This window comes from Rhinoraja longicauda, chromosome 28 (genome assembly GCF_053455715.1).
Source record: "Rhinoraja longicauda isolate Sanriku21f chromosome 28, sRhiLon1.1, whole genome shotgun sequence".
Classification (NCBI taxonomy): Eukaryota; Metazoa; Chordata; class Chondrichthyes; order Rajiformes; family Arhynchobatidae; genus Rhinoraja; species Rhinoraja longicauda.
In genome coordinates, this window is record NC_135980.1 from 7,625,533 (window position 1) to 7,686,480 (window position 60,948).

The following is a 60,948-nucleotide window of genomic DNA, read 5'->3' on the forward strand; positions in this document are numbered from 1 at the left end:
GCCATTGTGGGCGCCACTCAGACAAGTTGATGAGTTGCTGGTTGAACAGGAACTCCCGAGTTGACCCCGAACACAACTGACATTGACAGATCAGGGGTCTATGCCCCAGATTCCAATGGAGCTTTGCAGGTAAATTCCTGCAGGTAGGTTTAAACACCAGTCCTCTGCTGACTGCAAATTCCAGATCAATATTCCCTTAATGTGAAGAAACAAGGAACTGGAGATGCTGGTTTACAAAAAAAGAAACATAAAGCGCTGGAGGAACTCCGTGGGTCATAAGGTCATAACATCATAAGGGATAGTAGAATTAGGCCATTCAGCCCATCAAGTCCACTCCGCCATTCAATCATGACTGATCTATTTTCTCCCCCCTAACCCCATTCTCCTGCCTTCTTCCCATAACCTCTGACACCTGTACTAATCAAAAATCTATTTATTTCTGCCTTAAAAATATCCACTGACTTGGCCTTTTCAGTCTTCTGTGGCAAAGAATTCCACGGATTCACCACCCTCTGACCAAAGAATGCCCTGACATTGAAGATTGGGCTAGCACTTTCCAGGAATATTAATATTATGGGTGTGCCAAAGGTAAGGTTGACTGTAACACCAGCCAATGAGGAACAGAGTCGTTTTCATTGATAGGGACTTCTAGCTTCTTATGTTGATGGTCCTACATTAAGAGATGTTGCGCAAGGTGATGTTGCCTTCAGATTGGTATTAAACATTACCATTAGTTAGACTATGCCACATGCAGCTTGCTCTGTTCACAGAAGTCCAACTGAATGTAAAATGGATGTACTTGTCTTGGATGACTGCCCAATTTCCCACATGGATATACACAGAAAGCTATAATTCAGTGTCATGTCTCACATATGCGTGATATTCACATTAAAAAAAATAACCAAAAGATACTCCAGCAAAGTGTCATTTCTCTCTGGAGAATATCAAATGGGAAATAATATTCTTCTTTTCCAAATATTATTGGGTTTTTTCCCTTTTAAAATAAATGCAGGAGATGAGAGACCTGGCTTGATTTTTTTCATTCACGTTTTGAAGTTATTAATCTTATTCTTCATTTATAGTGGTACGTGATTTCCTTTTTGAAACATAATCTGGCATATTTTGCTTAATTCTTTGGGAAAGTACCTTGTTTCATGGACCATTAGCTCTGCGGCCGTGGTGCAGATTTGTGCTTTGCAACTCTGTGGTTTGAAATCAGAAGGCTGTGGAGGCAAAGTCAGTAGATATACAGTATTTAAGGTAGCGATAGATTCTTGATTAGTACGGGTGTCAGAGGTTAAGGGGAGAAGGCAGGAGTACTGTGTGCAGTTTTGGTCTCCAAATTTGAGGAAGGATATTCTTGCGTGCAGCGTAGGTTTACTAGGTTAATTCCCGGAATGGCGGGACTGTCATATGTTGAAAGACTGGAGCGACTAGGGTTGTATACACTGGAATTTAGAAGGATGAGAGGAGATCTTATCGAAACGTATAAGATTATTAAGGGGTTGGACACGTTAGAGGCAGGAAACATGTTCCCAATGTTGGGGGAGTTCGGAACAAGGGGCCACCGTTTAAGAATAAGGGGTAGGCCATTTAGAACTGAGATGAGGAAAAACTTTTTCAGTCAGAGAGTTGTAAATCTGTGGAATTCTCTGCCTCAGAAGGCAGTGGGGGCCAATTCTCTGAATGCATTCAAGAGAGAGCTAGATAGAGCTCTTAAGGATAGCGGATTGGGGGTATGGGGAGAAGGCAGGAACGGGGTACTGATTGAGAATGATCAGCCATGATCACATTGAATGGCGGTGCTGGCTCGAAGGGCCGAATGGCTTCCTCCTGCACCTATTGTCTATTGTCTAATGGGGTTTGGAGGGAGAGATAGATCAGCCATGATTGAATGGCAGAGTAGACGATGGGCCGAATGGCCTAATTCTACTCCTATCGCTTATGATCTTATGATTTCATGATTCTACCTTGGATTATCTTACCAACAAATGACATGTGGGTAGAACTTCTTTTTCCAACCATCTACGCTGTACAGGAGAGTTATTCAGCTGCATCAGAGGTCAAGCTTCTGCACTATGTTCAGCATGAAATTAAAAAGAAGTTTATGAAATTCAATAAGTGGTTGATAAAAGATGAAAATCTATCCCTGCTGCCACAGTGGTGTTCAAAGCGAGAAAGCGAAACTAGACTCAGCTGCAACAAATTGAGGAAAAGACAGTCTCTCCACTTACGTCAACTTGTGTCATAGAGTCGTTGAGAAATACAGCATGGAAAAAGCCCTTTAGCCCACCAAGTCCATGCCGACCATCAAAAACAATCGCACACAAAACCCCGTTAGTCTGCGTCACTTTTGAGACATTCAGAAACAGAGATTGTGCATTATTGTTTAATGCCTGTACAAGCAAATTCCCATTCTTAATACTCTATTGCCACCCCCTCAACTATTTGGTACAATTTGTTGGCATATTTGTCATTTTAAAATTTTGTGTCAGGGCACTCTGTTATTGTGTGGTTTTCCAGTGTAGTTCAGAGAAGTTCAGTGCAGGCCATTTAGAACGGAGATGAGGAAAAACTTTTTCAGTCAGAGAGTTGTAAATCTGTGGAATTCTCTGCCTCAGAAGGCAGTGGAGGCCAATTCTCTGAATGCATTCAAGAGAGAGCTAGATAGAGCTCTTAAGGATAGCGGAGTCAGGGGGTATGGGGAGAAGGCAGAAACGGGGTACTGATTGAGAATGATCAGCCATGGTCACATTGAATGGTGGTGCTGGCTCGAAGGGCCGAATGGCCTACTCCTGCACCTATTGTCTATTGTCTATTGTCTAAAGGATGCCTCTTTAATTGTGTTATTCGTCAGAGGAGATATTCAACTAAGGTGCTATTCATGTGAATGCGAACCAGCTGGTATTGCTATTGATATTGGTTTATTATTGTCACATATACTGAAATGTAGTGAAAAAACTTTGTTTGCGTGCTATCCTGTCAAATCATATCGTACTACACATGAGTACAATCAAGCTATACATATGAAGAACGGATAGTGCAAAGTGAAAAATACCAGAAAGCAGAATATAGTCTCACAGCATTGTATCGTTACAGTTTCAGAGAAAATTTCCAGTGTCCACAATGAGGTAGGTTGGAAGATCGGGACTATATCCTAGCTTCTGGGTGAACCGTTCAGTAGTCTGATAATAGAGCAGGAGAAATTGTTCTTGAATCTAGTGACACATCCTTTCAAGTTTTTTATCTTTTGCCCGACGGGAAAAGGGAGGTGAGGGAATGACTGGGTTGAAACAGGCACTTGATTATGTTGGCTGCTTTCCTGAAGCCACGTGAAGTGTTTATGGAGTCAATGGTGGGGGGTCTGCTCTGCGTGATTGACTGGGCAACATTCACAACTAACTTAAGCAGCAAACTTTCTGCATGCCTTGCCAACATTCCTCCTTCAGTCACCACCACTAAATTTCATGGGTCTTTGTGCATTCTTGTTTCATCCACAATGGTTCTTGTGTGTCCACCGCCAATAATAGTCAGTTCAATGGGAATCAAAGATAATAGAGCAGAGCAAGATAGACCACTCGACCCTAAAAAGTATGTCATGGCGCCATTTTAGTAGACAGAAACTTGCAGAAACATTTTAAATGAAAAATGGGCGGCACGGTAGCGCAGCGGTAGAGTTGCTGCTTTACAGCGAATGCAGCGCCGGAGACTCAGGTTCGATCCTGACTACGGGTGCTGCACTGTAAGGAGTTTGTACGTTCTCCCCGTGACCTGCGTGGGTTTTCTCCGAGATCTTCGGTTTCCTCCCACACTCCAAAGACGTACAGGTATGTGGGTTAATTAGCTGGGTAAATGTAAAAAATTGTCCCTAGTGGGTGTAGGATAGTGTTAATGTGCGGGGATCACTGGGCGGCACGGACTTGGAGGGCCGAAAAGGCTTGTTTCCGCCTGTATATATATGATATGATATGATAACAAAAATCTGTGAATTGATAGATGAGATATATTCTGCATTTTTATGGTATCATCACACATACTATTCCTTCAGAACACTGATTACACTGCGAGAGGCATAGTGAATGGCTGGTTTTGCCTACTAAAATGGCGGACGTTACGCTCCTTTGCGTACTACACTTCAGTATATGCGATTTCAACGGAGTGGTCATCTTGCTCCTCTAGTATCTTTGGTGGGACTCATGTCATATCATATCATCATATATCATATATATACAGCCGGAAACAGGCCTTTTCGGCCCACCAAGTCCGTGCCGCCCAGCGATCCCCATACATTAACACTATCCTACTCCCACTAGGGACAATTTTTACATTTACCCAGCCAATTAACCTACATACCTGTACGTCTTTGGAGTGTGGGAGGAAACCGAAGATCTCGGAGAAAACCCACGCAGGTCACGGGGAGAACGTACAAACTCCTTACAGTGCAGCACCCGTAGTCAGGATCGAACCTGAGTCTCCGGCGCTGCATTCGCTGTAAAGCAGCAACTCTACCGCTGCGCTACCACTCACTGACATGTCTCAGAGGCTCAAGGCTCACATTTGTAACCCTTTTACCCCAGTGAGTTTATTATCTCATGTCAATGTGGTTCAGGGCAGGTAACATCTGGGGTATTCATCACCTCATGATTCTTACACACTATAGCTTTTAGAAGCTTAGAGGGATAAAGAGGTTGGAGAGCCAATATCCTGTCGCATCTTTCTCTAACTCATCAGGTGGCATTGAAAGGCTGGGAAAAGAGTAATAAATAATCCAGCTAAAAAAAGGATCCGCATCCAAAACGTGCCACAACACAAAAAGACGATCACATCAACCTGCCTTTTATTTTGACTGTCAGAACAATCTGTCTGCTTCACTGAAATTTTCAACTCGCACTCTCCTGATCTTTAAGGATCAGATTACACTACTACTCACGCCTGACCGTTTTTTTTCCCAGCAGACAGTCAGACCATGTTCATTCATTGTGCGAGATACATTACTTCATTTTTAGTTGAAGTGATTCACTGCAGCAAAGTAACACCCACAAGTCGTCTCACCATAGAAACCAAGTCAGTGGTTAGTCAGAAATGACGTCAAGCCATTCTGTGGCCACCCCTCAGCATTTTACACGTAAAAAACACACCAAAAAAAATAAATTGTGGCTGTTCATTTTATTTCTTGGACTCAGTCACATCTACTTGCAGAGAGAGCGAGAAAAAGAAAAGGTTATTTGGATTTACGACTGGTGTGATTTATATTGATCCTCCAGTAAGTCTGTGGCAATTCGTAGATTAGCCTTGTCATAATTCGCTCTTTAAATTACGGATGGTCAACATTTGCAGTCAGTATACTCAAGAGGTTAATCGTTTTGCTGTTATTTAAACATAAGTACCAAAGCAACAGCAAGTGGGAGACAGATGGGCTGTCAATTTCACAACAAACATCCACTGAGAATGTGAAATTCTTGTAAGGGATTAATTATGAGTATCAGAAACCACTGTTCATTATTTCAAGTCTATTTACTGCCTAATATAGTGGTTGGTTCATAGGTTCATTGGTGATAGGAATAGAATTAGGTCATTCGGCCAATCGTATACTCCGCCATTCAATCATGGCTGATCTATCTCTCCCTCCAAACCTGATTCTCGTGCTTTTTCCCCATAACCTTTGACACCCATACAAATCAAGAATCTACCTATCTCTGCCTCAAAAATATCAATTGACGGCCCCCACAGCCTTGTGTGGCACTGAATTCCACAGATTCACCACCCTCTGACTAAAGACATTCATCCTCATCTCCTTCCTAAAAGAACGTCCTTTAATTCTGAGGCTATGACCTCTGGTCCTAGACTCTCTCACTCGTGGAAACATCCTCTCCTCTCCACATCCACTCAATCCAGGCCTTTCACTATTCAGTGAGGTTCAATGAGGTCTCCCCACCCTCCCCCCATCCTTCTAAACTCCAGCGAGTACAGACCCAGTGCTGTCAAACGCTCATCATATGTTAACCCACTCATTCCTGGGATTATGCTCGTAAACCTCCTCTTTACCCTCTCCAGAGCCAACACGTCTTTCCTCAGATATGGAGCCCAAAATTGCTCACAATACTCCAAATGCGGTGTTGTTGTTAATAAATTCGGAGGGTCACCACCTTGTCATGGTGGAGAAGCAAGGATGTGCCGAAGATCCTGAGAGCTAAACCATCTGGAGCTGTGCTCCTGGCAGGGTCACCCATGGCAAGCAGGTCAAGGTGGATATTCCTGACAATACGTGGCCCAAGAATGTAGAACGCGGAACAATACTGCACAAGAACAGGCCCTTCGGCCCACTATGTCTGTGCCAAACATGATGCAAGGCAATGGACCACTGTGGACTCTACATGTCCTTGATTATCATTGCTTTTTGCATATCTTCCATTCATTTGTCCTAAGTACCATCTATATCTCTCGTTCCTCTTTCCACTGACTCTCAGTCTGAAGAAGGGTCTCAACCCGAAATTTCACCTATTCTTTTTCCCCAGAGATGCTGCCAGACCCGCTGAGTTACTACAGTTTTTTGTGTCCATCTCTTATCTACCTGCTCATAATCCATATCCCTCCGTTCCCTGCATATCCATACTGAATGTCCAACCAAATGTCTCTTAAATGCCACGGCTTTAATGATTGTACATTTTCACCAATATTAAAAATCACTCAAACGTAATGAAAATTCAAACATGCTGTTTCAAAGTTACGAAGTTTGAGAATTATTCAGAAAATCAACAAAAATCTTAAAGCACTGCAAGACACCTAAAGCCATAAAACAAAAACTATTGGAGGAACTCAGCAAATCAAGCAGCATCTGTGGAGGCAAAGAGAAAGTCAACATTTCAGGTCAGTATCTGGCATCAAGACTATGTTTAGATTTAGGTTTATTATTGTCATGTGTACCGAGTTACAGTAAAAAGGTTTGGCATGCCATCCAAACAGATAAAATATACCATACATACTGTAAACACAGTCACGTCAAACTCAAGTACAAAAGATAGAGCAAAAGGGAAGATACAGAGTGCAAAATACAGTTCTCTGCGTTGTAGCACATTGTAGGACATCAGTTCCATAGACAACGTCCAATGTATGGAATAGGGTGGAGGTGAATCAGACAGTACCCCCGCTTATGGAAGGACCATTCAGAAGCTGAAGGGGGAGGAAGAAGCTGTTTCTGTGTCTGGTGGTGCGCACTTTCAAGCTTCTATACCTTCAGCCAGATGGGAGCAGGGAGAAGAAGGAATGACCAGGGTGGGACAAGTCTTTGATTATGTTGGCTGCTTTTCCGAGGCAGCGTGAAGTGCACCGTAGATGGGGTCAATGGCGTGAAGAGTCCTGATGTCCGTTTTGACTCAAACAGTGACCAAGTTTCTGCCTCCACAGATGCTGCTTGACCTACTGAGTTCTTCCAGCAGGTTATCTTTTCTGTAGATTCCTGCATCGGCAGTCCCCTGTGTCTCTAAAATACTTAAATACCTATTAATTAAGGCACATTAAAAAAAAAAGTTAATTACCAGAGACCTACTGTTCTACTTCATAGCAGCTCCCATTGCTGCAAATTGGATGAAGTCACTAGACTTGTATTGAGTTTAAGCAAGCACTTAAATAGGCAGGTTTCTCAGTATAAAGCTGGGAAGCTGCAGAGTGGTGGCACTCCAGTACTAATTAGTCAAATCAGGGCAGGACATAAACAGTTAATGGCAGAGCTCTGGGGGAGTGTTGTAGAGCAAAGGGATCTCAGAGTACAGGAACATAGTTCTTTGAACGTGTTGTCACAGGTAGTGTAAGAAAATAACTGCAGATGCTGGTACAAATCGAAGGTATTTATTCACAAAATGCTGGAGTAACTCAACAGGTCAGGCAGCATCTCAGGTAGAATGTGTGTGTCAAGAAGGCTTTCAGCACATTGGCGTCCATCAGTCAGAGTGTTGAGTATAGAAATTGGGAGATTATGTTACAGCTGTACAAGACATTGGTGAGGCCACATTTGGAGTATTGTGCTCAGTTTTGGTCACCCTGTTACAGGAAAGATGTTGTTAAGCTAGAAAGGGTGCAGAGAAGATTTACAAGGATGGTGTCAGGATTCAAGAGTCTGAGCTACAGGGAGAGGTTGAGTAGGTTAGGACTTTATTTCTTGGAGCGCAGGAGGATGAACAGTAATGTTATCGAGGTGTCTAAGATCATGAGAGGAATAGATAGGGTAAATATACAGAATCTGTTAACCGGAGTTGGGGAATTAAGAACCAGAGGGCAATGGTTTAAGGTGAGGGGGGAAAAACTTAATAGGAACATGAGCGGCAATTTTTTACACAAATGGTGGTGGGTTTATGGAACAAGTTGCCAGAGGAGGAAGTTGAGGCAGGTACTATCACACCGTTTAAAAGATATTTGTACAGTTACATGGATAGGATAGGGATATGGACCAAACGCAGGCAGGTGGGACTCGTGTCGATTAGGCAAGTTGGTTGGTGTGGGCAAGTTGGGTCGAAGTGCTATTCATACATTGTATGACTAAATGAGTCAACTGGAGTCCATGTGGAGTCCAGGGAATGGTGGTGGTGAAGACATGTTAGGAATTTGCAGGGAATCCAAAACTATTGGTTACGAACTGCCTGCATTTATCCTTTCAAGCAAGTTCATAATTTTGAGAACTTCTATTATGCTGCCTCAGAATTATTTTTTTCTTTGCTTCTTCAGTTTTTCTTGAACGATGAGTAGAATGCAAATGGCTTCAAGGGAATATAGACAGGCTAACTGAATGGGCAAGCTTGTGCTGGATGGGATATAACACACAAGAATAAAAGATAGAAGTGATAGAAAGATGCAGTATTTTTAAATAGTGAGAGATTGAAAGATACTGGTGTTCAGAGAGACTTAATTTGCTTATGTTTACACACACAAAAAAAAAGAAGTAAATATGTAGGAACAGCAAATAGTTAGAGTGGCAGTATGATAAGAAGTTTTGTGTACAAGAGCGGGGGCATCTTTTTTGAATTAGAGGAGATACTTGTTACTTAAGGAATTATAAACCTGTGAAAGATGAAGTGTGGAGTAGGTTTACCACATTGATTTCTAGATGGTGGGTCTGTTTAGTTTAAATCTAGAGCTTCAGGCCTTTCAGCCTTTCAGGCCTTTCAGCTGTCCGAGGCCATTGATCTGTTCTCACTAGTTCTATGTTATCCCACATATGACTGGATAGACTAGACTGGAAAGACTGGATAGACTCGGCTTGTACTCGCTGGAATTTAGAAGAGTGAGGGCGGATCTTATAGAAACTTACAAAATTCTTAAGGGGTTGGACAGGCTAAATGCAGGAAGATTGTTCCCGATGTTGGGGAAGTCCAGAACAAGGGGTCACAGTTTAAGGATAAGGGGGAAGTTTTTTAGGACCGAGATGAGAACGTTTTTTTTCACACAGAGAGTGGTGAATCTGTGGAATTCTCTGCCACAGAAGGTAGTTGAGGCCAGTTCATTGGCTATATTTAAGAGGGAGTTAGATGTGGCCCTTGTGGCTAAAGGGGTCAGGGGGTGTGGAGAGAAGGCAGGTACAGGATACTGAGTTGGATGATCAGCCATGATCATATTGAATGGTGGTGCAGGCTCGAAGGGCCGAATGGCCTACTCCTGCACCTACTTTCTATGTTTCTATGTTTTATTGCACCAGGGGCAATTTATAGATGCCAATTGACATACAAACCCACACTTTTTTGGGATGTGGTAGGAAACTGGAGCATCCAGCCGTAACCCCGAGAGGTTAGAGGGAGAACGTTTGAACACCACACAGACAGTACCCAAGGTCAAAATTGAACGCGAGTCTCTGGTGCTGTGAGGCCGCCCCACTGCACCACAGAGACCAAACAGGCCAGACATATAATCTCTTGCATAAAGAAGAGAGATCTCATCAAAATGTATGAAATTCTTGCATGGGTTTACAGGGTATCTGCAAGTGTATGGTCTCCCCTGGCTTCATTGTCCAGAGTCAAGGGTCACCACCTGAAAATAGGGAATCAACCATTCAGGATTTAGCGGAGAATGTTTGTCACCCAGAAGGTAGTAAATCTTTGGAGTTCTTTACCCAGCTCATCAACTGCAGATATTCTAGATGGAGACTAAAAGATTTCCAGTGTTTTTCCACCAGTAGTCTTCCTAACTATAATTCCTTAATTAACAAGACCTGTGCACATTATCACAGATAAAGTCTCTCCTCTGTAATGATTTGACATTCCAGCACCTCTGAAATGTAAACATTTTTTAACCTGTGTTGATTGTATACTTTTTAGTTATTAGACAATTAGTTTAGAAGTTGATTGGTCACAAAATCAAAACCGAAGAGGAGGTTATATTGATAGAAAAAAAATGATAAATGTCGCTTAATTTTTAACTGACATGCATCCCGGCACCTTTTTGTCTTCAAAAACGTTCCGAAATGTTTAATATGCAGAGAATTGGGTTATGGTGTTGATGCAGGAAAGTGGTACTGAGGTAAAAGATCACTCTGGAGGGCAGCTGGTAGAACTGTTGCCTCACAGTGCCTCACAGTGCCAGAAACTCTGGTTTGATCCTGACCTTGGGTGCTCTCATGGAGTTTGCATGTTCTCCCTGTGATCGTGTGGGTTTCATCCGGGTGTTCAGTTCTGTTTAGGGATACAGCATGGAAACAGGCCCTTCGGCCCACCGAGTATCGATCAGCCACACAGACCGGGTGCGCCGGTTTCCACCCACAACACAAAGACGTGCAGATTTGTCGGGTTAATTGGCTTCCATAAATTGCTTCTAAAGTGTATCGAGTGGATGAGAATGTGGGATAGCATCGAACTGATGCGAGTGGGTGATCGATGGTCAGCATGGTGGGCCAAAGGGCCTGTTTCCATGCTGTATCTCTAAACTGAACTAAACTAAACTAAGCATTGAATGACAGTGTAGGTATGAGAGACTGAAAGGCTTATTCCGACTGATAGTTCTTCTGCTCCACCAGTGCAGTGCCTACTGTATATATTCAAGATGCATCACGGTAACTCAACAAGGCTGCATAAAAAATATCCCCAAACCTTCAGTTTAATCAGTTCAGCAGACAGAGGCGGCAGGCGCAACCCAATTGTACAAAGGCAAAGGATGCTTTGGAAGGTTTTTTGTTGACAGGAGTGAATTTATCCGAACTTCTTCTGCGTCACTTTTCTTGGAATTGGAGTGGCAAGTTGCACCAGTCTTGCAGTTGCATTAACATTTTTCGCAGACTCGGAAATCATGAATGGATTTTCAGTTTTGACCTCTGCAGCATGGGCCTTCGGTACAGCAAGCCCTTGAATTCTTTCAGTGGCTGAGTAGTTTAATACATGGTTTGATATTGGTTCCTCCAATGATTTGCCGAAAGTGTAGCCTTCGTAGTCTCCCTTGGGCTCTATAAAATATAAAGTATTATTTACTTTGTAGAACTAGGGGAAATGAGAAAGACTTGAATGGTTAGGTAGAAAGTTTTTTTCAAAATATATTTCCAAAGTAACTTTTAAGTGGTTCTCTAGTTCCCAATAAATATTGCATTATAACCTAATGTAATAAAAAGGGATATGTGAAAAGACCTGCAAATGCTGGTTTATACCGAAGGTAGACACAAAATGCTGGAATAACTCAGCGGGACAGGCAGCATCTCTGGAGAAACTGACGTTTTGGGTCGGGACTCTTCTTCAGACTATTTGAGTTACTCCAGCATTTTGTGTCCATCTTTCACATTAAAAAGTATTAGGGCCATGCAATAGAAAAAAAATCCTAGTGTTTATCAATCGTGTTATATCCAATGCACGTTAAAGCAGAAGCAGTTAGTCCCACAGGTCCATCACTGATTTTCCGGCAATTGGTGGTCTGGCACCTCCTTTAATCCGGACAAAATGACAAGGGTCCACTTGAAATCCCCCCCCCCCCCTCGGAAGTCCCCCCCGATAATATGGCGCCTAGTCTGGGTGAGGTGGCCGGTCTCAACCTCATCGGCACTTGAGGTGCCGCTGGTCGGCGGGACGAATTTGTCACCTGCGGCCAGGGCTTTCGAACTCTGGCCCAGCTCAATCTGGCAAATCCATTCCCGTTGCCAACATCCGCGACTGACTTTGCGGGCCAGTATCTTGCCCACACCACCCCCCTCCCCCCCCCCCCCCCCCCCCCCCCCCCACTCCCCAACCCCAAGACCTCTGTTGGTCCGGTGAAGCGGATAGTGTGACTTGTATATGTTATGTTCTTACTTGCTAATTTCAAAATCCTCTCGGATGCGGAATAGTTCTTAGTTGCCTCACTTATCTCATTGTCCCAGTAGGGATAGTCCCATAGGTGGGACTCCTTCGAAGGTGCTTTAACATGGGCTTTGGGCTGAGCAAGAAAACCCGTCCGATGTAAACTTTCAACATCCGGAGCACTCTCGCTGATCTGATGTGAAAATTACAAGATGAGACAAGAATGAAGCAGTCTGGAATTTATTCAGCAACTTTCACAAGAAAATGTAACATTTTAACACAGATGGAGTCTTTTCAAATACAATGTGAAATCAAGCCACATACAAGGGCAGATAATCAAAGACGTTCACAGAAGTGGGTTTTAGTCAAAATCTGAAAGGTACAGAGGAAAATAAGTCAGAAAGAGAATTCTAGAGTTCAGAGTAGGAGCTGCTGCCACTGGTGGTGTGATAAAACTCAACGGTTCAATGGTGTTTTAGTGTCGTGTACCTACTGTAAGTACGATGAAATTGTTTATATTTTGCATACTGTTTAGTGACAATCCTATACATTAGGCACCATCACACTAAGTATGAGAATGTAAGACAGTAGACCACACTGAGTCTTTGATGGGATGAACAATAAGCTAGAGAGGAAGAGTGCGGATATCTCAGAGGGACAGCGCCAGAGACCCGGGTTCGATTCTGACTATGTGTGCTGTCTGTACGGAGTTTGTACGTTCTACCTGTGACAGCGTGGGATTTCTCCAGATGCTCCAGTTTCCTCCCACACTCCAAGACAAACATGTTAATTGGCTTCAGTAAACATTGTAAATGTTCCCTAGCGTGTAGGATAGTGCTAGTGTACGTGGTGATTGCTGGTCAGTGTGAACTCAGTGGGCCGAAGGGCCTGTTTCCATGCTGTATCCCGAGAGTGTAGTAAACTAAAGTAATTCCCATCTGCAAATTCCTTACAGCCTAATGATTTTCATTTGTCTACTTCCCAATTGTATGAAAGATCTTCGACCGGAAACATTGACTCTGTTTCTCTTTCCACAAACACTGCCTGACCTGCTGACCATTTCCATAATTCAGCCTGTTTGGTCTGTACTGGGTTTTTGTAATAATTTTGCAATCGGCTTAAAAGAGTGGTGGTCTCAGGCAGCTTCATCGTGGCCACAGCCCCCCCCCCCCCTCCATTAAAAGCATCTACATGAAGCTGTGCCTCAAGAAGGTGGGATTTGTCAGTAAGGATCACCACCATCCTTCCAGTCCATGCCCTTTTCTCACTGCTACCATCAGGCAGGAGAGGTACAGAAGCCCCAAGTAACACACCAACAAGCTTAAGAACAGCTACTTTCCTACTACTGTCAGGTTCTTGAACAAACCTGCACAACCGTAATCCTACCTGGCCAACATAACACGACAGACCAACCTCTTACATTACAGTGGACAGCTGTTATTTTCTACATACTTTTGCACAAATGTCTTTTTTTTTTTGCAGCCTTCAATCTTTCTGTATTTCAGGGTTAATTATGGATACTTTATGATTAATTTCTTTTTGTGTGTTTGAGTCTTTGCGTCTGTGATTGCTACTGCAAGTAGGATCTTTAATTGTACCAGTACCTCATCATATTCTGTATATGATCATAAACTTGAACCTGAACCTGGAACATTATAGCAATTCCAAGTCTATTCTCCAATAGCCTCACAAATACTTTCCTTCCAAATACTTCTTGAGTTTGCTTTTGAGCACTATAATTGAAGAAGCCTAAACCAATACCTCAGTCAAAACATTTCACACCCCAACCAGTTGCAGTTTCATTATTTTTCTTCCTGTCACCATTTTCTTATTGAAGGGAACAGTTTCACCTTATCCACTCCTTCTACCATTGTGCCCACTAGATGTCTCTCCTGATTTTTCCCAGCAAAGTTTAACACTTTACATTTCTTAACATTCAATTTAATCTGCCAGCTATTTGTCCATTCCACTCGAGGCTCGGCCATCGTTTCGCCCAACACCTTTGCTCAGTCCGCCTTAACCAACCTAATCTCCCGGTGGCTGAGCACTTCAACTCCCCCTCCCACTCCCTGTCTGACCTTTCTGTCACGGGCCTCCTCCATTGCCATAGTGAGGCCCACCGGAAATTGGAGGAACAGCACCTCATATTTCGCTTGGGCACCTTACAGTCCAGCAGTATGAACATTGACTTCTCCAACTTTAGATTGTTCCTCTGGCACTCTCTTCCCCTCCCCCTTCCCAGTTCTCCCACTGTCTTCCTCTCTCCACCTATATCCTTCCTTTGTCCCGCCCCCCTGACATCAGTCTGAAGAAGGGTCTCGACCCGAAACGTCACCCATTCCTTCTCTCCTAGATGCTGCCTGACCCGCTGAGTTACTCCAGCATTTTGTGATACTGTCCATTCCACTCGTACTTTGTACAGTGCCTTGTGGTTAATTACTGCTACGGACTGTTACATACAGGAAGACATCCTTCAGGAATTATATGGAGAGCAGGCATTAATATAAATAAAAAAAGTAAACCTGTTCAAATTTAAACTACAAGCATTAATCAGTTTTGGAATTAAAAGGATAGCTCTGTAAGCGGGTCGTGTATATAGAATTTAAGCTACCGGCCCACCGCAAGAGAGTGCTCAAGAGATACGTTTAAGAAAATGACATGACTATGAAATGAAAGGACACAAAATGGTGGAGTAACTCAGCGGGTCAGGCAGCATCTCTGAAGAACATGGATACGTGATGTTTCGGGTCACGACAACTATGAGATGTATGCATCAAACAAAGATGAACTAATGGGGGCAATGTTAATCACCACCGTGAAGGGGGGAGGGGAAGAACAATGGGGGACCCAGCGTGGGGGGAACTACCGTGAGGGAGGGGGAAGAGCAATAGACAATGAGGGGGAGGTGGAACAAAGGACAGTGGGGACCCGGCGTGGGGGGATCGACGTGAGGGGAGGGGTGGGGGAGAACAACAGGAGGAGCCGGCCTGCTTTGTAACTTTGTCAACACCATAGGTGGCCGCTATTTGTATACATTGTGTATGCAAGCGAAGAATTTCACATGTGAGAATAAAGTATTCCATTCCATTACCCTACATAAAAACAGGCATCAGCTACCTTTACAAAGTGCTGGAGGAACTCAACGGGTCAGGCAGCATCGTTACCTGAGGGAATGGATTCAGGTCGAGATGACTATGAGATATACGCATCAACCAAAGGTAAAATAATGGGGTTATGTTAATTACCCTGCATAAAACCAAGAATCAGACACCTTCACAAAGTGCTGGAGGAACTCAGCGGGTCAGGTAGCATCTGTGCAAGGAATGAATTGGTGACATTTCCTGTCGGGCCCTTCTTTTGGACAAAATAGCTCACATGTATCCATGTGAATTACTTCATACCATCAAAGGTATTTGAAAACGATGTAAGTTAGTCAAATATGTAATTTGCTGGAATTGTTTGTTGGACTCAAAATATTGAAGTAAAAATCAATCATTGCTATTGAAACTATATTGAATCAACTGTTGTTATCTTTGATCTTTAGCGTAGTTAACATCAATTTTCTTTGCGTTTGGACTGATTCTAACTCAGAGTGTCTCTAAGAAAAGCCCGCTTGTTGCGATGAATGAAAACCTTGCACATCCACCAGCTCAGGTCTGCAGTGGCTCAGTCACAATCACAACAATTATCCTCCCATTTACCAACCCTCCTAGTGTTTTGTCATCTGCAGATTTGGAAATTGTAAACCCATGTCTAAACCATTAATATATACAAAGGAAATCAGCAGTTCTGGTACTAATCCCTGGGGAATTCCACAATACACATTCATCCCAGGTTGAAAAACAACAGCGATACATTAGTGCTATCCTATATCCTAGGGACAATTTATCATTTTTACCAAAGCCAATTAACCTAGAAACCTGTATGTCTTTGGAGTGTGGGAGGAAACTGGAGTACCCAGAGAAAACACATGCGGTCACAGGGGGAACATACAAACTCCGTACGGACAACACGCATAGTCAGGATCGAACCTGGGTCTCTGGGCACCGTAAGGCAGCAACCCTACCGCTGCGCCATCGTGTAGCCTTCACTGAAGTACATTGAGTGGTTTGCAGGTTACTGCCTTTAAAATCTTGCTTGTCATTCTCTGTGCAAGCTACTTAAAATCTTCCAGCAGGATCTCAATATCTTTTGTTATCTTTGTCATTGGTACTAATATGGACCCCAACCTCTGACTGTTCACCTTCCTCCTCCAGATTCTCCAGCATTCAGTGATATCCTAAATATTGGCACCAGGGAGATCACATGACATCCTGGAATCACTTCTGCAACTGCAGATATGTCTGCAGAATCTATCTAACTGTAGAATCCTCCCACAACTATTGCTCTTGACCTTTCTCCTCCTTGCTTGTACAGCTGTTCCGCTCACGGTGTTATAGGACAGGCTGTGGTTGTACTCTTTAGGATAGTCTTTCCCATCAAAATTCGGAAATGAATGCGGGTTAGAGAGTACGATGACACAAGAAGTTTACTGGACTACCTTCCTCCTGTTTCTCTGTTTGGTAGTCATTTATTCCTCCTCTGTCTGCTTTCCCTTCACCTGCAGGGTGTTCACCTCATGAAACAGGCCACTAAGAAACACTCAATCTCCAGTGATGTTACCTCCCACCTCCAGGGATGTCATCTCCAACCTCCAGTGATGTCATCTCTGTCCTCCAATGATGTCATCTCTATCCTCCAGTGATGTAATCTCCAACATCCAGCGACATCATCTCCAACATCCGATGATGTAATCTACAGCCTCTGATTATGTAATTTCCAACCTTCGATTAGATCACCTCCAACCTCCAGTGGTCATCTCCAACCTCCAATGATGTCATCTCCAACCTCCAGTGATGTCATCTCCAACCTCCAGTGATGTCATCTCCAACCTCCAGTGATGTCATCTCCAACCTCCAGTGATGTCAGCTCCAACCTCCAGTGATGTCATCTCCAACCTCCAGTGATGTCATCTCCAACCTCCAGTGATGTCATCTCCAACCTCCAGTGATGTCAGCTCCAACCTCCAGTGATGTCATCTTCAACCTCCAGTGATGCCATCTCCTCAAGCTGATGACACTTCTTGCATGTGTTGTCTTGCATATGGAAAGATTCCACATTACCCACATATGTGCTTTCGTATGCCTGAAGTGCTCTGATATGCCTCTACTTTTTAAATTAACTCAATTAAGAAAAAGAATATACTCAAAATACAATTACTGTTGTTATTTACTATTTTACTTACCCTGGGGGAACGTTTTAATTTGTTAGGCTTTATATAAATCAAATGCTTGTTTAAACTCACCAGCACTCTTTCCTGCATCACTTTTATTCATTAATCATTCCTTTCCTGAGCCTTATTCATATTCGCTTATGTTTCCCACACTCTTTTTTAATTCCCTCTTTTTAAACTCAATCTGTTAATCAAGTAACTTTTATGAGTTTTTAAAGGTGAAAGATATACATTTAAATGGCCTATTTCATGATGTCAACGTGCCCTAAAGTGTCTTTAGGCCAATTTACAGTTAAAAAGCTCCTACAAAAATAGGGTAGCTGGAACAGGGGAGAGGAAGGACAAAACGTGGCAGGTAATAGGTGGAGACAGGCAAGGGTTTTTTTTTGACACGCAGATGGTAGGAACCAAGGTCAGATATAAGAACAGTAGGTGTGAGACAGGTTTGAAAAGTTGTGGATTATGAAGCCGGGGGGGGGGGGGGAGAGGGGTAGAAATAGTTGGGGAGAAATAGTTGGATCACCAAGTGGGGCACAGGGGAGGGACAGGGGGGAGCATAAGGGGTTTGTGGGGGAGAAAGGGAGGGGAGGGGTTAGTTAGAGGATATGTAAAATTGGAGAATTCCAGTTCATACTGTTGGGTTGTAAGCTACCCAAGTGGAATATGAGGTGCTGTTCCTCCAGTTTGCGTGTGGCCTCACTGTGGCAATGGAAGACGTCTCGGATAGAAAGATCAGTGTGGGCTTGGGAAGGGGTATTAAAATGGTTCGCAACCGGGAGATCCAATAGGCCTTGGTGGACCAAGAGCAGGTGTTCAGCGAAATAGTTGCCGAGTCCGAACTTAACTAAACTGAAGGGATGCAAAAAGCTTCATTTTAAAGTTCTAGACTACATAAGTAGAAAATGATAAATATTGCAAAAGTTAAGCAGGAAATTCAAGCTGCAATTTAAAGTGTATGATCAGTGATGGTTGGAAATCCTCGAGCTTTGTACCTTCAGTTCATTATGTGATAAAAATTTCAAACTAAAAGGTACTCAGCCGGTTTTGTTATGTACAATTTATAATTTGTCCCTCACCAATTTCACAGTGCTAGCTAAGTAAAGATCCCACAATTTATTGTGTAGGAAGGAACTGCAGATGGTGGTTTACACTGAAGATAAACACAGATGCTGGAGTAACTCAGCGGGTCAGGCAGCATCTCTGGAGAAAAGGAATATGTGACGTTTTGGGTCAAGTCATTCTCAGTCTGAAGAAGGGTCTTGACCTGAAACGTCACCTATTCCTTTTCTCCAGAGATGCTGCCTGACCTGCTGAGTTACTCCAGCATTTTGTGTCTATCATAGAAACATAGAAACATGGAAAATAGGTGCAGGAGGCCATTCGGCCCTTTGAGCCAACACTGCCATTCATTGTGATCAGTAACCTGTGCCCAACATCTCCCCATATCCCTTGATTCCACTAGCCCCCAATTCGTCCCACAATTCATTACTGCATTTGATATTTTCATCTAGGGCACACAGATGGGCATTTCTTCTGAATAGTTAAAAACCTGCGCAAAAATGGCTGTTGTGGCAGGAAATAGCATAAGGAAGTGAAGATACTTATCTGCCTTAAATCACCCTTTCATGATAAAGCAGCAAGGTTTGTGGGAGAATTGCAAAATGTAAGCTACTTATTTTCAATTTTAGATTAATTTTGGTCTCAATCTACATGTTAATGTTGTTCAGCGCAACCAACTCACTCGGGTCTATAATCATTAACCTTGTTAGCCACAGTTTCTTGTGCGAAGCCTTTGAAATAATCGTGTCTAACTCTTGCTTGTACATTATTTTGGTTACTCATCAGTACATTGATGGTGTTTTTATACAGTGAAATTGAATGTTCAGTGGCTTGCCCTCCCACCACTGTTATGCATTCCAAATTTTCAACTGTTTTTCAAGGCACTACCTGCAGAGCGAGACTTAAAATGGTCAAGTTCAGGAACAGCTTCATCCCTGCAACCACGAAGGCTCTTGAACACAACACAACACAACACTAACCTCAGCAACTGTGATCTACTCTATGTCTGCACCGGCCAACAATCACTCCGTACACTAGTTCTATCCTACACACCAGGGACAAATAACCTACAAACCTGCACGTCTTTGGAATGTGGTAGGAAACCAGAGCAGCCAAAGAAACCCCACGCGGTCATATGGAGACGTGCACTACGTGCAGAAAGCACCCGTAGTCAGGATCGAACCTGGGTCTTTGGAGCTGTAAGGCAACAACTCTACCCCAGCGCCATTGTGCTACCTCTACTATGTTAACAGATCAACTATATTGACAGTTTGAGCCGAGAGACTGCAGATAGACAATAGACAATAGACAATACTGGAATCTGGAGCAACAAACTGCTAAAGGAACTCAGTGGGTCAGGTTGCATCTGTGGTGGGAAATGGACAGACAATGTTTTGGGTCAGGACCCTTCAAGTATCCAGAAACCTTGAATGTCCTTTTCCCTCAACGGACCCTGCCTAACTCGCTGACATCTTCCAGCAGGCTGTTGAATTAAGTAGGACTTTCTAGAAATGCAGTGCTCAGAGCAAAATGGAACATGTCAAACATTTCCAAAGAGGTAGATGGGAGGTCAGGACCACACGCTGGCTGATGAGAGGACTGTTCAGTTGCCTGATAACAGCTGGGAAGAAATTGTTCCTGAATCTAGAGGTGAGGTGTTTTCAAACTTCTGTACCTCTTGCCCTTGTGGAATAGGGGAGAAGAGGGAGTGACCAGGGTGAGACTGGTCCGTGATTGTACGGGCGGCTTTGTGAGGCAGCGTGAAGTGTAGATGTGCAACGATACAAGATAATTCACCATTCGCACAACTAACTGTTGAACTTGTCCACACGAGTGCTTACAAACTTTGCATGAGATTCAAATTGAATGTGACCATCCTCCACTAGAGATCACTATTTGTGGTAAGTGTTTCAATGAGACCATTTGATGCAATGTATTATTTTCCTATTAATTAAAGGATTATGAAAGCTAATGGGAATCACTTGAGAACATGACGCTCAAACTCTCTTGTTGTTGACAGGGATTGGGTCCTGTCAACAGCAGAATGCTACTCACCATCCTGGTACCTGTAATTCATAAGCAAAACCCATCAACAGATGTATTAAAACTGACTGAAGAAAGCACACTTAACTCCATGTCATTAGTATGGCAAACAGCTTCCTCCATCTCCTCCATCCTGGCTGACCTGAAATGACCAATTCAGGACATCAAATGACCCGAATTGCCATTTTGTCAGCTACTTTTCAAATACTATGTTTTATTAATTACAAAGCATGTTGACCTCAGGCAGGCTCGCATTGAAACTTTGGTGCGTGTAAAGGATTTTTAATAATTCAAACTTTGGTTGAAACCTCTTTGAAAGATCCATTGATTTGCTGCTTTTTCTTTATTTGGTGGTCTAGATGTATTGGTGAAAATATGATGGAGGATAGTCTACTTAAATGTTATCAAATTTCCATCATGTATAATATAGTACAAATGATCAATAGAAATGGAACAGCATCTCATATTTCGCTTGGGTAGCTTACAACCCAGTGCTATGATTATTGACTTAACTAACTTCAAGTAACCCCTGCATTTCCTCTCTCCATCCCTCCCCCACCCAAGTCACACCAGCTTCTCGTTCTTACCGAGCAAACAGCTGACAATGGCCTGTTTCCTTTATCAGTTACTTTTTTTGCTTATCTTTCATTCATTTGATCAATATCTCTCTACACCACCGTCTATATCTCTCGTTTCCCTTTCTCCCAACTCTGTCTGAAGAAGGGTGTCGACCCGAAATGTCACCCATTCCTTCTCTCCAGAGATGCTGCGTGTCCCACTGAGTTACTCCAGGACTTTGTGTCTATCTTTGGTTTAAACCAGCATCTGCAGTTCCTTCCTACACATGAAGGATGAATAAATTACAAGCCTTCCACCTAGATTTAAGTACAAAGAGGGATATTCAATGTACAGAAGAATCTCTTCCAATTTAAGATTTATAAAGTCCATGCAGCAGAGCCTGATTTATTGCCAGCCCATGAAGGCGGTAGTTTGGTACCATTGTTCATTCTATTACAATGGGCGGTGTACTTTTAATTTCTCTCTTCAGAACACTTCTCATTCATTAGGAAGCTGATGCACTACTTGGATGGTTTGTGCAGTGTCCCATGGTAGACGGCTTTGCATCATTTTTTTCTTGCCATCTAATGGGAATCTGTTTTCTCCATTTGAGCAAAAAAATGGTGCCAATTTGGTTGGCTTCCGGAATATTCTTTTATGCTTACTGCCCTTGATGGTAGTTTTAATTTCTTCAGATATGAAATGCTTTGTAATTGATGATAAAATGGTTTTGCATTGATCATCAATCCTTATCTTGCTAGCTTTTGAATTCCACTTCTTTGAAATGATTGGCTTCCAGGCATAGTTTTTAAAAAGTTTTTTTATTCCTGAGAAATTCTTTGATAGTAAAAGATCCAGAGTACACAATTTTAAGAATAAATACACTTCATGGTATTTTCACCATTATTTCTAATTATCCATGTTAAGATACTTTCTTATTTCCTTTCAAACTAATGACATCTTTGTCTTTTCAGACCAGTGGCATTGTCTTGAATTACATCTCCAATTAAGGTCTTCATCCGCTGCTTATGATCTGTCACTGGTGTTCATAGTTCTTCGTTATGCTTTGCAGATCCTCGCAGAAATGCTTCAAGCCATCCTACTGGACAGGCTGTTAATATTACAAAAGATAAATGTTAGAGCACTGATGATGTTCTGCCAACTGGAACATTTAGTACAGCATTCCTATGAAATTACTCCATGGATTAAGTCTGTACTAATCTGTAATAATCTGATGATTTGCCATTGAAATAGAACACTAAAATAAATTCATTAATTTTACCGGAGTTGCTTCTGTGCCTGGACTGGTTATGTACATATTAGCACATTGGCCTTGTTTAATATTTTTAAATGCCACTCCTAGACATCCCAATTTGCAGATATGATATTCACCATATTCCTGATGATATACATGGTTGCTTTCATCCTTTTCACCACCATGGCCACACTCTCATTTTGCTACTACCATTGGGAAGGTATAGGAGTCTGAAAACGGTGGCCACCATGTTCAAGGTTCTTCCCACAAACCATCAAGCTCTTGAACATTGCACAACACTAAGCTCACATCATGATCTTCTTTGGAATGTTGCACTACAAACTTTGGCCTTTGCACTATTATGGTTATCTAGTCTTACAGTTATTAATTTACTGTATTTTTTATTCTTATATATTATCTCTGCGTCACTGCGTTTACTGGCCTGTAGAGCTGCAGCAAATAAGAATTTCATTGTTGTGCTGTCAGTACATAAGACAATTAAACATTCCCTCTTGACTCTTGGGACTGGTAGTTTGCACTGATGGCACTATGACTTTGACATCAGCAGATCCTAATCCAGAAAACTTGCTGTGCTTTGTTTTCCCTCCATGTCGCATGGTAATTGAAGACTCCAAATATGGATACGCCAATGTTTATAATAGACATATTCCTCTTAAGCTGCTAAAGCTTCAATTCTTCAGCAACTTTTGACTGGCTGTTTAGATAGGCACTTCATTTTAGTTACATTGCCAGGCATTTGAGCTACTAGGAATATAATTGGGCAACGTGTGAATGTGTCAACAATGTTTTAATTCCTGATTAACATGTCGCTTTTCTTCAGACCTTGTTTCTAAAGATTCACCAGATTGGTTGCTGGGACGGTGCTCCAGTCACATGAGGAGGATTGAGTTATGTTCATTGAGATTTAGGAGAGATTACCTCATGGAATGTATGACATTTTTTGATGGTTTGATTGGGTAAATGTGAGGAGGATGTTTTTTTTTTTTAAGTAAGGAATCTAGAACTAGGAATCATAGTCTCAAAAAAGGGGTAGATCATTTTGGACTGAAATTCTGAGAATGGTGCATCTTCAGAGTTCTCTGTCTGAGGGAAGGATGAAAACCCAGCCAGTGAATGTGTTTATCATAGTGAAGAGTAATAGATGGGTAGAAAGGAACTGCAGATGCTGGTACATACTGAAGGTAGACACAAAGTGCCGGAGTAACTCAGCAGGTCAGGCATCATCTCTGGAGAAAAAAGATGGGTGACATTTTGCATCAGGTAAGGGGTGGGGAAGCGAAAAGGAAAAAAAAAGGAATATCTATAATAAGGCAGAAAGCCAGATAAATAATGACAGAAGACATGATAGAGTTGCCCGTCTGTAGGGAGTTTGGACGTTCTCCCACGACCTACGTGGGTTTTCTCGCACACTACAAGAGACATACAGGTTTGTAGGTTAATTGGTTTGGTATAATTGTACATTGTCCATACTGTGTGTAGGATGGTGTTGCTGTGCGGGGATTGCCGGTCAGTGCGGACTTGGTGGGCCGAAGGGCCTGTTTCCGTGCTGTATCTCTACACTGAACGAAACCAAAAGTTGGATGAAAGCGATTGATAAAGGCAATACTGAATAATAAAAGCTAATCTAATCCAAATTTTATTCTCTTCAAATTATTATCAATTCCCCCCACTTAGCCTATCAATCCACACATCGTTTGGGATGTGGAAGGAAACCGGAGCACCGGGGGAAACCCACGTTGTCACAGGGAGAATGTGTAAACTCCACACAGACAAAACCTAAGATCAGGGTCTCTGGCATTATGAAGCAGCGGCTTTACCAATTGTGTCACTGTGCCGCCCTAACAAATAAATGAATTGACAAAAGTAATGCAGAGGACAAATTCATGGAATACATTGAAGTAACACTCCGAGAACAAATTAGATTCAAAGGTGTAATGGTACATCATAAAATGATAATTCTCAGTAAATGTGTTTTACAGTGGGAAATAAACCGTCACAAGAATTGATCCATCTGTAGCTAACTAACGAGGTCAGGGATAGTATTGGATTAAATTACTTTTATTTTCACTTATTTTCACATGAGGATTGCATGGGTTTTGGATATCAATAAAAGTCACCATAAAGATAGGATAGAGTAGAAGAAAATGCATATATTTGGAATTCAAAGAGGCGTTCAATAATGTGCTACACAAAAGGTTGCTTAATAAAATGTATCGTGGACAATAAATTAGCAGTAATAGGGATTGGTAAAGTCAGAGAAAAAATAAATTGGTAATTTCCAGTTTGGCAGGCTCTTCTCTGTGGAGTAACACTTGCTAAGTAGTCTTATATATTGAAGTCAATGATATTGATTGTAAATGAATACATTGAGGTTATTATTTCCAAGGTTGCTGACAGTACAAAATTAAGTGGGAAAGTAAGCCAGAGATAAAGATAGGAGAGGTTTGTTAAAGAAGATGTCCAATGGAATACTATGTCGAGAAATGTCAAGCCATTCACTTTGAAAGAAATAATTTAAAATTATTAGAATGGATTAACTGTGGCATTCAGATACAGAGTTGCATATACAAACACAAAACACAGTGCACCACAGTGCACCACAGGTAGAGTGCCACTGTCTGTGTGGAGTTTGCACGTTCTCCCTGTGACCTTGTGCTTTTACTCTGGGTGCTCCAATTCCCTCCCACATAACAAAGACGTACAGGTTTGTGGGTAAATTGGCCTCTGTAAATTGCCCCTCGTGTGGAGGCAATGGATGAGAAAGTGGAATAACATGGTATTAGTGTTAACAGACGATTGATGGCTGGTGTAGACTCAGTGGGCTGAAGGGCCTGTTTCCATGCTTTATCTCTAAACTCTACCTGGAATATGAAGAAGATAAGTTTGCTTTTATTGCAAGGGGACAGTATTATGGATACTTTTGATACCCTTACCAAAGTAAGGAAATCTCTGCCTAATAGGCAAAGCAATAAAGGTTATCAAAATGTGACTGGTCAGATGAAGGGGTCGACACTAACAAATGGAATGCTATTCCCTTGGTGCCCATTGGATTCAGTTTTACCAGAGGTCCTCGATACCCCATTCATTCAAAGGATGCCTTGATGTTAACAGAACGTGCTCCAAAACAGGAGCATGTGTCGGCCACTCAGCTCTTAAGCCTGCTCCACCATTCAATAAAATCACCGCTCATATTTCTTTTAGAGATACAGCGTGGAACCAGGCCCTGCGGCCCACTGAATCTGCCCCGACCGACGATCACCCCATACAATAACACTATGCACGAGAGAATTTACAATTTACAGAAGCCAATTAATCTACAATCCTGTGAGTCTTTGGAATGTGGGAGGAAACCGGAGCACCCAAAGAAAACCCACGTGGTCACAGGGAGAATGTACAAACTCCGTACAAACGGCACCCGTAGTCAGAATCGAACCCTGGTCTCTGACGGTGTAAGGCAGCAACTCTACCGCTGCACCACTGTTCCGCCCTAAAGGTCTCTTCACTTGTTCTGTACCAATTCTCCACAGCCCTCAATTCCCTGATCTTCAAATATTTATCTACTTTCTTTTTAAATTGCCAAAATGATTTAGATTCCAGGGGGGAGAATTCCAGAGATTCACTGCCCTGGATGTGTCAAGGACAGTCTCTCTCACTTCACCTCTGGGATTTACTTTTATTTGAACTAAACCTAAAGTCAAGTTGCCCTAGTTCCAATGCTAAGGAACAGCTGCTTGGCAGCATTGTGGACCATGGCTTCCAGTGTTTAGCTGATGATTGAGAGTTGACCGATTGGATGGGAATAAGTTAGACTCGAATTGTCCTGCTTTTTTGTAAACAGTACATATTTGGGCAATTTTCCACATGGTCAGGTACATTTATAACAACTTATATGACAACGTTTAAAGCACTTCATGGTTAGTGTATAATCAGCAGTTGCGATAAAATTAAATCAAGATGTGTGCACATACCATTATATGAGAAGGACGATCGCCTTGCCAATCCTTGTGGAATTGTTTTGGTTTGGCTAATTCACTGATTCTGGAAGAGGGTCTTGCTTTCAGTGTCGCAGATTTCAGATGCCACTCAGGCGATGATCTACGTCATAAACACTTGTGTTAGCTTGTGTATAACATAACGTATTTAAATCTTTATAGATGTCATTGGTTCTACCATTTCTGTGCAAATTCTAAGTGTTAGCATATGCACACAATGTTGAGATGCATCTTAAGGAAAACTGTGTGGTGGAATGCCAATGTATGTGTTTAGTGATGAATTTCAACAAGCCTCTGTATCGTTGGTGGAGTGTAAATTTTTTCTCAATGGACGGGGGGATGTTATTCATTGGTTTCCAGAAAATATTTGATAAATCACCTATTATTCTTTATTTCTCTCCCAGTTGGACTCCCAGGGTTAAGGATGATTTGCCTCTACTCCAGTTCTGACTGGGAGATGTCTGTGCACATATTCATTTAGCATGTGGTGGCCTTTGCCACTCTGTGACCTTGCAGAAATAATCAGAACCAGGAACTACCATTTCCTTCTAAACGATTGAAAGATATACCTGTTTTCATTGTAACGAGCAGTTTGCTTTTTGGGTTCACTGAGATAAACGAATCTTGGTACTTCCGCTGAAGGAAATAAAATTATACAATTAAGTGAAAATAACAGGCTTTCACTTCTGCCATTCCAGTTCATTCAACAATATTTACATAATACCAGGTGAATGAAATTGGCCCTGGATGTTGAATGGTTATATGCTATTAGTCTTTTTGTGCTTTCACAATAAACTCCTTCTGGCTTTGTCCTACCATGCAGTTAACAATGGTCTTTTCATGAATCATGCTGGTTTAGCTTTTTTGCCTAAAATGATAGAGTCATGGCATCGTACAGCATAGAAAGAAGCCCTTCAGCCCAATTTGTCAATGTCGATCTAGTCCCATTTGTCTGTCTTTGGTCAACATCCCTCCAAACTTTTTCTGTCCATCTCGCTGTCTAAATGCCTTTTAAATATTGTTATTATACCTGCCTCAGCTACCTTCTCCAGCAGCTCATTCCATACACCCATCACCCACCATGTGAAAATGTTGCCCCTCAGATTCCTATTAAATCTTTCCTCACCTTAAATCTGTGCCCTCCAGTTTTTGATTCTCCTATCCTGGGAAAAAAAGACTCCTGTGCATTCAACCCTGTTTATTCTCTTGCTCTCCAACCTACCATGAATATTTCTTTTCTTCTGTCCTACTCTCTCCTTTCTATGGATCTTAAACCTTCCCTGTTTTCTAACATTTCCTTGTTTTGAAGAAAGACCATTGAGCTGAAACATCATGTTTCTTCCTGCACACATGCTGCCTGACCTGCTGATTATTTTAAATATTTTCTGTTTTTGTTTCACTTGCATAAATGATTGTACCGAAATGAGGAAAATAAATGTTTTCACTTTGTTTCTTTGAGTCAAAGGTTATGGGGAGAAGGTAGGCGAATGGGGTTGAGAGGAAAAAATAGATTGGCCATAATTGAATGGCAGAGCAGACTCGATGGGCTGAATGGCCTAACGCTGCTCCTATGTCTTATCGTTTTTTATTGAAATCAGAAGCTGTAGTTCTTGTTGGGTACCTTGCATAGAAAGAGGAAGGTAAGCCTGTTGAAGTTATCAGCACCTCTTGTTAATCTTAAACAGATTCCCCTTATATAAGCAATGAGGTTCATTTTCCCTAGATGCCCAAAGCTAACAGAACATAGAGCAGTACATTACAATAACAGTCCCTTTGGTCCACAATGTCCATGCCGAACACAATGCCAAGCTAATCGAATCACCTCTGACTGCATATCATCCACATCACCTCTAATCCCTGCATATCAATGTGCCTATCCAAAAAAACTCTTAAATTACATTATTGTATCTGACTAACCACCATCCTTAGCAAAGTGTTCCAAGCACCCAGTGCCTCTGTGTAAAAAAACCTGTCCCGCACATCCCCTTTAAACTTTGACCCTCTCGCCTTAAAGAACCACCCTCTAGTCTTTGTCGTTTCCACCCTGGAAAAAGGTTCTGACTGTTTACCCTATACCCCACTGGTCCAGAACCAGGGGCCACAGTTTAAGAATAAGGGGTAGGCCATTTAGAATGGAGATGAGGAAAAACGTTTTACAGTCAGAGAGTTGTAAATCTGTGGAATTCACTGCCTCAGAAGGCAGTGGAGGCCAATTCTCTGAATGCATTCAAGAGAGAACTAGATAGAGCTCTTAAGGATAGCGGAGTCAGGGGGTATGGGGGGAAGGCAGGAACGGGGTACTGATTGAGAATGATCAGCCATGATCACATTGAATGGTGATGCTGGCTCGAAGGGCCGAATGACCTACTCCGGCACCTATTGTCTATTGTCTATTATGCCTCTCATAATTGTATATACTTCCATCATGTCAGGCTCTGATGCTTCAGAGAAAACAATCCAAATTGTCCAACCTCTCCTGATAGCCACTACCCTCTAATGCAGGCAGCATTCTGGTAAATTTCTTCTGCACCCTCTCCAAAGCCTGCACATCCTTCTGTAATAGGGCAACCAGAATCTTAACGCTCTCTTCACACTCATTGTCTCTGTCCTCTGGCTTAGTACCCCATGTTCCAACAGCCAGCCATCTCCTATGTTTCGATCAGAAACATTGCTTATCTATTCCCTCCACAGATGCTGCCTGACCCACTAGGTTATTATCAGGTGTATCGAGGTACGGTGAAAATGCTTTTGTTGCATGCTAACCAGCCAGCGGAAACACTATACTTGATTACAATTGAGCCATTCACAGTGCACACTGTGCTGCACTAAGTTACTTTATTTTGTGTTTTACTACAAGTTCTCTTCACTCTACCACTGATACTTTCAATGTGGATGACCCTTCTCCTGATTCATCAAAATAGAACTTTTTTATTCAACTTGGCTCATCAAAATCTCTTTCAATTAAAAAACGATCTGTTTTCTCTGCTGGCATGTTTGTTGCTTATGGAGTCTTTGTGTTATACAGCGCAGAAATGGTCCTTCAGCCCACTGTGTCCATGCCGCCCATTTTGCGCATCTATATTAGTCTCATTTGCCCGCATTGCATCTGTATCCTTCTTGAGGCCTGATCTTGTCCTCTGGTCGAACTCTCAGCACATGGTGTATTTTGTGGAGCTCACAGTCCCTTGGGAGGATGCTGTGCAGGAAGCCTTTGAAAGAATGAAACTGCGCTACACAGAGCTTGCAGCGGAGGCAGAACAGCGGGGCTGGAGAGCAATGATCTGCCCGGTAGAAGTTAGATGTCGAGGATTTGTGGCAACATCTACCGTAAGACTGATGAAGGACCTGAGGATCAGCGGACAAGCCCTACGCCAGGCTATCAAGGAAACATCACAGGTGGCAGAGCGGAGTAGCCAGTAGCTCTGGCTGAAGAGGAAAGACCCCATCTGGTCTCACAAATAAGCCGGCTAGGCAGATGCAGAGAGGGGTGGTTCTGGGACGCCAGAATGCACTGCTGAGCCTACTGGAGACGTCGTGGGTCCAATCAGCGAAACGTCGATGAAAGTAGGTGCCCACTTGATAACCCCAATCACGTGTCTGCCCAGCCTTTCTCAACACCGGAGGAGCATAGGTGAGTGCATAAGCCTCCCATCACCACCGGGAGCAAGTTGACATTTGGCACTTTGGATTTCTAACATCTTGTCCTGTGTATTTGGAAACAACTACTGCATATTTAAGTGCCTACCTCTCAGATGTAGTGATTATATCTGAATCCACTGCCTCCTCAAGCAACATGTTCCAGATATCAACATCTCTGTAAAACACTTACCCCTCAGATCTCCTTTAAAACTTCTTCCTCTCACTTACATGCTCTTTTATTATAAACCATGGGAAACTGATTTTGACTATCCACCTTATCTATGCTTTTCATAATATTGTGTATTTCTATCAGGTCACCCCTTGGCCTCTGTCACTCCAGAAGCAATAAGCATGGCTTATTCAATCTCTCCATGTAACTAAAGTCTACCAATCCAGACAATATCCTGGTGAATAGAAATAGTCTCATAATCTTTGTAGCTGAAAGTTATTATCTCTGGCACATCTGTTTCAATCCATGCAGCACCTTGCTCATGATTATCTTATCATTGCTTGCAGAAGGCATCGCAGCCTTTCAGGTTTCTCTTTGCTAGCATACCGTAAATGGCAGCCTCCTTTTTGCTTCCTGTCGATCTGCCTTTTGCATTTTTCCTGTTAAAATAGGATTCAGATTTTAGAGTTGAAACGTTTGTAACCATATCTATTCAATATAGAAAACAAATAAGGTAACTCTGATAACCTTGACCATTGCTTGCTAAGAATCTGTGGGAGGTGAGGTGGGATTGATAAATATTATCCATATCCCTCCAATCCCTGCATATCAATGTTCCTATCCAAAAGCCTCTTAAATGCCATTATTACACCTGACTCACGACCACAGAGAATGAAAGGCCTCTTTCTAATTGCTCTCTGCAGCCCATCGATGACTTGCTGACTTGCTTGTATTTCCTTCTTAGTTGCTTGTTGGATCTGTCTGCAAAATGGACCTCAAACTCAAAGAGACCTCTGCACTTTCAGAGGGAAAAACTGTTTCGGATAGCATAGTCTAGTCAAGAATCAAAAGTGTTTTATTGTCATATGTCCCAGAAAGAACAATGAAATTCTTACTTGCAGCAGCACAACAGAATATGTAAACTGTATATGTAAATTGTGGAACTACAATGGAGGCTTTATGCTTGTGGCTTCATTATTGAATGATTATCTTGGAGCAGCACAGTGGCGTAGACACAGAGCCTTACAACGCCAGAGTCCCAGGTTCAATCCTTACTACAGGTGCTGTCTGCACAGAGTTTGTATGTGCTGTCTGTGACCACGTGGGTTTTCTCCGGGTGCTCCAGATTCCTCCCACACTCCAAAGACATATAGGTTTGGAGATTAATTAGCTTCGGTAAAAATGTAAATTGTGATCATTGGTTGGCATGGATTCGGTGGGCCAAAAGGCCTGTTTCTGTGCCCTATGCCCTATTTATCTGTCACCTATGCCCTCTATTTATCTCAAAAGTTTAAAGTAAAATCTATCATGTTCTTTAGCATTAAGTGTTCACAACAATGACCTTTTCCTATCCTTTTTTTAGGCAAGCTAGTATATCTTTTCTTGGACCATATTACCTGAGTTTTTAGTCTAGAAATTCTCACATAGTAAACAAATGATATGTTAACTGATATGTGTTTAATTCCATTTCCAAAATTTGGTTCCATTGATTTCAAAGTTCAGAAATTAACCAAATGGTATCATGCATTTAGAGTTTGTAACTAAGTGCAATTTCTAATTTCATCTTTGACGGGCCTTTTATATAATCCACCTCCAGTTCATTTGGCTACCTTTACAATTCGGGATCCTAAACAACCTTGCTGAATAGATTCATAGAATCATAAAGCATGGAAACAAGCCATTCAACCTAACTCATCCATGTTGAACATGATGTCCCACCAAAGCTAGTTCTATTTGCCTGTGTTTGATCCATATTCCTCTAGACCTTTCCTACCTGTCGAAATATATTTAAATGTTGTTATTGTACCTGTCTCAATTAGTTCTTCTGACAGCTCGTTCCATATGTCCATCACCCTCTGTGTGAATAAGTTGCCTCTCACCTTCCTTCTAAATCTTTTCTGTCTCACCTATGCCCTCTATTTTTTAATTCCTCAATCATGGGAAATTACTGCACATTCACCCTATCTATTCCCCTCATAATTTTATGCAGGATCACCCGTCAAGCTCCTGTGCTCCAAAGAATAAAGCCCTAGTCTGCCCAACCTCTCACTACAGCTCAGGCCCTTGAGTCCTGGCAATATCCTTGTGAATTTTCTCTACACTCTTTACAGGCTAATGGCCTCTATCCTAACTAGTAGGGTGACCAAAACTGAACACAATACTCCAATGGGGTGCATTTGCACAACACCCCAACACTCCAAGTGCAAGATTGAAGTATTAAGTGAACTCCAACATATTTCACTTCAAATAAATATATATATGTGTGTGTGTGTGTGTGTGTGTGTGTGTGTGTGTGTGTGTGTGTGTGTGTGTGTATGTATATATAATATATACACACAAATGTACATAAAACTGATAATATACTGATAATATACAGAACATATACACTATGAAAGAAAATATTTCCTACCTGCCCGCTGTCTTTGACTTGCCCTGGAAAAGAATTGTAAATTTAATTAACAATTGAAGTAAATGCAACTGGTAGAACTGCTGCCTAACTGTATCAGGCATCTGGGTTCAATTCTGACCTTGGCTACTGCTGCATATCATATCATATCATATATATACAGCCGGAAACAGGCCTTTTCGGCCCACCAAGTCCGTGCCGCCCAGCGATCCCCGTACATTAACACTATCCTACACCCACTAGGGACAATTTTTACATTTACCCAGCCAATTAACCTACATACCTGTACGTCTTTGGAGTGTGGGAGGAAACCGAAGATCTCGGAGAAAACCCACGCAGGTCACGGGGAGAACGTACAAACTCCTTACAGTGCAGCACCCATAGTCAGGATCGAACCTGAGTCTCCAGCGCTGCATTCGCTGTAAAGCAGCAACTCTACCGCTGCGCTACCGTGCCGCATAGTTTGTGTGGGTTTCCGCTGGGTGCTCTGGTTTCTTCCCACATACCACAGTAAGCAGATTTGTAGGTAAATTGGCCTTTGTAGAATGCCCCTAGTGTTCAGTGAGTGGATGATATCATGTGGGATATCATTGAGCTGGTCTGAATGGCTGATCGTGGACTCGGTGGGCCAAAGAGCCTGTTCCTTTCAGTCAATCAATCAAGAGTGGTCAAGTGGGTTTAATTGTTAATGTGCTGAGAATATAACAATGAAATTCCTACTTGCAGCAGCACAACAGGCCTGTAAACACAATACTCATAGATAGCATATAATAAACAAAACAAAAATCAATTAGTAATCCCAATAAAGGCGCAAAAAAAGCCCAAAATCCTTAGTGAAACCAAGACCGTCCAAACTTCATAGCTTTGTGTTTTGTAGTGTTCAAGAGCCTAATGGTTATTGTGCAACTGCCAGGTTCATGGTGCTGAATCTGTTCATTATCTCTGTGGCTGAACCTCCCCATGCGATCCCATCTAATTGATTATATTCTTGGGGAAGTCAATCTTATGTAACTGAGGCCAATGGAACACAAATTCTTTTCATTTCCTACTCATCCAAGGGAATTACTGCATATATTTACTTCTCCTTTATTTCTGCTCACAATGCAAAGTACATGGAACGGAATAGAATACTTTATTGTCACATGTGACAAAGCACAATGAAATTCTTTGCATGCATACCCAAGGTATACAAATAGCAGCTACCTATGGCGCTGACATAGTTACAAAGTACGCTGACTCCTCCTTAGTTCTTCCCCCCCCCCTCCCCCACAACGGGTCCCCCTTTTTTTCTCCCCCCACCCCTCCCCCACAGCAGTTCCCTCATGCCGGGTCCTCCATTGTTCTCCCCCCTCACCCTCCCTCCCTCCCCATTGTCCATTGTTCTCCCCCCTCACCCCCCCTCCATGTCCATTGTTCTCCCCCCTCACCCCCCCTCCCCATTGTCCATTATGCTCCCCCCTCACCCCCCTCCCTCCCCATTGTCAATTGTTCTAACCCCCTCCCTCCCCATTGTCCATTGTTCTCCCCCACCCCCCCTCCCCCATTGTCCATTGTTCTCACCCCCCTCCCTCCCCATTGTCCATTGTTCTCCCCCCTCACCCCCCTCCCTCCCCATTGTCCATTGTTCTCCTCCCTCACCCCCCTTCCCCATTGTCCATTGTTCTCCCCCTCACCCTCCCTCCCTCCCCATTGTCCATTATTCTTCCCCCCTCACCCCCCACCCTCCCATTGTCCATTGTTCTCCTCCCTCACCCCCCCTCCACATTGTCCATTGTTCTCCCCCTCACCCCCCTCCCCATTGTCCATTGTTCTCACCCCCCCTCCCCATTGTCAATTATTCTTCCCCTCCCCCCCTCTCGGCGGTCCCCCCACACTCTCATCGACTGCCGACCGCGGGTCAACCCACGAGGCTTGGCCGCTGCCGAGGCCCCACCGCTGCCCCTGAGGCCCCACTGCCACCACCAAGGTCCCACCTGGGAGCCTAGGCTCCATTGCCGCCACCGAGGCCCCATCTTGACATTTAATGGTTGCATCGACTTGCCAAGTCTTTTTTTTCTCATTATTAAATTTACATCTAAGATTTCCTTCAGAAATTAAACCTCTTAAGTTACTGTTTCTGGTTAATTCTTTTTCACTCATTCCAAATCTTCGAGATAGTAGCCCAATGAAATTAATCTTCAAGTTGCAAATCAATCTAATTAATAACCTTAAAATAATTTGATTTGATGATAAGCTCAAGCAATGATTGTGTTTGGAAGGAAGGATGGGTCAGGACCAGAGAGGGGGATAAATGACTTGATTCAGTATGAGTTGGTTTAATACATTAAGCCTTTTATTAGAGAACTCTGAAATGAATGCCAGAAATTGATAAGCCCTGATAATATTTTGCATATAATTCTCATTTTTTAGTTCCTGAAAGATTATTTGGATATTGATAATATTGTACCATTAACCCATTCCACTCCTTATTTTTGATGCTTCTAAAAGGAGTATTTTGTATGAACATACTCTGAGAAGAATAGCCTGCAGAATTTTGAAAACTAGGCTAAATGTTTCAGACTTTCTGTACAAAATGCCTAGTATTATCTTATGTCTTTCCTCGGTTTGTGTTTTGCTCAAGATTCCCCCATCTTCAGTTTCTTGAAGATAGAGGAATTTTCTCCTTCTATTGGTCTCTGCTGCTCTATTTGTGGTTTACATATTTCAGCTAACGTTGCATCATCTAATTAAAGGCTAACAAATTGCAAATGCAGCGAAACGATTGGTGGAGTCTCTTAGCACAGAAACTGAGAACTTTCCCTTGTTCCAAAATGGTATAATTGAAAATATTAACCGTTTAAAAATGTAAAGAGAAAATGCAGGCCACCATCTATTGGGAGAGAGTGTTTCAGATTGAAGTTCTTTCACTACAATGAATCTGGGAACAAGTTTGTTCTTGGACCTGGAGGTCATTGTTTTCAGGATCCTGTACCATCTTCCCACTGGTGGTAATGAAATAGGAGCTTGGTCAGGGTGGTTTGGGTCCTTGAAGATATTGGTGGCCTTTTTTGAGACAGAACGTCCAGTAAATCCCTTTAATGGTAGGGAATGGACTGGGTAGTGTCCACCACTTTCTGTAATCGCCTTTATTTCTGGGCATTTGAAACAGGCTGCCATGTAATATGTCTCTACCTGAAGTTTGGAAGAGTGTTCATCGACATACCAAATCTCCTAATTCTTTGACCAAAGTTGGAAGTTCAGCTTAGGGGGCAAATAGGAATCTAACGTTTTACACAACCGCTGTGGAAATGGGTGGAACTGTAAGGTGAGAACTGGTTTAATCATATATAATAGCTTAGTATGGGCATACAACTCCTGAGTCCACATTTAACTGCACATAGACTGAAATACTTATAGTCTGTCAATACTGCAAAGAAATCTTAACAAGAATATTTCCATTCTTTCCATAACAGGACAAATGCGTGAGTTTACTTTTATCCCTCAAGCTCAGCCACCTATACAATTCCTTCATCCGATTCACCCGTCATAATTAAAGCACTCCTTAGAGAACCTTGTTTGCTATTTTCTTCACACAGGGTTATTCTCCTCCTATTCTCTGGAGTAGCAACATCCCAAACTTGTTTGTACAGGAAGTAGCGGCAGATGCTGGTTTATACCTAAGATAGACACAAAACGCTGGAGTAATTCAGCGGGTCAGGCAGCATCTCTGGAGAAAAGGAATTGGTGACATTTCGGGTCGGAACCTTTCTTCAGACTGAATCTTTTTGCCAATTTTCTGCATGCATTGGGAAATAACAGGGCTGTCAACAGGGCATCTTTTACTGAAGGAGATAAATTTCTAGTCAGCAATTTATCAAAGTTATACGTCATGGCACATTCATTCATAAATATATAATTTATATTACAAAAATTCCGAAAGACTGTTGATTAGTAACTTTCTTTTCTGCACGCTGAGTGAAAATGAGTTAAGGTAAGCAATGAAACAAACAGCATTGAGCATCTAAGTGTTTGTGAATAATGTTGATAGCTTAGGAAACATTTACCCGCTTCAACCAGATCTGAATTGTTTACAATGAGCAAAATAAAACTGCATGTATTTACCTCCGATTCCCCACGCTTGATTTCGTCATAACTTGGCTTTGGCTTAGCTAGTTCATGAATTCTGGGTGTAGGTTCAGCCCTCATTGTAGCAGGTTTCACGGGCCAAATGGCTGGTCTGTATTGCAAGCGAAAATGTCTGTTTTAACTGCAGTGCCGTGAAACCTCTAAAGAGTAAAGTATGCACAATTCCTTTCCACAATAAAACCACTGCATTAATTGATGCCATGAAAATCTTAAACTAATTTGTACTGTGTTGACAAAATTAATACAAGGGAATAGTAGCAAATTAGTAGAATGAGTGAAAAATTTACACATTAATTTCAAAACCATTAAGCTTGAAGTAAATTATTTAATTAAGAATAGTAGGAAGGAAACATATCCCTTGGAAAATAAGAGTGTAACTGTGGTAGAGGAGTTTGGGTTACGAAGAACAGATAATGAATCATTAAAACTGCAAACATTTCAGTGCTTATGTGCCGGTTGGTAAAACATTTTGTTAGATACTGTATGTTAAAGATACCAGGCTGTTTTCTCTCGAAAGCTGTGGGAAACAATTCAATTTCATGTCAACTTACAATTTATAAATGACAAGGTAATTGGCCGTTCACGGTGCCCTACATTTAGCTTTCATTGATCCTTTAAAGCAACAGAAAGAGGAACAGTGCCTGTAAAACTGTTCTTGTTGCAATGGAGATGCAGTTTCACATACACAGATGTCATCTGTTGTAGCATAAACAATAGACCATCATTACAGACTTACTGCACCACCTGGATGAATAGTACCTCAGAAAAACTGCGTTTCTTTCTACCTAGTTAAATTACAGATCAATGAAGGGCAGAAGGCATTAATTTACGGCTGCCCTGTGAGAGCAAGAAAATAAATCCAGTTTATTTACTGAGACTTTTCACAGGGTTGACAGCAAATTATATTGGTTGAAAGAACGCGTTATGTAATGAGCCAAAACAGTCACAATACACTTGGTGTGATGTCATATCACAGTCTGAAACAAGTACAGTTTACCTGTACCTGATCCAACAAACCATTACCTATCACATTTCACAAAATGCTGGAGTAACTCAGCAGGTCAGGCAGCATTTCAGGAGAGAAGGAATGGGTGACGTTTCGGGTTGAGACCCTTCTTCAGACCCGACCTGAAACGTCACCCATTCCTTCTCTCATGAGATGCTGCCTGACCTGCTGAGTTACTCCAGCATTTTGTGAAATAAATACCTTCGATTTGTACCAGCATCTGCAGTTATTTTCTTACACTACCTATCGCATTGATGACCACTTTCCTTCCTTGAACGGGCTGCAAATCTCTAAACTAAACTGATTTGGTCATGTTCCTTCCATGGAAATGTAGGCTATTGACCTCCATTTGGTCCCATTACATTTCTAGAGCATGTCCATCGTGCACCTTGTGGCTCAGAATGCCTCACAGTTATTATTGTTTGAAATATCCTCTAAATAATCTTATTGAATATTTCAGCATCATCTGATTTCACATTACATTCTCATTTGTAATGCCCTTCATGCGTGCGCAGTTGGAGGAGGGTTGCCATTTTGTGTTCAGCTCCGACCTCCCGCTCGACGCCCGATTGGCCCCGATCCCCACGTGGGGGGAGTGCCGATGCTCCCCGCTCTGATTGGTCGCCGGCGCATCCTGATTTGCTCCTGCCGTTCACCCCCACGTGGGTTCCATTGATTGGCTCCGACCTCCCGCTCGACACCCAATTGATCAGGCTCCCACGTGGGGGGGCACCGATGCCCCCTGCCCTGATTGCTCCCCGGCAAGTCCTGATTTGCTCCTGCCGTTCACCCCCACGTGGGTTCCATTGATTGGCTACAACCTCCCGCTCAACATCTTTATTTTACATAGGATCTTCAATTCCTTGAGATTCATTTCATTTAAAAACCCCCCAATATATTTTAAAGAAAGGGTGAGTGGGGTGGAGTGGGGGTGAGGGTGCTAGGCCAACACAGGAGAGGCTTTGGGTCCTCGGCTCGCTCTGGCTGCAGCTCTGGCGCCATGGGGCCGAGGTGAGTGGCACCCTCTCCCTTTCCCTGTCCCCCCTCGCCCGCCCACAGCCCCGGGAGACATTCCCCGCCGGGCCCCACATTTTTGGTAAAGACCTCAAATCCATCTCGGCCTCTTTATTTTACATAGCATATTTATTTCATTGAGATTTATTTTTATTTTTTTTAAAGCAATTTATTTTAAAGAAGAAACGCGATTTTCCCAAGTCACAATGGAAACCCTACGAGGAATGGGCCCAACGCTTTATTTTACGTAGGATCTTTATTTCATTGAGATTCATTTTATTAAAACAAACAATTTATTTTAAAGAAGAAACGCGATTTTCCCAGGTCACAATGGAAACCCTGCGAGGAACGGACCCCACAGGTCAACTTGGTCTAGTATATTACTAAAACTCTCATCTTGTTTATATATATTCAGATTTAGTATGTTATCGAAATAGAGCCAAAACGGTACATGATAGCGCAACAATTTTAGCACCTCCTTAATCACTATTGTCCTGTGGTTCAAATGGTTGTTCTATTTTAAAAGTTTTTCACTTTCTAAACTTTAAAAATCACCTTTTTCAAGTTTAAAAAAATCACTTTTCCATTTCCCATGGCTGTCAGCAGCGTTCGACGTCACAATGGGACCCGCCCGAGTGACGGGAGTGGGGGCTAATAAGGCAGGGGGGGGGGCAAATGCGCTCCCCCCCGCGGGAGGATGGCGCCGTCCAGGCGTGCCCCGCGCCTGACCTTCCTTCCGTGGTGCAGCTCGAGGGCAGAGGATCCAACAAGATGGCTGTTGCCATCTTCGCTGCCGATCTGCAGGAGAGGTTTTGGGTCCACGGCTCGCTCTGGACACAGCGCTGGCCGCACGGGGCCGAGGTGAGTGGCTCCCTCTCCCCCTTTCCCTGTCCCTCCTCGCCCGCCTACAGCTCCGCGGGACACTCCCCGCCCGGCAATGGGTCCACGGATCGTCAGTTGGGGGAGGGTTGGCGGGCCCGCAGGAGAGGTTTGGACCCAACGGGACCACTCCCGTCTTGTAATTCACCAAAAATCAAAGTGCTGGAGTAACTCAGCGTGTCAGGCACATCTGTGGAAGGAATCGACAGGTGATGTTTTGGGTCATTCTGACTGATTGAATGGGACGAGGCCTGGCAAGAGGCAGGTGGATACAGGTGAGGGGGGAGTGAATAATTGGCAGATCAGCGGTATAAAAGACCATTTAGATTGGAACTTTTGCTGAAGTTATGGCAGATAACCTGGAGTATTGTGTACAGTTTTGGTCTCCTAATCTGAGGAAAGACATTCTAGCCTTAGAGGGAGTACAGAGAAGGTTCACCAGATTGATCCCTGGGATGGCAGGACTTTCATATGAAGAAAGATTGGATAGACTAGGCTTATACTCGCTGGAATTTAGAAGACTGAAGGGGGATCTTATTGAAACATATAAAATTCTTAAGGGGTTGGAGAGGCTAGATGCGGGAAGATTGTTCCCGATGTTGGGGAAGTCCAGATCCAGGGGTCACAGCTTAAGGATAAGGGGGAAGTCTTTTAGGACCGAGATGAGAAAACATTTCTTCACACAAAGAGTGGTGAGTCTGTGGAATTCTCTGCCACAGAAGGTAGTTGAGGCCAGTTCATTGGCTATATTTAAGAGGGAGTTAGATGTGGCCATTGTAGCTAAAGGGATCAGGGGGTATGGAGAGAAGGCAGGTACAGGTTACTGAGCTGGATGATCAGCCATGATCATATTGAATGGCGGTGCAGGCTCGAAGGGCCGAATTGCCTACTCCTGCACCTATTTTCATTTAAAAAAATAATTCAAAGAATCCCAATGGAAATCCAAGCTATCCAGTGATCCTTACTCCTACTCTCAACATTTCATATTATATTCTTGTAAAATTAACAATTTGGGATGAATATCAGCTGCAATGAGTGCCACATCTTGTCCCATTCATTACCTTTTTGTAAGCTTTAAATATATCAAGAACCCACATCCTTAAATCTGCTTCTATCACCACAGATGTTACCTCAGCTGCTGAGTACTACTTGCATTTTCCCTTTACAGTGAACTATTTACCTGTTTGGTTGATACTTTTTATTGGGTTTTTTGTGTTCGCTGAGTTTGACGAATCTTGGTTCATTGCCTGAAGAAAATGAAATTGTTAACATCGGCAAAACCCTGGTGTGGTTTTATTAAGTAAGGAACTGTCAAGCGTGGTTATGTGATTCATTTGTGATTCATTGGAATGGACATTGGGGGTTTCTGCCACACTTTCACTAAGTCTCTGCAGTGGAGCTGGAGTATCTGCCAGGAAATTTCCAGCAATGCTCACCATCCAGAGACGCCTCATGCAAAATATACTTTGTGAGCATTTGGTTGATGAGAAGATGGAGCTTTTCAAAAAGAAGTTTGCTGAGATGTAGTCAATGGAGGGAGAGATAATAATAATAATAATAATGCATTACATTTATATAGCGCTTTTCATACACTCAAAGACGCTTTACAGGGATTTAAAGAACATAGGGAAGTGAATAAATAGATAAATAAGTAAACGAACAGAGAAAGGAGACAGAAGGTGAGGTGACCTTCAGTGGTTGAAGGCAGTACTGAACAGGTGAGACTTCTGTGATGTTTTGAATGTGGTGAGTGAGGAGGAGTCTCTGATGGTTTGGGGTAGTGAGTTCCATAGGGTGGGAGCAGCGATGGAGAAAGCCCTGTCCCCCCAGGATCTGAGTTTGGTCCGGATGGGGGGGGATAGGAGATTGGCAGCAGCAGAGCGGAGGGTGCAGGTGGGAGTGTGCCTGTGGAGGAGGTCGGTCAGGTAGGATGGGGCCAGGTTATGGAGGGCTTTGTAGGTCATGAGGAGGATTTTGTACTGGATTCTCTGGGGGATGGGGAGCCAGTGGAGTTTGTAAAGGACGGGAGTGATATGGTCATGGAATGGAAAAGAGGGTGCCGGTGGGATTGAAGGGAGCGTGGGAACAGGACCCCAGTAAGATTAAAACTTAGGGCGGCACGGTGGCGCAGCAATAGAGTTGTTGCCTTACAGCGCCAGAGACCTGGGTTCGATCCTGACAACGGCTGCTGTCTGTAAGGAATTTGTAGATTCTCCCCGTGACCTGCGAGGGTATTCTCTGGGCGCTCTGATTTCCTCTCACACTCCACAGGCATGCAGGTTTGTAGGTTAATTGGCTGATTAAAATTGTCCCTAGTGTGTGTAGGATAGTGTTAGTGTACGGGGATCGCTGGTCGGCGTGGACTCGGTGGACTGAAGGGCCTGTTTCCACGCTGTATTTCTAAACTAAACTAAACTAAACCAAAGATAGACACAAAAAGCTGGACAGTGGGACAGGCAGCTTCTCTGGAGAGAAGGAATGGGTGACATTTCAGGTCAAGACCCTTCTTCAGATTGGTTAGGGATAAGGGAAATGAGAGATATAGACAGTGATGTGGAGAGATAAAGCCCACGTTTGACCTGTTTTTACAAAATGTTAAATAGTCAGCTCGACATAGATTACCAAATCTACACCAAACCCAAGCATATCAGGAGCAGACGAGGGCATTTGATTCAATTCGAGATACCAGCTACCAAGACAGATGTGTATAGCAATTCATTCTTCCCTCACACAATTAAGGCATGGAATAGTCTTCACCCTACTATAGTTATTCGACCAGATGCAACTAAATTTAAGGTAGCTCTTCTTTTCCAAGAAGCCCTTCTTGCTTCAGTCCATACTCCGCCACCTCCAGTTTAAATTCCATTTGGAATATTTTGGAGGACCAAGAACCAAAAACCAAGAACAACGAATGAAAGATATGCAAAAAAGTAAGGATGATAAAGGAAACAGACCATTGTAAGCTGTTTGTCGGGTGAAAATGAGAAGCTAGTGCGACTTGGGTGGGGGAGGGAAAAGAGAGACCGGGACCAACTCCAACTAAACCAAACACCACAGGGAATATTTGTGATACAAAATGCCAAGCACTGTCCTGTTAGTGACTGACACACTAGTGTGAATCATTTGGCCAGTCTCACATGCCCAGATGACTAAAACTGATCAAAAAGATCAAGGGAACTCAAATTCGGTTCGTTGATATCATGTGGATGTTTTTATGCAACTTTTAGAATATAGAACACACCACTAGTACGCTCCAGGCACGCACCACCTCTGCGTAAATACTTTCCCTTTAAACTTTGCTCCCATCACCTTAAAGCTATGCTCTCTGGTCTTAGACATGCTAACCCTGGGAAAAAAGGTTCTTACTGTCTACCCTGTGCATGTCTCTGATAATTTTGTATTATTCTATCAGGTCTCCTGACAACCTCCGGCATTCCAGAGAAACCAATCCAAGTTTGTCCAACTCCTCCTTACAGCTCATACCCTCTAATCCAGGAAGCATTCTGGTAGACCTCTGTTAGGCCCACTCCAAAGCCTCCACATTCTTCTGACAATGGGGCAACCAGATCTGCATGAAGTTCTCCAAATGCAGCCGAAATGAAAGTCCTATGAAGCTGCATCAATTGATTTTAATTTGAGAAACCGAGGCTAACTCCAAATGCAGGCTGCTATCATGTCTGTGCAGGACAACAATGGAACAGGCTACATAATATATGGATGCTTGCTAATAAAGAAGAATTCTCAAAAGTGGGAAAAGTGTGTTTAATTTTAATTCACCGGGGCTCTGTTTCCCTCATTCTCTTTAATCTCACCATCTTTCCAACACTCCCTTTCATCTCACAAGGGCCCTGTTTCCCAAGGTCACTTAGATCTCATCAGGGCCCAGTTTCCCACATTTCCTTTAATCTCGCTGGATCCCTATTTTTCCCTCCAACCTCATTAAGGCCCTATTTCCCACACTTCCGAAGGATAGAGTACAAATAGGCAAGTTATTGATGATTTTTTTTTTCTGTGCTTGCAGCATATTGAAGGGCCAATATCCAATATCATCATTTCTAGTAACACTGGATGAGTTTTCTCAATTTGTGCTTTCCTTGCTTGCCTGTCTTCTTCAAGCAGAGAAGTTTACTTCACAAATTGTGTTTTAAATTGACAATTTAAAGATGTCTTACCTTCTCCACATGGCACGTAGAATTCTGTGTTAAAAATAACAAAACGATATGATTAGTTCCAACAAAACACAAAATGCTTTGGGAACTCAGCAGGTCAGGCAACATCCATGGAAGGAATAGGCAGGCGATATTTCAGTTTGGGCTTCTTCTTCAGTGATGGAGTACAGGTCAGAAAGCTGGAAAAGTGCAGCCGGGAAAGGACAAAGCTTGCAAGTGATAGGTGGATGCAAGTAGGGTAGTGGGGATGGTTAGCAGATGGGTGGAGTCAAGTGACAAAGGCGAGAGGTTAAAAGGAGACAAAAAGATGCCAGATAAAGAAAGAAGAGGAGGAGTGAAATGTAAAGCTGGTGGGTGGGATATTGGTGGAAGGGGAAGTGAAACGAGGGGGAATAAAAGGAAGTAATGGAGATGGGAGATGAGCATACAATGGGGAACAGGGACACTGAATTGGTGAAGATGGTGGGAGAAATGGGTGTGCATGGCTAGGGTGGGGGTCAGGAAAGGAGAAGGACATACAGAGGGAAAAAGAACAGAGTGACTGGAGTGGTGGGAAATGGTTGGTGAAATGGTTGGAGCGCACCAGAGTGGCAAGGAGGCCTGGGGGGTATTATTTGAAATTGGAGAATTCAATGTTCATGCCATTGGATTGCAATTACTTCCAATCTCGGGACATTCCATTGAACATGTGCTGACTACTTTGCGCCATTGGGGTAAGGCGTCTGGTTCTGTGTGCATGACTGTTCACCTATATCGCCGAAATTGGACTTGGGGTGTCCCCACTTTATGGGAGTTAAATGGGTCTTTCAGAGTAAAATAATTTTTGCACACCACCTAACTGCCCATTTGCTCAGGGAGACTCAGTAAAGTGTGAAGGCGTATGAAGGAGTTTGTTGCCGTAGAATTCCAGTGCCTGGCATTAAAATCCTGCAGAGAACCAAATGGATGCAATAAATTCCACCAGGATGAAATGATAGGGTTTTCATATGGGTTATGTGCACCCTTCTGCTTGTTTTCCTGCAGATTAACAGGAGTTCTGAGCTGCTGTCAAACACCAGAGATTGTTGTGAATGGAATATGCAGCCACTCTCTTCATCCGATCAAAAAGCCAACAGGTCGACAAAATACTGGAGTAACTCAGTGGGTCAGTCAGCATCTCTGGTGAAAATGAATAGGTGACGTTTCAGGTCAGAACCCTTCTTGCTGGCCTGACCTGCTGAGTTACTCCAACATTTAGTGTTTATTTTCGGTGTAAACCAGCATCTGCAGTTCCTTCCTACACAGAAAGGCGGGCAGGGTGGTGCAGCGGGAGAGCTGCTGCCTAACAGCGCATGCAGCACCGGAGACCCGGGTTCTATCCTGACTGCGGGTGCTGTCTGTATGGAGTTTGTACGTTCTCCCCGTGAATGCGTGGGTTTTCGCTGAGATCTTCGGTTTCCTCCCACACTCCAAAGACGTACAGGTTTGCAGGTTAATTGGCTTGGGTTTTGTATACTTGGTATAAGTGTAAATTGTCACTGTGTAGGCTTGTGTTAATGTGTGGGGGATCGCTGGTTGGTGCTGATTCGGTGGGCCTGTTTCCATGCTGTATCTCTAAAGCTAAACTAAAGGGCTGGCCTGTCCAGTAAATGGCAAGTTACTACAATCTTTAACTCCCAGACTTTTAACAGGTTACTGCCCCAGTACACCTTTAGCTTTGCCTCACGAAACATTTATAAATATTTTAATCTAAAACTTCAGGAGATATTCCAATTATCTGCTTTCAAAATAGTTTAATAAAGCAGAAATTTTAAACAGATGCAAAATAAGTCATGGATAAACCTTAAACATTATCTCCGTTTTGCTCTTCGTAGATTCAGCCTGACCTGTGTTCTGTTTTTTATTCCGGATTTTACAGCAGAAATATTCAGAAATATTTAGAATCAGATATGCAGTTTTTAAATTTACATCAAGATGTCTTGTGACACATACCAGTATTCCTGGATGATTTTTTCTTGCCTTTTCGATGTGGATGTCTGTCAAAAGAATAGTACAAATCTTAGTTGATAAAAACCGCTGACATAAAAATTAATGATAGACTCAAAATGCAGGAGTAACTCAGCGGGTCAGGCAGCATCGCTGGAGAATATGGATTGGTGATGTTTCGGGTCTGACCCTTCTTCAGACTTTGCCCACCTCTCTTTTCCAGCTTTCTCCCATCCATTCCATCAGTCATTCCAGCATTTTGTGTCCATCATCTGCAGTTCATTTTTATATGCATGGGACATTGAATATTAAAAAAATTAATGTTATCCTGTAGTGAGTCCACAACGAGCGTCTTTGTTCAAAGTCTTTATTCGAAGGTATTTGCAAACAGACTGCAGCTTTTGGACACACACTACTTAACTAGGTATTATAATCTAATCACATCTTTTCAGCTGGTCGCCAGACACAACTATATCCCGTGCTCCCGCATCTCGTGACTCGTTAGCCCAACCGAGGGTTCGAGACCCCCCCCCGCTAATCCGTATGTCCCTACAATCCTATTTATTTTAACCTCTTGGTAAAGCAGTAAACAATTACACAGGTTGATCAAACGTCGTCTGCCATTCCCTCCACAGATGCACCCGATCCCCTGAGTTCCTCCAGTACTTTGATTTTCACTCAGGCTTCCAGCACCTGCAGTCCCTTGTGTCTCCGACACAGGTTAAATGTTAATTTGTCACTATTACCGGCAGATTTTTCAAAAATATGAGAGTTCTGGTTGCCCCATTATAGAAAGTATGTGGAGGCTTTGGAGAGAGTACAGTAGAAGTTTACCAGAATAATGCCTAGATTATAGGCTATTAGTTATTAGAATCGATTGGAAAAACAATGTTTTCTCCAGAGCATTCGAAGCTGAGGAGAAACCTGATAGAATTTCATAAAATTGTGAGAGGCGTAGACAGGGTACAACTTTAAAGTCAGAACTTTTTTCGTCAAAAACTGGACAGCATAGCTTTAATGTGAGAGGGAGAAAGTTTAAAGGAGATATATGAGGCATATTCTTTTTATACAAAGAGTGGTAGGTGTCTGGAACATGCTGCCAGGGCAGTATGTTGGAAACAAACACAAAAGTGACGTTTAAGAGGTATTTAGATAGGGACACAAACACAGAGGGAATAGAGGGATATGGATCTTGTACTGGCTAATGGACTTCGTTTAGTTTGGCATCATGTAGACACAAGGAACTGTCGAAGCTGGTTCAGAAAGAAACACACCAACTGCTGGAGTAACTTAGCGGGTCAGGCAACATCTCTGAAGAGTATGGATAGGCAATGTTTCCGGTCAGGACCCTTCTTCAGGACTGGAGATCAGCACTGAAACTGTTCCATATTGATATCCCAGTTAGCTTTAAAAATCAGTCCAAGCCCCTTTGAATGTTTCAAATGTTAAGGGTTTGAAACCTTCAGAACTATTTCTACTCTCAATGCAACGTGAAAGTGATGTAATTTTCATCACATTACAATCATGTCTAAAGAAATAAAATGGAGACACAAGAAGCTGCAGGTGCTGGGATCTTGAGCAAAACACAAAGTGGTGGAGGAACCCGACCGGTCAGGCAGCATCTGTGGAGGAAATGGACAGACGACGTTTCAAGTCCCTTTTGCGGTCTGGGGATGGGGGCGTGGGGAAAACTGGAAAGGAGAGTATTGTGGTGAGACAAGGCCTGGCAAGTGAAAGATGGATACAGATGAGGGAAGGCGATTGGCAGATGGGTGGAGGTAACGGCAAAGGCTGAAGGTGAACAGGAAACAAAAGGGCATCAGATAAGGAAAGAAGACGAACACTGAAATGTAAAGTCAGAAAGAGGGATATGGGCTGAAGGGAACAGGGGAAGGGAAAAAGGGGATAAAAGCGAAACGTGGATGGGAAATATGACCCAAAATATATATCAGGTTAAATAGATAGACAGTTTTCTAATAATTGACAAGCTGATTGATGCTTTTCAAACTTGGACGCAGTGGGACATAAAATCACAGGACAAATAAGTAAGCAAAAAAACACGTTAGTTACTTTGGTTCAGTATTTGGGAAACAGTTTAGATCCACTCTGGAGGGAACTTGATGCCTTACAGTACTGTATCACCGATCGCTGAAATAAGAGCCGAACGCGTGTCTCTTTTACACATCGCACGACAGTTCTAGTGCGATTAATTGTGGCAACTTGCTAGAAAATGAACGAGACGGTTGGGGGGAGAAAAACTAAATTCGGATATAATCCCATCCTATTTTTTTTTCGAGAAATGAAAGCAGGTCCCGTTTCATCTTACATGCATGCTATTTATTTATGTATTTATTCGTGTTTATTTATCATTATTTTATATTATTATATATATATATTTAAAACATTTTACATTTATCAACATAAATGTTATTTATAAATCTTTGCTATTGTGAAGGGGGTGCCAAAAAGATTCTAATCATCCTACCGGAGGTATTTATTCACAAAATGCTGGAGTAACTCAGCGGGTCGGGCAGCATCTCAGGAGAGAAGGAATGGGTGACGTTTCGGGTCGAGACCCTTCAGTCTGAAGAAGGGCCGCGACCCAAAAGGTCTCCCATTCCTTCTCCCCTGAGATGCTGCCTGACCCGCTGAGTTACTCCAGCGTTTTGTGAATAAATACCTTCGATTTGTACCAGCATCTGCAGTTATTTTCTTATACTATCCATCCTACCCATCGCCGGCCACCGGGCAAACCGGGCCTTCGCTCTGAGTGTCCATTTGGGGCTGTCGGGGTGGGTGCAAGGAGTGTGGGGCAGCCGGGTGGGTCACGCTGCGTGGAGGTGCATCCCTGTCCGCCGCCTCCTGGGGACTGAGGGCGGTGGGGGGGGGCAGCGCGGCCACTTGCTACATGTGGCTGCCTAGCAACCGGGCAGACGCACCCGGGCTTGTTGCCGGGCAATGGACCGTGGACAGGACACCTGCGTCAGGTGTGGCGCCGCCGCTTGTGCACATGGGTGGGGCAGTCGTGGAGGACCAGGCAACGTCTAGTTTGCAGCTCTGAAGAAGCGCCTCCCTTTCTTCCCTCCAGCATTTTGTGTGTCTCTCTTCAGCGAGAAAGACAGAGTGCTTTCTCCTACAGATTCAATAGGAGAACAAGTAGTATGAGAAAATAACTGCAGATGCTGGTACAAATCGAAGGTGTTTATTCACAAAATACTGGAGTAACTCAGCAGGTCAGGCAGCATCTCGGGAGAGAAGGAATGGGTGACGTTTCGGGTCGAGACCCTTCTTGGAGTAACTCAGCAGGTCAGGCAGCATCTCGGGAGAGAAGGAATGGGTGACGTTTCGGGTCGGGACCCTTCTTCAGTCTGAAGAAGGGTCTCGACCCGAAACGTCACCCATTCCTTCTCTCCCGAGATGCTGCCCGACCTGCTGAGTTACTCCAGCATTTTGTGAATAAATACCTTCAATAGGAGAACATCTCGTTTCCCTTCCTTCGATAGACACAAAATGTTGGGGTAATTCAGCGGGACCGCCAGCATCTCTGGAGAGGAGGAATGGGTGGCGGACGATTCGAGCCTGTCCCGCTGTGTACCCCCCCCCCCCCCCCTCCCAGCATGTTGTGTCTATCCAAGGAAGATGCAATAGACAATAGGTGCAGGTGTAGCCTATTCGGCCCTTCGAGATGAGATGCAGATGAGATGAGATGTTCCTCCTCTTGAGCCTGAAGGAGGAAGCACTCTGTCTTTCTCGCTGAAGATAGGCACAAAATGCTGGAGTAAATGGTCTGAAGAAGGGTCTCCAGTCGACACGAAAAGTCACCCATTTCTTCTCTCCAGAGATGCTGCCTGTCCCGCTGAGTAACTCCAGCATTTTGTGTCTCTCTACAGCAATTGAAGTGCCAGGCATGTCGGGTTAACGTTGCATTTTCTGTGTGTGTTCGCAAATAATTAAAAATAGCGAGAAATACAATGTAGGGAGGAATTCCAGATGCTGGTTTAAACCGGAGACACGAAATACTGGAGCAACTCAGCGGGACAGGCTGCATCTCTGGAGAGAAGGAGTGGGTGCCGTTTCGGGTCGACACCCTTCTTCAGACCATTTACTCCAGCATTTTACGTCTCTCTTCAGCGAGAAAGACAGAGTGCTTTCTCCTACAAATTCAATAGGAGAACATCTCGTTCCCCTTCCTTCGATAGACACAAAATGTTGGGGTAATTCAGCGGGACTGAATAATGCATTCAAGAGAGAGCTAGATAGAGCTCTTAAGGATAGCGGAGTCAGGGGGGTATGGGGAGAAGGCAGGAACGGGATACTGATTGAGAATGATCAGCCATGATCACATTGAATGGCGGTGCTGGCACGAAGGGCCGAATGGCCTCCTCCTGCACCTATTGTCTATTGTCTATTGACCGCCAGCATCCCTGGAGAGGAGGAATGGGTGACGGACGTTTCGAGTCTGAAGAAGGGTCTCGACCCGAAACGTCACCCATTCCTTCTCCCCAGAAATGCTGCCTGGCCCGCTGAGTTTCTCCAGCATTTTGTGTCTATCTCGTAAGAAAGCTTGAAAGTCATGGTGTTCAGACTGGAGGTTTGGAAATGAGGGACTCTGGGGGTTAGTGCTGGCTCCACTTTTGATCTGAATATATAACATTAGGTTTACGTTTGTACACAAATAAGTGAGGTTTATAATAAAGCTTTAAGGAGCAGTATCCTAAACATTTTTAGCAAGTTCTATCAAGCAGGCCAGTTAAAGTTCTTGAGAAGCTTTGGACAGTTAAAGAGAATGGAAAAAGCTCAAAGATGCCATTTAGTGTGGCTAAGTAGATACAAAACAAGTACAAGAGAGGTTCCAGGGCGAGACCCTTCTTCAGGCCCAGCATCTGCAGTTCCTTCCTACACAAGCTTTCTTACATTCCTTAAAAACTATTTGCTGAATTCATCTTGGGTTGCCTCAATTTATTCATTCAGTTCTAAATGCTCATTAAATTTATCTGGTATGAAATTATTTGGTCTATTCTGTTCCTTCTTGATCAAAGTTCAGAGACTTAGAGGGAGAGGTTGGATAACCTTGGATTTGGTTCTCTAGAGCATAGGAGGATGAGGGATAATGTGTTAATATCTTTCAGTATATCCAGTATTTTTTAACCAATCTTAACATTTCTTTCTTGTTCATTTACAATTGCTACAAGCCAGGAACTGATCTGCACTTGCGACCATCTTTTTAGCCCATGAGTTAAGACCTAGAATTAATCCATCCCAGAATCATATATACTTATCCTTGTCAAACATAACTCGAGCAACAACTTGTGCACCAACTAATTTAGTCTAAATTAAAGTTATTTAAAGTTCAAATAATTAGGGTGCAAAGAGTATCCTAAAGGGCTGGGGTTTTTTCATCAGAAACAGCATAAATTGCAAAAAAAATGTGCAGCCACAATGCTGACAACTTTCGAGAGACTAAACCAGTCAAGAGAAGGTGTGAAAAATCTGGTCAAAATACGCATTAAGTACAAATAAGATTGACATTTGAGATTAGCTTTACAACTGTGTTGAAGCATAATAACTGTGGCGATTCTGTCAAGACTGCTGTCAGGATCATTGCTGTGGCAGTGTGGGAACGCGGTGAACCACCTCTGGAAACTGTGAAGGAGTGTGGGGTCGGAGATTGTATAGGGCTGACGTATGAGTGATACACACACAACCACTGATAAATGTGTCTTGGCTGAGGTGAAAAGCACTCACAAGAGGTCACAAGGCCAGATAATTGAACAGCAAAGAGATGTCACCCCTCACTGAAGGAATTTAAGGGCCGTACAGTGGTGGTAGAGTAGCTGCCTTACAGTGCCAGTGACCCTGGTTCGATCCTGACTATGGGTGCTGTCTGTATGGAGTTTGTACATTTTCCCTGTCACCATGTGGGGTTTCTCTGGGTGCTCAGTTTCCTCATTCCAAAGATGTGCAGGTTCGTACGTCAATTGGCTTCGGTAAATTGCCCCTCGAGAGTAAGATAGAACAAGTGTACTTAGAAGGTATCACAAAATGCTGGAGTAACTCAGCCGGTCAGGCAGCATCTTGGAGAGAAGAAATGGGTGATGTTTCGGGTCGAGACCCTTCTTCAGACTGATGTCAAGGGGGGAGGGACAAAGAAAGGATATAGGTGGGACTGATGTCAGGGGGGACAGTTACACCAGCATTTTGTGATACCTTCGATTTGTACCAGCAACTGCAGTTATTTTCCCACTCGAGTGTATGGGTGATCGCTGGTCAACATGGGCTCGGTGGGCCAAAGAGTCTGTTTCCACACTGTATCTCTAAAGATAGCTAAAGGAAAAAAATTGAACCCATCACAGTACCATGGAGGGAACCAAGTCAAAGGGACAGAGTGGTTTTAAGAAAAAGTATGGGAACTCAAGAATAAAGTTAAGTATATTAGTCCTGCTGGGAGATATAGAGAATTTAAGATATGCATAAGAAAATGAATTGAGCTTCTATATAACTTTCCATTTGTGGTTCTTGACAAGAAACTCGTCATAATGTGCAGGTTCAATCATACAAGGACACATCACTTATTCAAGTCATGCTAATACGTAATCTAATAATAACTTGATTTCTAACCACAGCTCATCCTATATGCTAAACTGCAAAGTATGTCTATGAATAAGTCACTATTGAAGAATTTTAACACCAATTTTATCGTTTTAAATTGTTCCTAATTCATATTCAAATCTTTGCCTTATTTTCAATTATACTCTCGTGAGACATTAGCGTAAAATTGGGTACAAGATCAGCATTGAAAATCTGTTTAAATGAGAAACTCAGATGAGTTTTAATCTGATTTGGAATCAGATTAGTGATTTGTGACAGCACATAGCTCCATTGTGACATGGGTCTTTAACACGCATATAAGTAGCATTTTTGAAGGTCAGCACTTTCAATATTGCAGCATTCCCTCAGCAAGATATTGGAGTGTTAATCCTGATAAGGTGGGATTACTTGGAGTTGGATTGGAGTCTATATCCTTCACAAATTTGTTACAATCTTAAAAAAGAGGCAGTGTGTTTCAAGGAATGAAGACGGACAGATGGAGTCATAGAGCTTTAAAGCACAGAAAAGGCACTTCTGCCACCTTGGCTATGCCGACAAAGTTCACACATTGGGCTGATCTTATTTGCCTATATTTGGGCCATGGCCCTCTAAATCCTTCCTTTCCTTATATCTGTCCAAATGTCTTTTTAAAGTCATAACTGTATTCGCTTCTGTTGGTTCTTCTGGCTCATTCCAGATATGGACCACCCTCTGAGTGAAAAAGTTGCCCTGAGGCCCCTCTTAAATCTCTCCCTTAAGCTTATGCCCTCAAGCTTTAGAATACTCTTGCCATAGTATTCCAGGGGAAGAATATTTTACGTGTCACTTTGCCCATGCATCTCTTGTTGTACCACATTTCTTTAAGGTCACCCCTCGGCCTCCTAAGCTTCAAAGAAAAATGTCCCAGCCTATCTAATCTCTCTGAAAATTCAAGCCTGCCTGCAAGACCAGTCAACATCCTGGTGAATCCCTTCTGCACCTTTTTCAACTTAATGACATCCTTCCTGTAGCTGGGTGACAGGAAATGCATACAGTATTCCAAGGGTGGTCTCACCAACGACTTGTACAACTATGTCATGATGTCCCAACTTTTGTACTCAATACCTTTTCCAATGAAGGCAAGCATGTCAAATGCCCTCTTCACCACTCTGTCTACCCAACTTGCTACTTTTAGGAAACCATAGACCTGTACTCTCAGATCTCACTGTTCTTCAGCATTCTCCAGAGCTCTACCTTTTACTGTGTAAGCCCTGCCTTGGTTTGACAGGTCAAAATACAGCATGTCACCTTAAACATCTGAGAATCTAGAAAGAATGCAAGGCGATAATGCCATTGTACTTCAGATACCTATGAAAAATTGAAAATCCCTTCATTGGCAGACTGCATTGTTCCGGTTGAATTTCTTGTATTACATAATTATTTACATGAGCAAGAATATTTATTTAAGGTACTTCAAACAGATTTTGACACCTTTTGATGATTTTTCATGGAACACCTTATTTCCAGCTCATCATTGTGGAAAACAAATGATCTAAAGCAAAGCTGCTTTTATCTACTGACTGAGATGCCTTCGAGTACAAAGCTGCCAATCACCTAATTTTGGAGCTGCTTCTGAGATGTCATTTTTGAAGCAAATTCCCACACCTTAAAGACAATGTAAATCTACTGCTGTTGACAAGAATATTACTACTGGACCAACGTCTGATGGTTCGGCCATAGTAAATAGCAGATTTGTTATGGTCACAAACATGTAACATGATTCAAGGAAATAATTAGACCTGAATTTGGGTTATGAATGCTGCTGTATAGAAAAAGATATAAACCAGAAAGGGACATTCTCTTTGACAATTGATCTCTGTTCCAGATAGGCCAGTATCAATTATTTTATGCATGCCCCTTTGATGTAGCCTGTCCATCGGAACTGAGCCAGTGTGGAAAGGACCTTAGCACTAAGGATATGGGAACAGCGAGAGTCAAGAGTGTTTAATTGCCATTTGTACTGACAATGGTACAGTGTCATTCTTACTTGCTGCAGCTTACAGTATCCAAAAATGCAATAACACATAGATACTATGTAACAATCAAAAGTTCAATAAATTAATCATCATAACACTAGTTATCTGTAGAACAACCAAAGACAGAATACACAGAAGATCATAGTTGCCAAGGTTATTGTTGCGTTGTGTTCAAAAGCCTGATGGCTGGTAGGAAGACCTGATGGTCACAGTTTTCAGGTTTCTGTGCTTTCTTCCCAACGGTAGTAACAAAATGAAAATGTGGCCAGGGTGGTGTGGGTCTTTGGTCATATAACCTACCTATTTGAGGCAGGGACTCCTTTGGGTCTCTTCAATGGTGAGGAGGTCAATACCAGTGGTGTCTACCACTCTTTGTGGTCTCCTTTGTTCCTGGGTGTTCGAATTTCCAGACCAAGCCGTAATGCAATCAAACAGTATGCTCTCTACTGTACACCTGTAGAAGTGAGATAGGGTATTTGTTGACGTACTGATTCTCCTCAATCTTTAAGGAGGTAGAAGCATTGATGAGCTTTCTATGTGATTGCATGAATGTGCTGAGCTCAGGACTGATCTTCAGAGATATGCACATGTAGGGCTTGAAGCTGCTGATTCTCTCCATAGTCGTCAAGGTTCACCACAGTAGATAAATCTACCCTCTCACTGTTCCAGGGACCAAGGTTTGATCCACACCATAGGTACTGTCTGTGCATTATTTGCATGTTTTACCTGTATCTTCGCTGCTAGGCACTCCAATTTCTTCTCACATCCCTTACAATCAATTGGATACTGTAAAAGTTACCCCTTAATGTGTAAATGGAAAAAGAATGACATTGCCAAAAAAGAGAGAATAAGTTGCAATGGTACGGGGAAATAGGAGAAGGGGAATGGGAATGGAAACACAATGCTGGAATCTGGAGCAAAAAAACAGTGCTGAAGGAACTCAGCGGGCCAGGCAGCATATGTGGAAGGAATGGACAAACAATGTTTCGGATAGGGCCCCTCCTTCAATTTTAATTTTAACGAACATCTGTTTGACAAATCCATTTATTTTTACTCATTTCCATTACAATAATGAACAGATGGATGCTGCACAATTAGATTGCTTCAGGTTTAAATGAACTAAAGCAGGGTTGTCATATCCACTAGGGTTCAATGAAATTCCTTATTCGCGATGAGCATATTTAATAGTGTGCAGGCTGACTTTTGCCAAATCGGTGCCCCTTGATCTCTTCATTACAATGTACATTTTGAGTGAAAACAGACATTTTTAAGTAGAGTCACAGAGGCAGCTGACGTATAACTGGACCAAATCTTTGATAGACACTAAAAGATGGAGTAACTCAGCAGGTCAGGTAGCATCTCTGGAGAAAAAAATAGGTGACGTTTCGGGTCGAGACCCTTCTTCAGACTCCGACCCGAAACATCACCTATTCTTTTTCTCCAGAGATGCTGTCTGACCCGCTGAGTTACTCCAGCTTTTTGTGTCTATCAAGGGTTTAAACCAGCATTTGCAGTTCCTTCCTGGACAAAACCTTTTATCTTTCAGAAACTATTTTAAGTCACTGAACCATGGAGCCTGGTTCTGTAGTTGTACCGTGAGCTTTCAACAAAGTGCAATCAATGCGTGATGGACACCTTACTTGCAAAACAATGCTCGGTATAAAGTGACAGGAAACCGTCCCCTTGAGTGGTGAGGTTTCTTTGTAATATATACCTTACAGTTTGCCATAGTTCACTGTTAAGGAACCTGACAATATCTTTCACTTCAAAGATTTAAACTATTTTAAGTTTAATTTTAAAGGATATCCATTTTCTGTGGTATTTTAATCAAAAATATGTTCCTTTAAGTTACACTGGTAGAGAATTATATTTTTAGTCTTTTGATCAATTAAAAAAAAAACTGCCATATATATTCCCCCCTTCATAGTGTTTGTCACCAAGATCTTTCATGCACAGACATATTATTCTTTCAGAAGTGGCTTTTGGCATCATGTTTGTCACAGACATTGTGGGCCAAAGAGCCTGTTCCTGCGCTGTACTTTTCTATGTTCTGTGAAAAGAAAAAACCGGCCTTGCCTTGGTATTATTTTACTTTCCAGCTGTGTCCATCTGAAACATGTTCCCAATGTTGGGGGAGACCAGAACAAGGGGCCACAGTTTAAGAATAAGTGGTAGGCCATTTAGAACTGAGATGAGGAAAAACTTTTTCAGTCAGAGAATTGTGAATCTGTGGAATTCTCTGCCTCAGAAGGCAATGGAGGCCAATTCTCTGAATGCATTCAAGAGAGAGCTAGATAGAGCTCTTAAGGATAGCGGAGTCAGGGGGTATGGGGAGAAGGCAGGAACGGGGTACCGATTGAGAATGATCAGCCATGATCACATTGAATGGCGGAGCTGGCTCGAAGGGCCGAATGGCCTTCTCCTGCACCTATTGTCTATTGTCTATTGAAACATTTTCTGAAAAGCGTGACCATCAGCAAATCTACATTCAGTCAGGGATGTGAATTCTTCCTTTCTTCAACATTTCTTTATTTGCCAAATGCATGCAAAGAGGCAATTCCTATGTTTGCCATTGTCTTGACCTTGGCATTTGCAGAGCCATTGTGAAAATTCCTCCCTTCATCTTTCTCTCATACAAAACTTAACTAACAATTCCTCATCTAAATTATAATTCGGCACCCAGCTCTAATGAAATTGATTTAATAATCAGTGACAGGATTGTGATCAGTGGAGGACACATACCCTGTCGGATGTGGCACTTCTTACTCAAGTAATTAAAAGAAGCTCGATTCACCTCTCTGAGAGTGATAAATATAAATGCCATGCAGACGGGTATGCCTAGTAATTTGTTCCAATCTTTAACACACACACTCTTCCCTTCCCACTTTGCCTAATATAAATGAGTCCGAACAATGAAGGCGTGATTTAATTTGCTGGTCATATAAAAGTCTGCGTAATATATATGTTTATTAATCAGTTTACGGGAATGATTATTTTCATCTGTCAAAAGTAAAGGCAGTTCAGCTGAATAGAAGTCTTGATTTACATTTTCTCTAGGGGGCAACTAGAAAGCAGAATGGAAGATATGGTAATGAAGTGGGAGGAATGCACCTTCTTAACTTTCAACCACTTCAGAATTGAACTTGAAGTGATCTTATCTTGTTCTTGCTTAGAAAATAGCCATGGGCTGAACTGCGATGGCCAGTGGTTACAGTTCTGGAGGAACCTAGCAGTGTTTAGCCAGACAGAATTAAATGCAGCGTGTACGCAAGCTTAAAAAAAAAGACATGAAGTGCTGGAGTAACTCAGCAGGTCAGGAGCATCTCTGGAGAACATGGATAGGTGACGTTCCGGGTTGGGACCCTTCTTCAGACCATATCCATGTTGCCTGAACCGCTGAGCTACTCCAGCACTTTGTGTCTTTTTTTGTCAATCAGCATCTGTAATTCCTTGTTTCCACATGCATACACAAGTGCACTGTGAACTCACACTCCACTGTGGTCAGGTCAGAACTAATGGTCTTACAAAATATTAATAATAAACCACTTTATTTTAAGGTTGTTTTTAGCTAAACCATCCACACAGTTATCTGGATTTACCATCTGGATTTACCAGATAACATTGCCGTTTAGCTGAGGGATAACATGTGAAGTCTGTCTATTGCTGGTCTCAATGGTGAGTCTATGAACAGAGCAGGACACCAGATACACACCCACTAATCTCTGGGTCATTTTGGACATACATTTGACCAAGGATGTGTAGCAGTATAAAATATGATGAGCATGAGATGCTGAATGATGCATAATCCCCTCCCCTACCCTTCTGCTCTCTTTGCCACCCACCCACCCCCCCTCCTCTCCCCCACCCCTCAGAACTATTATCTGTGACTCAGCTCCTTTTGCCCCATTAATTGCCCCAAAGGGCGGTACGGTGGCTCAGTTGTAGAGTTGCTGCCTTACAGCGCCAGAGACCTGGGTTCGATCCTAACTACAGGTACTCTCTGTACAGAGTTTGTATGTTCTCCCTGTGACCTGAATGGGTTTTCTCCAGGTGCTCCGGTTTCCTCCCACACTCCATAGACATGCAGGTTTGTAGGTTAATTGGCTTTTGTAAAATTGTAAATTGTCCCTAGTGCATATTGGATTGAGCATATTGGATATGAGGTGATCGCTGGGTGGCATGAACTCGGTGGGCCGAAGGGCCTGTTTTCATGCTGTATCTCTAAACTAAAGTAAACTACAATTCAATGTGGACACTTATTATCATTATTATCATCCATGAACTCCAACCCAGCACAAGGTGCCTCCTACAAAGCATACAACATAAAACAGACCCTTCAGCCCAACTCGTACATGCTGGCCAAGATGCCCCATCTTAACTTGTACCATGTTCCCGTGTTTGGCCCATATCTCTCTAAACCCTTCCTATCCATGTACCTGCCCAGATGTTTTAAACGTTGTTATTAACCCGGCCTTAACTATTTCCTATGGTAACTCACTCCAAGTATTGGATGTGAGTGTGAAAGAGAATAGGTTAAAGGTAAAATTAGTGGGGGAATGGAACAAAGGAGATTGCTCTGGGAAGAATAAACCTAATGGTCTGTAAGGTATCCACTGATTTTGTCAAATTCCTCCACATGCTTCATGCTGAATGACATCTTCCCATGTATCTCAGGCATGGAAACTGTATCAAATAGATAAAAAAGATATAACGAGGTTTTAATGTAGTTGAAAGATTGCTGCTTTCACATCTACTCAAAGTACAGTCTGAAGAAGGGCCCTGACCCGAAACATCACCTAACCATGTCCTCCAGAGATGCTGCCTGACCCACTGTTACTCCAGCACTTTGCGTTTTACTCAAAGTTCATTAGTGTCTGTCACCAGAGTACACCAGTGAAATCTGAATGTGTTCTAAAACAGCAAAGTAATTGCTACGTCACAGCAGAAAGCTAAAAGGTTCAACATTTGCTGTATATTTGAACCCAATGATATCAGGAAGGGAGTTAGACTTGACACTGCATGTCGCTGCTTTCTAAATTGTCATTACCATCTATCATTGTTGCGTTTTACCATCTTTTTGCATCCTTCTGGAGTGTTTCAGCTCACTAAGATTTTTTAACATAACACAGCGAACGACTCGGCAACTATGAGACACTTCATTTCATTCCACGCTGTCAAAGCCTTGACCTAATCTGCATCCTTCTCTGAGTGATGGACTGCCCTGGGCAGAGGGCAGCCACTTATTGAGTATTACACGTCTGTAAATTGCCATAACCTGCTGGCTAACCAGTTGTCCATAGTGTACGGAACTTCATCCTTTAATCTTTAGAGATGCAGTGTGGAAACCGGCCCTTCAGCCCACCGGGTCCACGCCGATCAGCGATCACACCGTACACTAGCACTATCCTACACTCTAGAGACTATTTACAATTTTATCAAAGCCAATTAACCTACAAACCTGTACGTCTTTGAAGTGTTTGAGGAAACTGGAGATCCCGGAGAAAACCCACGCGGTCACAGGGAGAACATACAAACTCTGCACAGACAGCATCTGTGGTCAGGAGTGAACCCGGGTCTCTGGTCCTCTAAGGCAGCAATTCTACCTCTGCGCCAATCTGCAGATAATCAGTCCATAGGAGTAGTTATTTAATTTATGAAATGATGACCAGACTCTTCAGTGGAGAGTATCATTTTGTATTGTTGCCTACAGCACACCCAGAAATCCTATCTGAGGAACCAAACTTCTAAAGGCACACTACAATGGATTATACTATAAAAGCATTTAAAAGGCACTTGGACAAGGATAGGATAGGTATAGGGAGATATGGGCCAAATGCAGGCAAATGGGGCTGGCTTAGATGGGGCATCGTGGTCGGCATGAATTAGTTGGGCCAAAAGTGCTGTACTCTGTGCTGTGTAACTATGATTCTCTGAGATATGTGCAGCACAATCAAATTCTTGTAAGAGGTTAATAAGGTTAATTGGAAAGAGTGTGTTAATGTAATATGCCTTGAACTGCAAAGTCAACACACTAACAATAAAAACAGCTGGGAGAACACAGCAAGTAGAGTTGTAGCTGTGGAGAAAAGGGATTGTCAACATTTCGGGTCAAGAGACTGCATCAATTTCTTTCCCCCACAGATACTGCTTGACTCACTGAGTTTCTCCAACATTTCTTTTCTTGTGCCATATTCCAGCGTCTGCAGTCTATTGTGTTTCCATAATGAAAACAAAGTAATTTTGACCATATCTGAAAAGTTAATAAAATTTAAATTGCGTCAAGACAGTCAAGAGTCAAGTGTGTAGAATTGTCACATGTACCGGCAATGGAACAATTAAATTCTTGCTGCAGCTTAACACAATTATATATAATAATCAAAATACAATAAATTAATAACGATGATACTAAGTAACCATAGTCATTCAAAACCAAAGTCTGAATGCAACCAAAAATACAGTCCAGGGAAGATCATAGTTGCCAAGGTGTTCAAGAGACTGACAGGTGATGGGAAGAAGTTGTTCTTGAACCTTGT

General features: G+C 42.7%; 2 protein-coding genes across 4 annotated transcripts in view; one reads left to right on the forward strand and one right to left on the reverse strand.

The window, feature by feature from the left end:
• The window catches only part of LOC144607169 (uncharacterized), a 65,843-nt gene extending 47,878 nt beyond the window's left edge, over positions 1-17,965 (forward strand). For 2 of the 3 annotated variants that reach the window (XR_013549073.1, XM_078423834.1), the window contains 2 exons: positions 15,346-15,457; positions 16,846-17,965. Coding sequence is in view for 1 of the 3 variants with exons in the window: in XM_078423834.1 (XP_078279960.1) it covers positions 15,346-15,457; positions 16,846-16,983 (250 nt within the window). In the remaining 2 variants the exon portion in view is untranslated. The remainder of the gene's footprint in view (positions 1-15,345; positions 15,458-16,845) is intronic. The other variant, XR_013549074.1, reaches the window with a different exon arrangement.
• Positions 17,966-22,078: 4,113 nt separating this feature from the next.
• On the reverse strand, positions 22,079-48,672 carry spmap2 (sperm microtubule associated protein 2). The gene is made up of 8 exons (XM_078424075.1): positions 48,544-48,672; positions 45,819-45,862; positions 43,851-43,874; positions 40,859-40,925; positions 32,658-32,680; positions 27,009-27,075; positions 26,416-26,542; positions 22,079-22,282 (listed from the first exon to the last, which is right to left on the reverse strand). The coding sequence occupies exons 1-8, from the start codon at positions 48,588-48,590 to the stop codon at positions 22,271-22,273; spliced, it is 411 nt and encodes a 136-aa protein (XP_078280201.1). The 5' UTR covers positions 48,591-48,672; the 3' UTR covers positions 22,079-22,270.
• Positions 48,673-60,948: the final 12,276 nt, after the last annotated feature.

Bases quoted from the DNA above. Each gene is read 5' to 3' on its own strand.
- spmap2 (XM_078424075.1), bottom strand. From the start codon at position 48,590: ATGGACACTCAGAGCGAAGGCCCGGTTTGCCCGGTGGCCGGCGATGG. The intron at 27,076-32,657 runs GTAGGAAATATT...TATTTCCTTCAG, and splicing joins AAGTCAAAGACAGCGGGCAG to CGGAAGTACCAAGATTCGTT. The intron at 26,543-27,008 runs GTATATCTTTCA...TTTATGACGTAG, and splicing joins GCTCGTTACAATGAAAACAG to ATCATCGCCTGAGTGGCATC.